The 70361-nt window shown below is 45.7% G+C and overlaps 3 protein-coding genes across 12 annotated transcripts in view; 1 reads left to right on the top strand and 2 right to left on the bottom strand.

Annotated features, from left to right (window-relative positions):
• Positions 1–4035: 4035 nt before the first annotated feature.
• On the bottom strand, positions 4036–8944 carry LOC115079404 (COMM domain-containing protein 9-like). 3 transcript variants are annotated; one of them, XM_029582968.1, is made up of 7 exons: positions 8822–8905; positions 8070–8190; positions 7813–7817; positions 7211–7350; positions 6210–6244; positions 5156–5259; positions 4036–4378 (listed from the first exon to the last, which is right to left on the bottom strand). In XM_029582968.1, the coding sequence occupies exons 1-7, from the start codon at positions 8870–8872 to the stop codon at positions 4238–4240; spliced, it is 597 nt and encodes a 198-aa protein (XP_029438828.1). In that variant the 5' UTR covers positions 8873–8905; the 3' UTR covers positions 4036–4237. The 3 variants fall into 3 exon arrangements, with proteins under 3 accessions (XP_029438828.1, XP_029438827.1, XP_029438826.1); XM_029582967.1 differs by lacking the exon at positions 7813–7817 and having other exon boundaries at positions 8124–8190; positions 8822–8944; XM_029582966.1 differs by lacking the exons at positions 7813–7817; positions 8070–8190 and having other exon boundaries at positions 8822–8890.
• Positions 8945–21540: 12596 nt separating this feature from the next.
• On the top strand, positions 21541–60515 carry LOC115079221 (proline-rich protein 5-like). Of its 4 annotated transcripts, none has more exons than XM_029582507.1 (9): positions 21541–21807; positions 34789–35037; positions 35846–35926; positions 38428–38476; positions 43276–43333; positions 44451–44542; positions 47807–47947; positions 50116–50242; positions 56971–60515. In XM_029582507.1, exons 2-9 carry the CDS (start codon positions 34919–34921, stop codon positions 57348–57350), a joined length of 1047 nt encoding a protein of 348 aa, XP_029438367.1. In that variant the 5' UTR covers positions 21541–21807; positions 34789–34918; the 3' UTR covers positions 57351–60515. The 4 variants fall into 4 exon arrangements, with proteins under 4 accessions (XP_029438367.1, XP_029438370.1, XP_029438369.1 ...); XM_029582510.1 differs by lacking the exon at positions 56971–60515 and adding an exon at positions 51887–52143 and having other exon boundaries at positions 21544–21807; XM_029582509.1 differs by lacking the exon at positions 21541–21807 and adding an exon at positions 21838–22036.
• A 9431-nt stretch (positions 60516–69946) lies between these two features.
• The window catches only part of TRAF6 (TNF receptor associated factor 6), a 16654-nt gene continuing 16239 nt past the window's right edge, over positions 69947–70361 (bottom strand). For all 5 annotated transcript variants that reach the window (XR_003853208.1, XR_003853210.1, XR_003853209.1 and 2 more), the window contains one exon: positions 69947–70361. This exon is cut by the window's right edge. The gene's annotated coding sequence lies outside the window, so the exon portion shown is untranslated.

The following is a 70361-nucleotide window of genomic DNA, read 5'->3' as shown; positions in this document are numbered from 1 at the left end:
TGTGCAAGCAGACAGAAAACCTGCACTAAACATTCCTGCTCTATCCGAAAGCTGAGGTCTTACTTTCAAAAAAAAATGCTCTGTGCTTCACTTAGGTGCTTAAGTTTTAGGCTCCCTGGGGGAGAGCCGAGGAGAGGAGAGAGAAGGGCTCAAACCAGCTTACCATCTGCCACACGAGTGCGTTTCCCGATAACATCGCTGAGAACAGCTGGGAGACTCGGCGTGAGAGAAATCTGGGACTGACGTCATAGGCAAGCGACTGCCTATAAGAACGGGCCTCCCTGCGGCGCACCTCGCCGCCGGCGCCTCCTAAGCCGCGCGCTCCAAAGGGGCGCCGGCTTTGTCCGGCTTCGTCCGGATAAGTTCGGTAAGTTGGGGGATACTACTGGTGAAACGGGAGAGGGTGTTATATTTCTTGATTAATTGGGCGCTCCCCAGTTGGGTGTATGGGGAGGAAGAGAAAATTGAAGAACTTTCCTGTTTCCCCAGTAGTAACTAGAGGCCCTATGGACAACCATGTCACTAGACGGTTGAAATGCCAACAGGGGATGATTCAGAGGAGCACATTATTCTGCCTCTCTGAGCCCCGGCAATGGTCAGGTATTTCCACCTCAACCGACGGCATCATTACCAATATCTTTGGAAATGGCGAAATCAAGCACCTCAAAGATAGTGAGGTAAGCTTGGGAAACGCCAATATGGCTTTAGGAGCTTCAACTCCTATAGATAATTTATCATTATCATTGTCAGGAGAGTTGTTGAGGCCAGAAGTGTGGCCCACGACTCCCCAGACAATGTAACGTTGGTAGATATATGGAAAATGATTTCATCAGTAATGCAAATATCCACCAAATGAAATTATCTTTACCAATGATTGTAAATGAAAATAAATTGAAACTTGAAGATCAGGGAACAGAAAATAATAGGTGTGGAACAAGAGTTGGGAAAATTGACAGCAAAGGTTAAAAACATTACAGGATACCGAGACTATCCATATAAAAGATAGCTTCGCTATCCATAGAATATGGAATATTTAGAGAATATGATTCGATACAAAAATTTGAGATTGGTCAACTTCCCACAGACTAGACTCCTCTCACCTAAGGAAATGTTCCTAAAATATCTTAGAGAAATAATGCAGTATGAGGTTAGAGATATCCACAAATTTCTAAGATCTTTTATTTTTCCAGTAAAGTGAGTAAAGATAATAGAGAGGTGTTAGAGGGGCAGGTGGATGACTCAACAATTGGAGTCTCCACCTTTCTGGAGGAATCCATTGACATAATTAATAAGAGATCAACATTGTTTGTATCCTTACAATTGGAATCTGAGAAAGATAAAGTATTTAGAGATTTTTTTAGGTTTAAGGATTTGAACTTTTGCGGTCAACCCATACAAATGTTCCATGATGTTTCCAGGGCTACCCAAGTGAAGAGAAAGCATTTCCTATCCTTAAAAAACTAGATTACTAGCTTTGGGGGCTACCTTTTTCTTAAAGTACCCATCTTCATGTTTTGTAACATATCAGGAAATAAGTTTACTTTTAATGATCCGATGCATTTGGAGACGTTTTTGCAGGATAAGACCAATGTTGAAGGAAATAATAAGGCCGAATAAAAGTAGGGATTCTCTCTTATCGAATCCTTGTTAATAGTGTGAAAAATTTGTTGTTTTCCTCTCCCCCTATTATGGATTTAGTAATTACAGATATGAAATGTTTTGTGTATACATTTTGGAATTATGATCTGTATATTGCAATCTATATATTTTGTTTAAATGGATTTTAATGAAATTCAATAAAAAATTTAAATCTAAAAAAAAAGTTTTAGGCTCCCAATTCTAGACAGATTTCCAGCTTAAAAGATTTCCCTAAATTTAAACCTGCTATTAATATTGCCAAATTTAAGCATTAGTGCTGAAACGCCAAGCTAAGCACTTAACGCCATACTGTAGCCACCTAAATTTAAGTGCTCAGTCCCACTCTATATGCAAAGAGGCCAATTTTGGTGCCAAACTGAGACACCATAACACTTTGAAAAACCTATCCCCTAAGTGGTCCAAGTGTATATAATCCAGGTACAACGGTCCGCACTTTCTGCTTCCTAATGGACCGGGAGCCGGAAATGATGCCGTTATGTAATGGATGCCTTTCGGAACAAAGCCCACTTGCACTTACTGATTGGAAATCTGCACAATTCATGGCTCGCATTTTGGTTTGCCTGGAACGGTAAGCTGACATCCAGTCTCGGTCAGTAAACGTACAGGCTGCCGAACAGCTCACTCAACATGTGAAAGCAGGCAGGGTACCCGCACCTCTCACAGCCGAGGCCTCGCCGGCATTCTCCCCTCCCAAATAACCCGGCAAAACCCCGTGCTGCATGACTGCAATGATCTCCCTCATGCAGACGACAGGGCCCCGTTCCCTATTAATAAGCAAGCAGTAGGATTGTGCACTTTTTTTTGGGGGGGGGGGGGGAGAGGGAGCAGTCACAGACAACAGGGAACGATTGAGCAAGTGGCAGCTAGTGCATTGGATAAATTCTTTCAAAAGGAAGCGTCCTGTGTCCAAATTTGAAAGCCTTCTCTGCAGGGGTGTTTATGACAGAAATGGAAATCTCAGTGCACAAGTCAATTCCCAAAGAGCTTGAGCGAGTCTGTGACGGTGCCGAGAGGAACAGAAACCCTGCCAAGAGCTGATCGCAGAGGAGGGGCAGTGTCAGGGCAAAGCACGACTCCAATGAAGAAAGGAAACATAGCTTAAAAATGGCACCCGATGGGGCTCCAGAGACTTTATTCAACTATGTTACAGGGGCAAGTCATTCCCTGGTAAGAAAGGCTGGATAGGATACAAAACAAGAAGAAGCTATCTGCAAGTTCTGGCTTCGTTTCACCCACAGGCTCTGCACCACATTTCAGGGAGAACATGCAGGCACTGCCAGCTGGGGGGTTCTTGTGCCTGCAGCTCGATTTCCATGGAAAAAAAACTGAAGAAAATACAACCTAGGCACATTATTTTTCCCCGATCGCCCCCCGCCCTAAACGTACACATGGTCTCTTGGGTGGTCTGGGGGAGGCTGATTCACACCAATAAATCACTATCTCCTTTGCAAACTGCCCCCCAAAGGGCAGGCAGATTCTGCCGCGGCGTCCCCAGGGCCATCCTCAGGTGAGGCGAGCACTGCAGCCCCGTCGCCTGCCACCTCCCAAGCGTGTGGATCAGAACTTGCAGCAGCCCGCATGGTACAGTGGCACAGTCCGAAGAGGCTGCACCCCTACTTCTCGATTTGGTGTTCGCTGCGAATGACCGAGACTCTATATGGAATCTACTGGAGCAAGGCTTGGACTCAGCTCGGGCCAATCCTGAAACACTGAACTAAAGTCTTTTTAGCAAAATGTCAGATATTGGGCTGTGCTGAAAAATAACCCCAATAATCCCAGGCATCATAATTGCTGTGTCTGGGCATATTAAGCCGTGAAATGTACCGAAGCTTGCCAATTCTCGGAGCCTGCCTGTGGTGTGTTCCTGCTCTCTTGCACTGCCATCTGGAAACACTAGAAAATCAGTCCCAGATTTCAAAGCCAAAGAGACTGCCTGTCTGTCTCCCCACAACGGTCCCTCCTACATCTTTCATGCTGGTTCCCAGATCTTCAGTCCTTTACTAGAACTGAAAGCCAGGTAGCTGCTTACAAATCAAGAATGCTCACTTCTTTAAAAGAGGGATTTTCTATGGGAATCAGAGTATCATTCGCTTTCCTAACCATCGGTGTCTCTCATGCATAAGGTGATGGCTTCCTAGGATCCATACCTGAGATTTTTCCTTTAAGGCTCCTGGGATGCAAGACCGTGCCAGGGCCCTCTGGGTCCTGCCTGAACTCCCAGCAGAGCCTCCTCACCGTGCTCAGACAGATGCTCATCTGTGATCTCTTATGACATAAGAAACATCCTCAGAGAGGAACATGGGAAGAGCTCAGCACTTGCCCAAGCTTTAACAAGCCAAGGTCTCTCCTACCATAAGAGAGCAGCTTTCACAGCTGTGGGTGTTCTAATCTTTTATTTTTAATTAAAGATGTTGGGGATTAGGCCACTCCTGCATTCTCCTGTTGATCTGTACACCGAATAAGAGACAGAGGTTAATGCCGTGACCTGATTGGCTCATTGCATCCTCCCAATATTAAACACGGATGAAAGTGTCTCTGCTGTTAACATTGCAACTGATGCTCCGCCGGCGCTGCTCTGTCACTTGCTTGCTATGGCAGAAAGCTGATCCCTTATTCTTCCCAGTCCATCTAACATGGTGTCCAGCGTCTCCTTACTCAGCTCCATCGTCACTGCAGAAATGACCGGCTCATCACCGCACAGACCCGCATCTTCCTGGATCTGTGAAGCAGGAATGGAGTCTGGGTTAGAAAGAGCCCTCGCCCCTGTCACTCATCACCGTCTCCTTGCCTGGGATCAGGGAAAAAGCAGCAGACTCAGGAAAGAAGTCACAGGTCGAGCCTGTTTCGTGATCCACAGTCACTTACAGTGCTCTGATAAAACGGATGGAAAGATTCTGGGTTTAGGAGTACAAAGAAACCTCCATGCCCCCCCCCCCCCCCGACTGCAGCTGGACAAACTACCCCCACCATTATCGCTCTCAGCAGTCACGGTCCCCACCCCCAATAGACTTCATTTTCAAGCGTCACATATCAAAAGCACATATTTTTGAGGTTGTTTGTCACTCTCCTTCTATGGCACTTGTGCTAGATTATAGGGCTTAAAGTTCTCCTCTACAGCAGCTCTCCCTGTCCCTTTGGAAGGGAGCCTAAGAGCCCTCTCACACTTTCTTATCTCAAAATCAAACCTGCTAAAAATTTAAAAAAAGTTTTTGGAGTTTGCTGTGGTTGGGATTACAATCTCCTGCTGGAAGAAGGAGATTGCCCCAGTTCCCGCCTGAAATCCTCCTGTTGCGTACCTGAGTGTTATTTTCCCTATACATCACTCTCACATTTCTGGTAAACTTGTGGAAATGAAAGAAAAAAAAAAAGTATTTGGTTTTGAAACTGGAGACTTTTACAATACTGCTGGGCTTGTGTCACTCATTCCTTGCACTGTTCAGCCCCCTGAGAAACGCTGTCCTCGTGCTTTCAGCCAGGAAATTATAAGACTGCGTACCTTCATCTGTAGCAGGCAGGTGGGAATGGCCATTCTGCCGATACTGTCCGAGGAGGTCTTAATGTCCACTCGCCAGTCCATATCTACCAGCCGGGGCAAGGAGACTAGAAAAGTGGAGTTAAGAATCATACACGGCATCAAGGAGACATAATAATAATATTCAGATTGTTAGCCAATTTCTCCAATTAAGGCTCAAGGAGGCTTACAACATTAATATTTCTGACCCAAACAGCTCACGATGTAAGAGGGTGCCTGGAGCAATGGGAGATAAAGTGATTCGCCCGGTGAGACAGTGGGAGAAGCAGGAGTTCAGCCTTGGTTGTCCTGGTTCTCAGCCTGTTGTTCTAACCGCTAGGCCCTTCCTTCTGGAGCAGCACAGCTTGCAGGTCACATCGGAAGCAGCTCTCCGGTACTGCCCTCCAAAACTCAAAACAGGATAAAATTTAAACCTCACCTCCCAGATTCACTGCTGCCTAGCTGTCTAAATTTCAGCTCACACACCAATCAGAGGTCAATAACAGCATGAAACCTGCGGCCTTTGGCCAGCAGCCTGCCCCAGGGCATCAGATTAGCTGCTCAGATGCAAAATGAGAAAATCTTGCAGTCCACAACTCCTTTCTCCCTGCCCTCTTCTTAGGCTCTTCCTGACAGATTATCTGAGCATGTCAGGAGAGGAAGAACCCAGAGTGAGCTTCAGAAACCATTTACACTGAACAAGGACAGGAAAAGTGAGTCAGCTAGGAATCCCACCCACAGTGCAGGAAGGGAATACTTGTACGCAGACTTCCAGTTCAAAGCAGTGTGAGCCAGGCCAGGCTGTACTGTCTTCTTAATTATTCCTACCATTTTTGCAGGACAGGAGAGGGCTGCAGGCCATCTCTACACAGCACTGAATTTTCTACGAGGCACACAGCAACATGAAGAACATTTTCAGATACTGATCGGTGTTTGGCACATTTCTTGGCCAACTGCTTGCACAGGATTACAAGCTGTGCCATGGCACCAATCAAACCACTCTCTTTCACCAAAAGTTATACAGAGATGGTGCACTTACTCTGACTCAGCTCTGCCTCGCTTCTCCAGACAGGTCTGCAAAACCAGACAAAAAAAAAAGCTTTCAATTTGGTTAAAAAAAAAAAAAGTTGTGCCGCACTCTTCTACCAAACACCACACCTCAGACTGGCTGCATCTTTCTGGGCACAGTCAGTTTTGAGTGTATGTCCCTTAAACAAGCTACGTGCCTTGCAACGAGAGGAAGCACAGTGCTCCTTCTTCACGTTCACCAATCAGAATCGCCACTCCTGGATGGCCGAGTTCACCTTATTTCTCTCTGCTTTCTGCGACTGACCTTTCTAGCTTTGTGGGTAACATTACGAATTTGGGACTCATTAACACCTCACTTCGTGGAAGGACTGCAGAGTGCTGGGACTGTCCCAGCGGCTTCGGTGGTACGTGCTGGGCGCTGCCATTTGGAAGGTCACTGATTGGATCCCCGAGTCAGTTCTCCTGCTCCCCAGGTCAGCTGGGGATGCTGTGGAGCCAGCGCTCACATCTCCCCCCCAGAGGAGGGGGATGCAAGGTTCGTTTTTACAGGAGCCCTGCTGCATGGCACATGGTCTACGAGGGGAGATTAAACAGGAGAAAAAAATTCCTGCTGCCAAATTCAAGCCCTCATTCTGACTCAGCTGGAAGTACAAAGGAGAAGGCAGAGATTGCTATATCCAAAGAGAGGGGAGGGGGAAAAAAAAGGCTGCCAAATGCTTTACAGGTTAAACAAATCACAATAAAAAAAGGCACAGGGTGATACAAAGCCCTGACCAAAGTCATACAAAGAGTTAATGGCAGAGCCACCAGTGGCCTGCTCTATGTAATGATCACACAAGTCTCAAACATCAGATCTCAGTCCTTAATATTCCAGCACTCATGAGGCACTGAATTTGCCTTCACTAATGCAAGCTGCCAATTGCTCATATACATCTACACCGTCAAGGTACAGGAGACATCTGAGAAAGAACTATCCCATTATCCATAGACACAGACGATAGGAAGACTTACAGGTTTTCCAGAATTATTTTGGTGAGCAGTTTCTTTAGACTCTGATGGAAGTTTTCTGGGAAGAGAGGGAGAATGTCTTCAGCAGAGGTGAAGCACTTGAACACCACATGCCTGGTGAGCTTGTGCAGAGAGCAAATCAACTACAGGAGAGAGAAGAGCGGGAAATGGGTGAATCCAGAGGGACAGAGCCCAGGAGCAGCCACAGAGTTTCCTGTGTATCACCCAGGCCTTCCACTACCTTCAACGTCTACATCCCACTCCCACGTGCTGTCACATATTCACTGACCCAACATAACCCAAACAGTGTTCATGATGAAATATCCAGACTTGATGCTCTGTGTTCTTCTCATACACCTACCTCACCTAAGAGACTTCAGCATCGTCCCAACCAGGAACAAACTTTGCCAAAAACAATGTCCATATGAGGAAAACCACAAAAGCATACCATCTAATATTTTATTTCCATCCATCCCTAGAAACCAATGCCACTGCATGTGAGGAAGTGTCACAAGAAAGGAGTAACGGGGACAGGCTGAAAGAGGGCTAAAAAGCCTCCAGTGATGACATTTATATATAAATGTGTTCTTTGAAGCTCCTGCCACCCTTTCTTACTGCCTACTTTGGATATTGGAAGGTGAATCCTTCTGTAGCCTTTAGATTACAAAGGCTTTTCATACTTATGCTGAGAATCAACTTCACATTTCTGTTCTGTGTTCTGTGACCCTAACTTTTTATCTCCTTCTTCAATCTTTGGTACACTCTTAGGATATTCCAAAATGTCTGCCCAATAGGCCTCTTCAGCTACATCTTAGAGGCTGAAAATAATTGCTGTCAATCAACCTTCCTGAGCCTTACCGACCTGCCTCTTCAGGAGTGGCTGAGAGGCTGGAACTAGTGCTGTCAATCAATTTACCAGAGCCAACTGCTGTGCTGGAAAAACATTCACAGCAGAGCTGTTTAATGACATCCTTGGATGAAGCCTAGAAATGGGAAAGGAACAAATCAGCAGAGCCAACAGCAATCTATAGAAAAATCTCCATACCTTCCACGGAGGACACCAGTGGAAGTGAGAGCTGCTAAGGGCACTGCATACTAATTGCTCAGTCTTCACACAGAACACGGCTTCTTAAATGGGGGAAAGCAGATCCAGGGGAGGGGAGAGAAGCAGGGTACACCGGGGGAGGAGGTTGCTCTATGAATTTTCACTGCCCTGTATTGGATTTATTATTAATAATTGTAGTATCCAGTACCTGGCATACTTTTCCCCAAAGCAAGAACTCTTGGTATGTAATATGAGTTTTGGAGAGAGAGCAACCGTCTCTAACTTTTGTTAATAACAAATAGATAGGACCAGAGGTTCCCTGCCCACTGCTAAACAGCAATGAAACATGAGCCTCTAGGTGTAAGCTCTACCAGCACCTCCACAAGTAAGAGCAAGAACTGAGCTCCTAAAACAGCAGCCCAGTGGGACTCGGACAAGGAGCCCCTGCAGCGCCAACTCTCATCACTACGAGGCCCTCACACCCTGGCCCAGAGATTTTTAAAAGGCCGACGATAAACGACGACTTTCCCCGAAGCAGCTGGCAAGGAGTAACCGGGCGCCTTGGCTACCTTCAACAAGATCTGCAGAGCCGCAAACTCCTCGGCAGTCACCGCCGCCATCTTCCCCCTATCATGTGACTCCTGACAAGGGGCAGGCTCGTCACCTGACCACGGGGCGCGCGTATGCATCCTGGGAAATGTGGTTTTCTCTGGTTTGAGTTTGTTTTCCGTTTTACAGGGCTTGCTGTAGGCAGTCGGGCATGTACTTCAGCGTGAAAGGCAATTATCTGGTTGTTGTAACTTACAAAGCACGCCATGTGCCTTAAACATGTGTGATAGGGTTATTTAGATTTCCAAAAACAAGCACATTCTTAGTTTTTTTTTTTACTTTGCTGTTTTCTCCTGCTCCTTTTCCTTCCAGTTCATTCGGAACCTTGAAGTCCCACAAGACTGTGAGAACAGCACAAATCAATGAGAGCTGGGCAGAACCAGAAGATAGCAGCTGTTTCGGGGGCAGCTTGCACGGAGCCCGTTCAGGATGATCCCAGAGCCCCCCTTGAAAAACACTGCATGCACTATAATGTTCAGACATTTGAAGCCTTTGGAAGTGAATCATGTGGTTAGGAGGCTGATATCAATGGAGCAAAAGATATGCAAATAGAGATATAAACAAACATACTGCTTCGTTCTCTTTGAAATCTGTCATGGTTTTGCAGCCTCTGATCTTTCCAGGTACACCACGTACTCTCGTCTTCCCAGCTTCCACCATGTCCATCACCTGAATGACTTTAGATCACTGTTGAGAATGTTTTGCCTTCGCAAAAACATCCTGGGATTTGAGTCCTGTCTTCAATGAGCAAAACATGATATACAAGGCAGGAAAATCTTTAAAACACACGGTCAGATCCTTTCTGCTATTGCTTCTGTGTGACGTGGGGCATCACTTTTTCCCCTCTGCCTATTAAATTCAGTTGTCTCCTCAGATCCATCTCGCTCTTCAGATCTTTCAAATGCTACGCAGTGCTTAGAGCAGTGGGCAATCCCACTACTGCTTATTTTGACGTGGGGAGAGTCAGGTCACCCTCCTTTACCTCAGGTACAAAACGTAGGGCCTGATTTACTAAGGTTTTTCTCCCATTCTCTGTCTATGAGAAAAATGCTTAGTAAATGAGGCCCTACTTAGGCTGGGGATAGAGAAATCCCCACAGTTAACAGAATATAAATCAAATAAATAAATAGATAATTTGGACTTGAACCATATTTGGTCACTATTGAAGAGGCATATGGCACTGCTTCCTTGTAAATTCTGTTTTCTGTTTTATACCAGCATAAAGCCATTTCCAGGCAGAAAGCAGTGCTTTACCAGAAGAAAACATGCACACAATTTTACCCACATTGTGAAGAAGCTGTCCTTGGGGCGGGATTTACATTTACACGCATGCGTTTGCATTTTCTAAAGCATGCAGGTCATTTTTCACACAAATTAGCAGGAGTTTTCCTGGAATATTTTTCCAAGTGAAGGCCTGTGAGTACTTTCTCTTTGAAAATCGGTGCAAAGTCCTGGGTACAGAGTATCCTAGACTTTACAATGGTGCCAGCAGTTCTAAAATTACCCTTAGTGGGAGCGAATGGGGGAAACTGCCATCAGGCCTCAGTTTTATTAGTCGGGGGAAGGGAAGCCCCAGCACTTTCAGCTTGAGGATGGATCCACGCACATCGGCAGCCTGCTGCTGATTCATCCTGGCTCCTGCACCCCCCTAAGATCAGCCCTGCCCCTTGTGTACTGAAGGAAGGTATAGGGAGCTGGGAGGTATAACTAAAGGTGCTATATTGAATAAAGTAGCCAACTACTGCAGAAGGACCTTGCTAGACTGGGATCTAAGAGGGACATGAGAGATGGTTATAAGTAAAAGAGGACAGTTATTTACCCTTTCAAATAGTACTAGGACTGGGGAATTCTCTACGAAAGTAGCAGAAGCAGATTTAAAACTCGGTGCCCCAATCAAGCTATGGAAATATTCACAGAGTTTAAAAAGTGTTTGGACACTGTTCTGGAGGAAAATGTCTATAAAGCATATTAGCCAGGTAAATTTATCCCTGGGATGTGAGCAACAAAGAAATGGATCTGCTTTTTGGGATCTGCCGGGCGATTCATGATCTGAATTGGAGACGGATGCTGGGACGTTTTGGACTAACCTAGGATGGCACATCTTACATTCTTATGTTCAGGACTGTCCTTCAGTGTGAATAATCCCAGTTTTGCATGAAAGCCTGTGGTAATCTTCCTTGCATTCCTTTAACCAACGGTTTACAGCAATTATCTTTACCTTGAATTAAGATTATGGGCCACCCGCATTAAGCATTTTTCCAGTGGATACAAGATGTGAAAATCCATGGCCCATACACGTTTACTCTTTCTAGATGAAATAGGTGCCCCCATCATGTCCCAGTTGCATAAGGATGGGCTCTCAGTGGGTGACAGGGAATATTTTAATGAATTTACAAAGAAAGGTTTTTCCCAGGTTTCGATGTGTGGAAAATAATGACTCAGCGCTGGAGAAGACAAGCAGTGTGAACGCTGACTCATGAAGCCTCAGTCAGTGGACACCCATAGCCCCTCTAGCTCTGCTGAACAAGGCTTGCACACTTTCACTCGCTCGCTTCAAAACGGCACAAAACTGGACATTCGGGTAACTAAATGCGATTAGTGAAAGATGCTTCTCCTTTGTGTCAATCTTTCAGAGCTCCAGGGAATCTCCCGCCTCCCCTTTGCGATGGATTTATGGATCTGTCTGGAATAGGTTTTGCTTCACTGAGGCCCTTCTTTTACAGATTTTTGCTCGTTTGTTTTTCTGCTTCATTTCTTCTTTCAAGTAGAATTAAACCATAAATGATATAAATATTAATAATAAAATAGGTAAAAAGCTCTTAAGATGCTTTGGCTCCTGTTTTGTCTCATTGTAGTAATGCATATGTTGGTTGTAATAAATCTAAATCTCAAATTAAAAAAACATGTTCCATATATAATGTACGTAGTAACGTAGTATTGTCAGGAGAAATGGTCCATCCAGTCTGCCCAGCAAGCTTCCCATGGCAGCAACTGACGCTCTGTTCAGGTTACCCCCAAGTAAATAAAATATGAAAGGTATCAGCGAGGCAGATAACCGGACAGAGGAAGTGAAACGCTAGTAACATTTTGGGGAAGTAAAAGAGAAAATTGGCAACTTTGTCCCAAAATGTGTTTCCAAGGCCTTGTTCACAATGACCGAGCCACCATCACCCTGCACGCAAGCCGCAACCCTTGGCAACCCAGGGGAGAGAGGCAGGGTCTGATTCCCCTCTGGAGGACACCACATTACAAGACGTCCCCTGCACTCTTTAATCTGCAGCCACTAACATTCCAGTGATAATAGGGTTAGTGCACTGCCACTTACCAGGGCTTAACCACAAGGTGGCAACACCATCAAACCCAACTCATTCAGGAGTAATCTATTCTCTTTTTTTTTTTTTTTTTTTTTTAAATAGGATACAAGAAATAATAACAGAATAACAACACTGTCAAAGCTAATAATTGCCATGATCCTGCTATCTTGATCTCTTGACCTTGGCTACTTGGGAACTAGTTTTCCTTCCACTAGTCCTGTCAACAAAAATTACCAGTTGTCCCTTGCTAGAAAGGAGATGTCCTTACATTACAAAAGAAATCCACACATTTTTTCCACTTTATCCCTGCAGGAGGTTCAGGCACTCCACTGTCAATGGGATATTAGTGTTGGAGAGGGTATTAAATTCAGGCCCTGATGGATTGTAGGAGTTGGGAGATTGTCAAATTTCAGTTGAATTGTTTTAAGTGGCCACCAACACCAAGCTGCTGTGAATCAGATGGAGTCTGAACCTGTTACGCTCAGCGGCTTACAGATGCCACAGACTTCACACGTGGCGGAGACACTGCCAACATCTTGCCCTGCTCCCACGCGCTCCTCCTTGGGTGCATGTGCATTGCCGCTGACCCCCAGTTATAGGCTCTGCGGTGGGAACGGAAGCCTGGCGCCAGGTGATGACATCAGTGTGGCTGGGGTATGTAAGCCCAGTTGCTCTCTTCACCCAATGCCTTAGTCAATGGGTCTCCTGCATCTGTAGTGTGTGGTGTCCTGCAGCCCTGGTTCCTGTCTCGCCAGCCTTCCCCATCCAGGCCTTGCCTTGTCCAGCCTGGCCTTGTCCGGCCATCTTGTATGGTGTCTTCTCTGTGTCTTCGTCCACCCTTGACCTGACTTCCGGATTCTTACTTGGACTTGATCATGATTGCCTGCTGCCTGACCTCTTGCCTGGACCTGACCACCCTTGTCTACCACATGCCCTGACCATGGCCTGTCCTCAGATCCTCCAGTCCGTTGCCTGTCCTGACTCCAATGTTGCCCTCAGACTCTTGCCGACATGACTGCCACATAAGCCCTGTTGGCCTGCCAGAACCCAAGGACTCAAACTACTGGGGAGGCAGCTGGTATAGGTGAAGCTGCAGTCTGTCCCACTACAGGGTATGTTCGCCAGCTGTTGGCATAGGCCTCATAAATTCACAGCGTCAACTAGACCACAGCCACAAGGCTCACATCCATGCCACCCATCACAGAACCTGGGTGAGCCAACTCAGCCAAATCCCAGCTCAGCCAATCCTAGCCGCAGATAAAAATGAGCCAATCCTAGATCAGCAATATCCCAGCCAATCCCAGCTCAACAATGATAAGCCAATACCAGTTCAGTCAAATTGCATCAGAGCTGCAAGAAATTAAATCCTTACACAAATGATGCACCATTTTATAACCGGGTGAGCAAATTGGCTCATCGTTTTCTTGTCATTGTTTTTACCCATCTGCTGGCTATTGACTAAAATTGATTGTAAATATGTCGCCAGGTTATTTCGTTGTTATTGTTGTTGGTTGAAACCTCTTCTACCCCCCCCCTTTCCTCCCTCTCTTACCTCCATTGCCTTAAGCTCCATTTCTCAAGTTATTGTTCCTGTAAAGCCTGTTGCTATTTTATGTTCTTATGTAAACCGATGGGACGTTCCCAACGACTGTCGGTATATAAAAATGTTAAATAAATAAACCCAGTTCAGATTTCAGGATGTCTGACAGGAAAGCAGCCAATACTGATAGAAAGCAGCCAATATGGTCAACTGATGGAAAGAGCATGAAAGGGACCCACTGCAAGTTCCCACTAGAAGGCGCTGCACTATTGTTCCGGCTCTCAAACTGTCCCCAAGACCCCCACACCAGTCTGGTTTTCCAGAGTGAGCAGGATATGCACAATTAACCAGTTCTGAGACCAAAGGACAGGAAATATATCTCATGACTATTGATGCTGAAATTTGCATGATTTCTCCTGGCAACCTTCATTTGAAGCATTTAAACTGAATTTATTTGAAGGAGCGCTCCCTCTGCAGTGGGATATGTACAGAGACTTTACCTAGAATGTGTAACAGCACAAATTTTAACAGGAAATTGAATGCCACTGCTTTGGCAATGGTGGGATGGGTGTGGCAGGACGTTGATCCGCCATATTGGGCAGATTCTGGAGAGGGATCCGCCTCAGCTCGGGTTCTCAGATCTGGTGCATGACCTCACAGTGCTTCCAAAGGAAGAGCAGGCACCTACTTTCCCCTTTCTACCTGTCAACGTTTACAGCTGCTTTTAGTGCAGGCAAATGTTTGGCCAGAAAATATTGCCGCAAGATTTGAAACGTTCAGTCTATGGTGGCATATTTTCAGAATCTTCCCAAAACTCACCCTGCCTCCCCCCCAGCCAGCTAATAGTAGGCACATTAGGAAATATCCACATACCCTGGGTTATTTTTGGAATGCACACAAAACAGCCCTCCCCCCTCCCAACAAGCCCCATACACTCCAGGAACATTTCTTCCCAGTTTGGCTAAGAGTACGAAGTTAATGGACCCCTATGTGTACTTTTAGCCATTTCAGGGGGGCTATATTCCTGGCTAACGGGCCGATACAGTACAGTGCCGCACTGGTTAGCCTGGGTTTGGACGCACAATTTTCGACATGCTAGCTTTACCCCTTATACAGTAGGGGTAATAGCGCATCGAAAAACACGCAGCCAACCCCACCGAAACTGCAACTGCATGTTGATGGCCCTATTAGTCATTCCCGTGCAATACAGTAAGTAAAATCTGCAGCCAAGCCGCACATTTTACTTTCAGAAATTAGCGCCTACCCAAAGGTAGGCGCTAATTTCTGCCGGCGCCAGGGAAGTGTATAGAAAGCAGTAAAAAACTGCTTTTCTGTGCACCCTCCGACTTAATATCACAGCGATATTAAGTCGGAGGCCCCAAAAGTAAAAAAAAAAAATTAAAATTTGCATGCGGCCCATGGGTCGGAAGACGGACGCTCAATTTAGCCCGGTGTCCGTTTCCCGAACCCGTGGCTGTCAGCGGGCTCGAGAACCGACACCGGAAAAATTGAGCATCGGCTGTCAAACCCGCTGACAGCCGCCGCTCCTGTCAAAAAGGAGGCGCTAGGGACGCACTGAGGGTTGTGGCTGAGTCACTCTACACCCTACAGCACTTTCTATGATACCAGAGTGACTTTACTGGTATCTTACTCTTTTGTGATCCATTTTTAATCATTTTTGGATTATCATAAGAGCAGGTTCCTGGGGATGTTGGGAGAAGCGGAGGTAGATCAACATTCTGAGCCAGTGACTAGCGCAAACATTTCAAATACTTGGAATGAAAACACTTCCTGCCAACAGAATGAGATCAACGAGATGCAGGAAGGTTTAGGAACGAGGTTAGGGCTGGTATATGTGGGACTAAGGGGAGGGGGCCTGGCTGTGCCTTTGGGGGTAACTTTCAAATCCAGTTATACACATAACTGTCCAGGGCTTGTGCGTCTAAAGTGTGCACATAACTCAGTTTCATGCATAATTTTATGAGGACAAAAGAGACGAGTTCTGGGGGGCTGGATCTGGAGCGTATTTACGTGCATACTTTTGAGTTTGAGTTTGAAAAAGCACGCGTGTAAATTCACATGCACAAGTTGCGCCCTGCAAAGAGCAGACGTGAGTTTGTGACGTTGAGTTTGTGCGTGTGGTATTTCAGATCATTTTCAAAGTAGTCCTGCGCACATTAAGTCCACATTGAAACTGGTGTAACCTTTTTTGCCGACTTCCTTATGCAGCTGTTTGAAAATGACCCTCCCAATTGCCTGAAGCTCTCATTTTATCTGTATTCTGGTTTACTTTTTGCCCATTCATGGACTCTTATATTGGTGCCCCTGGGTTTTATCTCGTACGCTAAAGCTGACTGGGTAGGTACGCTTGGCTTCCATTAAGAACGTTCCTTCCATGGGAAGTATTCAGCTGGAAGAGATACAAAAATTAACTACGAGATGGGAAGCAGGAGCATTATCCTGTACCAGAAACCGATTTCCTGGGGAAGTAGGGAAAGTTTAGAGTTTCTGGGGTGTGGAACAGCTGTGCAGAGCCTGTGCCTGCACACTCTTTACCTAAGCTAACCTTTTTCATCGCCCCTTGAGGTGTTTTACTATTTATTGTACAAACAGCGAGACTTCCTGGTAGACGTCTTCTCTAAGTCAACCTCGTGATCAGGCAGTTTCTGCTTGGCCCTTTGGGCTTTCAGCTCAATTAGAACTGGCCTCCATTGGCCTATAGTGCTGGGCACCTTCCTTGCCACTTACCAGAGGGGTTTATTCCTCCCCTATCCAGCCAGCGACAGGGCTTAGCCAGGGGCTGCAGACTGCAGCTCCTTCCATGTGCGCCCTGACCCTGGCCCACCCAGTTGTTGTTGTATGATGGTTGAGGCTCCCTCCCCCTGTGGCCCCAGGGATTGTGAGTGCTACCTCTGCAGCATCCCTGGCCAGCCGGGAAGCAGAATCGGGCCTGAGCTCACTTGCTGATACAAGCAGTGTTGTAGCTTCTAACTGTCTTTCCTTTTCAGCCCCCCCGACCGTTGTCCAGGACACACACACACACACACATGCACAAGACACAGCCACCCTGCCTTAAAGTTCCTGCTGGTACAAAACAAAATCATTTGGTACTCTCCAGTTTCTTGTAACAGAAAGAGAAGACTAGATGGAGGTTAATGGGATTGTAGCAGGTGGGGGTGCAGTCAGAAAACCAAGAGCTGTTATGCACCTGCAAAGACGAAATCCTGGAACAGAAAGCTGCAGCCACCCAGTGCCCTGTGCCTCCTTTCAGAAGAACGCAAGAGAGGCAGCAGTGCTTAGGCTTGGCAGAAACATTGTGACTGATTATTCGCCATCAAACTCTGCCAGTGACGCATGTATTACTGGAAGCCATAGAATTAATCTCTGCTGTGATCCACAAGATACTCCAGGCCACAAAAATACATCTACACAACACGTATGGGTGCACACACAAAATGACCCGAGCACCCGGTTACATCAAAGTCATTAAAGCATGCCTTCTGCTCTGGTGACCAGCAGCACGCTTGTGATGATGCCGACTTGTGTACGGGGGACCATTTAAATATCTCAAGGAATAAACGTATGTATGTTAGCGGGACAAGCAGAATGTATGCAATGTAATTACATGCATGCAATGTAAATCCTTTGGAAATTTGAGCCCTTAGCCTTCCTGTCCTGGAGCTCATTGGTATGCGTGAAAAAAAAATCCAGAGAAAGAGGAAAAAGGAATTCCAGCCCTGAACCCTGGGGATATAAACAAAAAAAAAAGAGGCAAGGGAGAAGATCTTCAGATAGGGATGCGGTTCATTAGAATTCACCTTACATCTTGTTACGTCCTCCTGGTACACATTTTATATTGCTGCTGAATGATTTCATGGAGGCATGGATTCTACTAGCTTTGGAGTGAATGGGCTGCCAACCAGGGAAGCCAGGGTTGAAAGGTCACAGCGGGCTCATCACTCCCCCTTTCCTGCCACCTCTTTTCCATTAACTTCCTGCTGGCTGAAGGAAAAGAGAAAATCATCAGAGCAGACTCTCTGCCCATGGCTTTGTACCCAGCCTGCTTCCGAGGGAGAGGATCTGACAGATGGATCTTGCATCTCTTGCAGATCCATGCTTGACTGATTCACTGGTGCAAAGCATAAAAGCGATCTGGTAGCAAGCTTTTAACCCCCATGGAGAATCAGCTATGAATGTGTCAAGACAGACAACATAAGCCCCAGAGCTAGGTCAGACGGACATAATGTAAATCCTCCCCTGTGCATGTTTCTTTTTCACGCATAAGCCGAAGGTTTCTCTAAGGTGCCCCAGTGTAAGGCTGCTCTAATAATTGGATATGGAGAGTGCACCTTGGTAAGGATCTCAGAGGCTCTATTTATAGCCCCCATGAATGTCCAGGCTGCCGGCTTTAATCCCCTCCTGTTCTGCACTGGGCTCTTGTAGATTAAGGGTCTGACGAGGCCCAGGTCACCCTTGGGTGTTTCAGAAAGAGCCAAATTGCTCTCAATCTCAGTTATGTCCATTCTGCATCTCTGGCTCGGGCTGCTGTATTAAGATCCTTCATCCCTTTTCTACTAAGATTCATTTTGTTTTTTTAACAAGAGGCTCCTTGGCTTTCATAGCTCCAATGTAAAGTCTTCATTGACTGAAACAGACCGATCATCTCTCAGCAGTGAAAGGTCCCAGTCCAGGTGAGTAACTATAGGACCGGATGTCACATCTAATGGCAGTAAATGCAACACTGAGTTCAATGCATGGATTTATTTGTAAAACAATGTTTACTGAATGGGCAGAACAAAGCTGGGCTTTCCCAGTACCAAGTCAGTACAGATCTGCTCATGTCAAAGTGTATGTTGATGTTATTTCTAGCACTTCCTAATCAGTGATACAAAATTCTGTTCTTTTTATGGCGACAAAAGGTCATGGAATCATTACATTACTCTATTTAAAATCAAAGACATTATCCTTTCGCTTACTCTGGAACAGAACTTCCTGGAGATCCTTGTCATTTTGCAATGATTTATAAGGCAGTGCAGACAGGCAGTCCCTACCAAGTGCACAGCTGACCTGTGCACTATATGAAGCCCACCTAGTAACTCAAGGTGAGGTTTAGGTAGTAGTGTAGGGGGTTAGGGGCCACTTTGACATGCAGAGTGAGACGTACGAACAGAACAGTGCTCTCTTGTGAAGATTTGATGACCTATTGGAGAGAGGAAACTCACCCAACGATGGATTGTACAATGTTCTCTCAAACCTAGCTTGATGTTACCCAGGTAGAGAGTCCATTAAGCTAGGCTGAGAGAACACAAATACCTAACTACTATAAGGGCCTTATAGCTTGGCTCTCTCTCTCTCGTCACAAGTACCTGGCTAGTTCCCAAACATAAACAGCTCCCATGCTACTAATGCCAGTAATAAGCCAGTGGCTAAACCCTATTGATTAATAGCAGTTTATGGACGTCTCCAGGAACTATCCAAACCTGTTTTAAACCCAACTACGCTAACTGATTTCACCACATCCTCTAGCAATGAATTCCAGAGCTTAACTGTGCGTTGAGTGCAAAGAATTTTCTCCTATTTGTTTAAATGCGCTACTTGTTAACTTCATGGAGTGCCCCCTACTCCTTGTATTTATCTGAAAAGAGTAAATAACCGATTCACATTTACCCGTTAAGAACATAAGAAATTGCCCATCCTGGGTCAGACCAAGGGTCCATCAAGCCCAGCATCTGTTTCCAACATAGACCAAACCAGGCCACAAGAACCTGGCAATTACCCAAACACTAAGAAGATCCCATGCTACTGATGTAATTAATAGCAATGGCTACTCCCTAAGTAAACTTGATAAATAGTCATTAATGGACTTCTCCTCCAAGAACTTATCCAAACCTTTTTTGAACCCAACTACACTAACTGCACTAACCACATCCTCTGGCAACAAATTCCAGAGCTTTACTGTGCATTGAGTGAAAAAGAATTTCTCCGATTAGTCTTAAATGTGCTACTTGCTAACTTCATGGAATGCCCCCTAGTCCTTCTATTATTCGAAAGTGTAAATAACCCGATTCACATCTACTCATTCAAGATCTCTCATGATCTTAAGACCTCTATCATATCCCCCCCCTCAGCCGTCTCTTCTCCAAGCTGAACAGCCGTAATCTCTTCAGCCTTTCCCTCATAGGGGAGCTGTTTCTATCCCCTTTATCATTTTGGTTGCCATTCTCTGTACCTTCTCCATCGCAATTATTTGTTAGGGAAGACTTGCCTTGGGTAAATCCATGTTGACTGTGTTCTATTAAACCATGTCTTTCTTTATGCTCTACAAGTCCTTTCATGATTTTGTAGACTCTATCATATCCCCTCAGCCGTCTCTTCTCCAAGCTGAACAGCCCTAACCTCTTCAGCCTTTCCTCAAAGGTGAAGCCGGTCCATGCCTTTTATCATGTTGGTTGTCCTTCTCTGTATGTTCTCTAGTGCAACTATATCTTGTTTGAGATGCGGCGACCAGAATTGCACACATGATTCAAGATGCAGTCTAACATCCTTCGTTTTATTCTCTCATTCCTTCTTAATAATTCCGAACATCTTGTTACTTTTTTTTGACCGCCCACAGCACACTGAGCCGATGATTTCAATGTATTATCTACTAATGCCAGATCTTCTTTCCTCCATGGGTTCAGTGGCCCTGGCAGGAAGGATCCCACAAGCTTGTGTACAGATCTCACAGGCAGCCCACTACTCATCATCTTGGTTCCAGGAACGTTAGCTGAATTCTAGAAGGCCAATATTCAGTGCTACTTAGCCGGACTTATCCAGCTATGTTGGTGGCAGCCAAATATCCGGTCTTGTTTAGCAGCTGCCACTTTTCGGCTACTTGTGGGTGGGATATGGTCATTCCGGGGAGGAGCTACTTATCCAGCTAACCTAATTGGCTAACTAGCGATATTCACTTTTCCGGTTAAGTTAACTGAATGAGTTAAACCTGCTCAATAGCAGCTCTAAAGTAACTGGATAAGACTTATCCAGCTAATTAGTGCCTGGAACCAAGATGGTGAGAAGTGTGGGCAGTGGGCACTCTATCATGGTTTCTACCTCTGCAATTAGCATGCAGTTAATAAAACGTTGTGGGACCCTTCATTTCTGGATCCTTTGTGTTACGCAGCCACTGAACCCATGGCCTCAGAGGGCAGGGAGGGAAGAGGAACCTAAACAGGAAGAAGCATGGGTGCTGGACGAAGTCTGGGGCTCAGAGGAAGGTGACAAGGCCTGGAATAGCCTTCCCCTGCAGGAGTGGCTATTCCAGCGCTGTAACAGAATGTATATATGCTTGCTTGGGACAGATAACGGTTCTATTCCTGCCATATTATGAGATTAGAGTCTGCAAAGGAATATTAAAAAGATGCATGCATTTCATGAATTACTGAAGCATTTGGAAAAATATGTCAAAGCGTACAGACCTAATCGGTTCTAGCTGCAAACTTCTGAAAAAGCCTCTCCCAGCCACTTTTTGGCTTTTCAGCGACACTTACGGTAATTGTTAGGTTGTAAAGATAATTGGTGTTAATTTGCCATTTATTCTCTGACCACTGTTGCATAATCAGGCATAATTCATCCGGTTAAGATCTGAGCATCGAAGATCTCCGGGAGTTTTGCTACAAGCAGTCCCGAGACCCGTTTATACGGCTCCGGTTCTAATGCCCTTAGCTGGGGGGGGGGGGAGTGCAGACAAAGTCTTCTGCGCGCCTCAGCCCGATCCCCCTAAGTCTGGGCGCAGTTTTGGGGAAATGCCGTTGCTCTCTCTTGATTCTGTTTCGTTTCTTCGAACTTTTCTCCGGTCCCGTTTGTCTGTGCTCACCCAAAACAGCAGATTCAATGCAATGGAAACTTTGCAGCTTGCAGGCTGCTGTGCTCGGAGCCCGCGGGACAAAGCCCGGATCTTTCCTGGCGCCGGCAGCTATCGCCGCGCGGTAAGGGGCGGGCGGGGAGCGAAACTCGCTGCCCCGCAGGCCCCCGCCTCCCTCGCCGGGGCGGGACCTCCGGGATCCGGCGCTTGCACACTCGCCCGATGGCTCGCAGTCCGCCAGGACCCGGGGTTAAGGCTCCCCTTTCTGCCCGAAGCCGCGCAAAGCCCCGAGGGCTGGCGCGCTATTCCCGCCGCCGAGCCAGCCAAGGGCAGGCAGCTCGCACCCCAGCCTGCGAGCGAGGAGGCTCGGCCGGCTCTGGGCGGGATGCAAGCGCTGCCTTTTGTGCTCCCAAGCTGCTGCCTTCACTTTATCTGCCTCTAGGCCAGGGCTTTCTTTGCAGCGCGATAAACTATTCAGGTAGGAGTGGGAGGGCACTGCTCTGGCACCTGGGTCTGGGGTGGTCTTGCACATTATGGACCCCCCTCTTTAAAAAAAATAAAAAATTGAAAGGCAGCCTTGCTCAGCTTTGTGTGTGGAAACTGAAGACAGAGCCCTATTGCTGTGCCCAGGTTGGGAAACCTCTCTGGCTGTTCCCACTCATCAGCAACTTTCATCCCTGCCCCAGCCTCTTGTGAGTTCCGATGCAGATCTTCCCCTACAAACTCTGGGGGTCTGCTCCATGCGCCCTTCATGTCGCAGGTGTCCCTGCTCTGCCTTTCCTGACTCTTACATTCAGGTACTGCAGGCATTCCCTGGCCCCGGAGGCAATGGAGGGCGGCAGGATCTGACCCTGGCCTCCAGCCTTTGCACTGACCATCAGGCTGCGCCTCCTGAGTGCGCCCCTTTTGCGCAGTAATTCCTACCACTTCCACCCTGTTTAGGATTGTGCAGACCTCCCTTCTTCAGGCTTATGCTGTACTTCTTACTTCTCTCTGGCAGGATTTAAGATTTTGGCAGGCTTGGAGAGTGGGAGGTCGGAGATTTTGGAGATTAAGAAAGTGGGGGAACTCTTTTCTCCCTTCCCTCTCCAAGTGTCATAGCAGTGCCCCTGTGAATGCATGCTGGGGGCAGCTTCCTTCTTGTGCCCCTGTGAAGTGGATGCTGGGGGCAGCTTCCTTCTTGTGCCCCTGTGAAGTGGATGCTGGGGGCAGGTTCCTTCTTGTGCCCCTGTGAATGCATGCTGGGGGCAGCTTCCTTCTTGTGCCCCTGTGAAGTAGATGCTGGGGGCAGCTTCCTTCTTCTGCCCCTGTGAAGTGGATGCTGGGGGCAGCTTCCTTCTTGTGCCCCTGTGAAGTGGATGCTGGGGGCAGCTTCCTTCTTGTGCCCCTGTGAAGTGGATGCTGGGGGCAGCTTCCTTCTTGTGCCCCTGTGAAGTGGATGCTGGGGGCAGCTTCCTTCTTGTGCCCCTGTGAAGTGGATGCTGGGGCAGCTTCCTTCTTGTGCCCCTGTGAAGTGGATGCTGGGGGCAGCTTCCTTCTTGTGCCCCTGTGAATGCATGCTGGGGGCAGCTTCCTTCTTGTGCCCCTGTGAAGTGGATGCTGGGGGCAGCTTCCTTCTTGTGCCCTGTGAAGTGGATGCTGGGGGCAGCTTCCTTCTTGTGCCCCTGTGAAGTGGATGCTGGGGGCAGCTTCCTTCTTGTGCCCCTGTGAAGTGGATGCTGGGGGCAGCTTCCTTCTTGTGCCCCTGTGAAGTGGATGCTGGGGGCAGCTTCCTTCTTGTGCCCCTGTGAAGTGGATGCTGGGGGCAGGTTCCTTCTTGTGCCCCTGTGAAGTGGATGCTGGGGGCAGGTTCCTTCTTCTGCCCATGTGAAGTGGATGCTGGGGGCAGCTTCCTTCTTGTGCCCTGTGAAGTGGATGCTGGGGGCAGCTTCCTTCTTGTGCCCCTGTGAAGTGGATGCTGGGGGCAGCTTCCTTCTTGTGCCCCTGTGAAGTGGATGCTGGGGGCAGCTTCCTTCTTCTGCCCCTGTGAAGTGGATGCTGGGGGCAGCTTCCTTCTTGTGCCCCTGTGAATGCATGCTGGGGGCAGCTTCCTTCTTGTGCCCCTGTGAAGTGGATGCTGGGGGCAGCTTCCTTCTTGTGCCCCTGTGAAGTGGATGCTGGGGGCAGCTTCCTTCTTGTGCCCCTGTGAAGTGGATGCTGGGGGCAGCTTCCTTCTTGTGCCCCTGTGAAGTGGATGCTGGGGGCAGCTTCCTTCTTGTGCCCCTGTGAAGTGGATGCTGGGGGCAGCTTCCTTCTTGTGCCCCTGTGAAGTGGATGCTGGGGGCAGCTTCCTCTTGTGCCCCTGTGAAGTGGATGCTGGGGCAGCTTCCTTCTTGTGCCCCTGTGAAGTGGATGCTGGGGGCAGCTTCCTTCTTGTGCCCCTGTGAAGTGGATGCTGGGGGCAGCTTCCTTCTTGTGCCCCTGTGAAGTGGATGCTGGGGGCAGGTTCCTTCTTGTGCCCCTGTGAAGTGGATGCTGGGGGCAGGTTCCTTCTTGTGCCCCTGTGAAGTGGATGCTGGGTGCAGCTTTCTTCTTGGCACAGTTAAACTCCTCTGGATTTTCATCGCTGTATTTGGTAGCATTGTTTAAACAAATAATAATGATTTAAGTAAAAATGTTACGTCTTTAACGTTATGATGCCATGATGAGGAAACCAGGAACTGTGCACTCAGCCTTGTCGTTCAGCTTGGGTTCTGCAATCTTCAGCTGATGACTTCCAACAGGAGGATCGGATCGGCCAAGTCTGGCTTTCTGGGGGCATTGTCTTCAAATGAGTTTGTTTTGTACACACCTTGACAGGATTCATCCTCATGTCAAAGGTAGGGTTGGGTTTCTTTGGGCTATGTAAAAGTGTGCTTACTGTCCAATGCTGCTGGTTACTCTGCTCTGTAGGATTGGGACTGCTGCCCCTTGCTTAACCTGAGTGTGCTCTGAAATGTCAGACAGCTGATAAATTATTTTCTGCCACCAGTATACATAAAGAGAAAAATGGATTTCTGATCACAGATCTGGCCTTCAAGCTAGTTAGCTAACTACCAGAATAACCTGAGAAACCAGCTTTCCTCCCTTCACGTCGCAGACACATTCTCAAGGCTTTCCCTTGCTCTGCTCGTATTGGGAATATCTGGTGAAACAGGAGCCCACCCCAGTACATTCCTGAGTGGACGTCGAAGCTCTCTCCTCTTCCACTGAACAGCGAGATGCTGTCTGAGCTTTCAAATCCAGCCATCGGGTACCCCCAACAGGTTGAGTTTTCACCATCTTTGCACTTAATACAATGCGTGCATTTGATCATAGGATCAGGTGGATCTGCATATCTTGGTTGCCCTGAAAACCACATCCATACAGGCTATACAGCTGGATTTGGGAACATCTGGTTTTTGACCAGAAATCACCTCATTTCTGATCCTTCTGCTACCTGCTCAGATGCTGAAACCACACTGACCCCCTGAAGAAGACCTTTGGGGGATGCACTAAGCTATTTCCCCCTTTTCACATCCTTTAAAACTGGGACTAATGAAAGAAACCAGAATAACTTTTTTATCTGAGCCACTCCAGTGAAGATGGAATTTACCATTTTTTTCTCAGCCCACTAGTCTAGATTTCATTGAACATCATCATGCAACCAGGCTGGTGGTTTTGCAGCTTTTGAGTCAGAAGATGGTGATTGGAGCAGGCAGCATGCCTTTGTGGAGTTTCTATCTGTCAGCAATGCATGCTTTTGAAAGTATTTTTGGATGGCAAAACAATTTTGTGGTACAAAAGGTTTCAATTACATAGAACCTCTTCCAGACAGCTATTTAAAGACCTCTTAAATGCACTACAGTATGTATGCAGGGTATAATCTTAAGTCTTCTCCTAATAACGTGCAGTTGAAGGGCTTCTGACATTGGTTATGTTGCAGGTTGTAGCTCCCAGCTGGGATACCTTATTCTCAAGGGCTGCAAGCAGATCTGGCCTGCAAGATAACCACATGTGCAGACTAAATGCATGCAGATAAAGTAGCTCACCAGTATCTATTGTGGATTTCCTGAAAACCACAAGGATTGGAATCCGCCATCCTGAAACCAGAGTGCGGAAGCTTGGTTTTTGTGAGTAGCATCGAAGGCCATTTGGCCACCAAAAGTGCATGTCTGAAAGTTTTATCTTCCACTCCACTGGTGACAACGATCCTTAAGGCAGCTGTGAACCTCGGGACATACAGGGGCACGTTCTTGGCCACGGACCACCTCGTTCAGAGCAGCATGAACCAGGCTCAGTCATGAATGCAGACTTTCAGGCCGATTCAGTAAAGTCTGTGGGAGTGCGCGCGATACAGTATTCAAATGAGGCTCGGCGGTAGAAACGGGCAAAAGGAGCGGCAGCTGTCAGCGGGTTTGACAGCGATGCTCAATTTTGCCGGCGTCTGTTCTAGAGCCCGCTGACAGCCACGGGCTCGGAAACCGGAGGCTGGCAAAATTGAGCGTCCGGTTTTCGGCCCGACAGCCGCGGGCCAAATTCAAATTTTTTAAAAAATTTTTTTAACTTTTTTTTACCCTTCAGGACCTCCGACTTAATATCGCTAATTTCTGAAAAGTAAAATGTGCGGCTTGGCTGCACATTTTACTTTCTGAATCGCACACGAATACCTAATAGCGCCCTCAACATGCATTTGCATGTTGAGGGCGCTATGAGGTTCGGCGGGTTGGACGCGTGTTTTCCGCCCCTTACTGAATAAGGGGTAAGGGAAAACGTGCGTCCAAGGGCAGGTTAACAGTGCGTTCCGTCGGAGCGCACTGTACTGTATCGGCCTGTTTGTGAGGTAGCAGGGGCAAAGGACGAGACTACACTACTTGCGTTGTGGTGGCTGTGTGTGTGTGTGTGAGACCAAAGGAAAGTGGCACAATGAGTGTTTAGAACTAAACCTGCTCCATGGCTGAACTGCTACTGGCAAATATGTAATAGTGCCAGAATCTGAGAATATAATGAGTAAAGTATAAATAATCAAGGGAAGAGATTCTGGAAGGGGATTCCAAGACGTATGGACGCCTTGTTGCTACATGAAAGAGACGTTTAAAGTATCTGAATTCAAGAGAGCATAGATAAATGCAGGGGGTTTCTAAGGAAGTGATGCTAAATTAATTGGGTGGATGAGCAGACTGGATGGGCCATATAGGCTTTTTCTGCCACTGTGTTTCTATGACTGTGGCTGCTGTGCTAACCTGGGAATGGGCTTCTATCCCGCACATTTTTTCTCAGAGTACTAGCTCATTTAAATATCATGGAATGACTTCATGGGGATATATATATTTGCAATAAAGTCCACATGAAATTGTAAATTTAATCGCAAAAAAAATGTAACTACGTTTCCCAAAGAAATAGCATTCACAGAAAATGTTCACGTTGCGTGATTTGCAAAAATTGCAAATGAACTGTTTTGCATGATACTGCAGCTAATTAGTGATTTTTGGCATAACTTTTGTGAGCGACTTTGCAAACACAAAGTTGCCTGTGGGGAAAACATGCAAGTAGCGTGCCTAAAAATTTGCAAATGTGATTATGTGTACAATGTTCTGTTTGCAAACCTTGTTTGTAGGTCAGCACATTGACCACCCCAAAGACTCATTAGAACATAAGAAAATGCCATACTGGGTCAGACCAAGGGTCCATCAAGCCCAATATTCTGTTTCCAACAGTGGCCAATCCAAGTCACAAGTACCTGGTAGGTTCCCAAACACTAAGAAGATCCCATGCTTCTGATGCAATTAATAGCAGTGGCTATTCCCTAAGTAAACTTGATTAATAGCTGTTAATGGACTTCTCCTCCAAGAACTTATCCAAACCTTTTTTAAACCCAACTGCACTAACCACATCCTCTGGCAACAAATTCCAGAGCTCAATTGTGCATTGAGTGAAAAATAATTTTCTCCGATTAGTTTTAAATGTGCTACTTGCTAACTTCATGGAGTGCACCCTAGTCCTTCTATTTTCCGACTCAACAGATTTGAGAGCACAATAAGGCTGGTGCAGAGACTGAAGTAGCAGAATTACTTTTCTGGGACAAAACTTCTTTGAGCTTAAGCTATAAAGTTTCCTATATTGAAGTTTGTCACAAAGGGAGACCACAATAATCACTAGCAGCTAAATGGCCTCGATTGTGTATCCAAACCCTTCAAACTAGCCAGAAATCTTCCCACGTTCATCTTAAAAAGCAAAACAGCTTACGGTTAATTATACTGGATTACGCTGTACCTGAGTGTTCTTTCATTACCTCTGAATGGGGCATAAAACCATTTCATGAAGTATTAGATTTTAGCTACTTTTGCTACAACCCCCTGTTTATTTTCTAACTGTGCAGTAGACATGTTAGACTACAGGATTTGTACAGGGTAATCATTTGTTGCAGTATGAGTTTCTAAACTCTTTGTTCGACATTTTTCAATGAATGTATCCTTGTTTTGCTCGGATGTATCGTTTGGGAGCCCTGCAGCTAGGAATGGTGCACGTTCAGGGACAGGTCTGGTGCCATTTAGCGGTGGCAAATGTGCGCATGAGGTGACCGTTCCTTTTGGATAGGATCGTATACGTTTTAAATTGCATTTTTTTTTTCGCTCGCAGTTTAGCCTTGAACCTTCTTATGTCTTTCAAACATCTGGAAGCGGTCCCTTCCTGTGATATGTGGTGCCTATGGGTCCCGCTGCATCATAATGTAGGGGTCTGCTGGGAATGTCGCTCAAAACGCAGCTTTTACAGAATGTGGGGGGCGTTTCTACCTTCCTCCGGCTCCGCTCCTTGCGCTGGTACTTCTAGTAAGGATGGGTGAGGGCTCTGCTCCAACAAGTTTGTGCCAGCTCAGGTTTTTTTTATATGGGTTTTCAAGTCAAAAGCACCCATCCACGGCTGAGTGGAAGGCTGGCACTCTCCCATCCATCCGTTCCTCTCTCTGCCATCATCCTTGCTGGTGGTGGCTGCAGGCTCATTGAGGTTCCCTCACTCTGCAACGCTGCACTTCTGCTTCTGATGGACAGGGCCTGCTTCAAACGCATCCACAGCACCAGACAGCGGGGGATGAGGTGAGGAGTCGGGACTTGAAACATGGCATGGGCGGCACTGGAGGGTGAGGGGGGCAGGGCTTGGAAACAGCACGCACTCTGGCCCAGTAGTAGCTGGAGGCCTTGAAACACTGATTTGAGCAGCTTTTAATCATCTTAAAAGTAGGGTGACTATCAGTTTAAGCAGTCATCTTTGGAAAAATCCAGGAATTTATGGGTGAAAATCAGTTTAAACTGAAAATGAAGGACCCTGTGTATGTTCTATGTAAAAGATTTTTGTTACATGGGTGGGGTGGGGCCTAAATTTTGTGAAAACAAGGAGCTCCTCACTCAGTGGGACAGAACTGGTAAGAAACAGGTAGCACATCAGGTAGGAACCAGTCAGCCCCCCTGGCTCTGATTTCTTAGTGTCCCCATAAGGCCGGCAGGATGTCAGCAGCCTGTGTTTTTACAGGATCATTCTTGGGGAGGGGAGCTGATCGTGATTGTTGAATATTTCTCGGAGGGTGTGCCATGGGCCCCGAGCGGCGTCTTGGATTTCATCGATGATTGGCTTGGATGTTGCGGCTTTGCAGGCAGACAGGGGAGGTGGCAGCGAGCCCTCTCCTCGTCCCTGTGCAGCTGGGCTGCAATCTTGCACAGTTTGAGAGACGAGAGTCACCCTTGCACCAGCTGGAAGAGCTGGGTCAGAAATGTACTTGAAGTTTATGTATAAAGTGCGTTCTGTGTTTCCTGTCAGACTGTTTGCATTCTCCTCTCCGTTTGAATTAGATACTTGGCAGAGGCTTTTTTTCTTCATTGTTCCCTGTTGATGGGGTGCTGTGGAATTTCCTTGGATCATCCACTTTGACCTGTCCTGAAGACACTGATTCTCTGAAAAGCAGTTTTAAGACGAGAAAAAAGGAGTTTGCTTGACTTTTCTTTAAGTCACTGATCGATATTTCCTATGGTATTAAAACTAGTGCTTGATGAGCCCCTTAAAGGTATTGCATGTAGGCGATTCCAGTATGTCCCTCAAGTGGTAGCCAATCTGAACCTTAAGATGCAGAAGCAGGACTCGGAAACTACTGCTGTGGTGGGAAACTGGACCTGACTGAAGAATTTCATTGGTCATGCTTTGGTTAAAGATTTACCAAGCAGGGAGCTAATTGTTCCCGGTGAGTTACATCAGCTCAGTAAAGTACCCGGTAGGTTTCACGTGTCTGAGCATCCTGGCTCTTCCTCTTTCTTGAGTAAAGAAGAGGTGGAAGAGATTCGTAAGCATGCATTGAGAAAATCCCCACCAGTTCATTTTTGTATTGATCACGTCACCTATTCATAGGTGAGGATAAAACACTGACCTAACTAAACTTTTAGAAAATCTATTGTTACCTAAGCAAGAGGCTATTTACAGTGGCTCCTCATTTTCACATACCTCTGGAATGAGAAATCGCACTTCTGATATTTTGACCCCAAAATTATTGCTGAAATAATCAAATTCTGTAAGTTTGGCTCTTGGCTCATTTGCTATTGAGGGAGTGCCATAATTAATTCAGTGCTCATAATATATTCTCTTAAGAATTGTTTCAAGCCTGGCAAATGTAGCTTGCCCCCAGATCAAAACTGAGTAAAAAGTGGTGGGGTAGAAACTGTTGGTACGTATGAGTAGAGATTTTAAGATTTGTGCTCTTACAAAAACGTTCAGTATGTGGCACCCAATGGCCAGTCCTTCTTTTTGAAGACTTGATCCAATCATTGACATAAAAACAGTTAATCAAACCATGCAGATCGTGGAAATCTGTTTTAATTACATCAAAGACAACAGCACTAACGAAATGTTCGCGAAAAATGCGAGACTGAGGGAGCCCCAAATGAGTGGCTGCAGAGAGCACGTGTCGTACACGAACTGCCACAAATGACCTTGACGGCTTTCGGAGGACTTGTGGCCATAGCAATGTAACTCTCTAATCAGAGTAATACGTTTAGGGCTTGTTTCAGATTTTCACTGGTTGGCGTAGGGTTTTATCCTTATTTTATTTTTTCTTTTACAGTCGACAGGCAGCAAAGTCAGTAGGAACAGAAAGTAAAATTGTCTTGTTCAGCGGTTCCCAAGGGGTCCTCAAGGGCCATGAGCCAGTTTGCTTTTCAGGTAACCAAGCTATGCAGAATAGCCTTATTCTGAGACTATGTATGCAAATACAGCTAATGAATACCAGACTAGCTTGCAGCCGTGCCTGAGAAGAACCCCTGATCTGTTTCACTGGACTTACAGTGAAGTGAAAGATTGGAATTGCAGTGTTTAAACTAAATGGACCTTCTGCAGGGCAGTGTGAAATTCCAGTCTCCAGATTGTAGCTCTTCAGTTAGATTTTCCATTACTTGTCTGTTGCCAGTACAGCCCATGTGATCTTTGCCTGACTTCACAGCAGCTTTTGTTGTAATCACAGCTTCTTCCTGGGACCAAATCGGTGAAGATCAAAGATCAAAATAATTTGACTGTGCCTGTCCTCCTTGTGGTAACAAAAAACCTCTTCTGCCAGGGATACAAATCCAGCCCAACTCCCCAGACCTTGAGCCTTTGGGATGCCTCACAGTCTTAATACATTTATCCCTCGGTTCACCCTTTCTACAATAATTTGGTGCCCATACCCTAAGCAGTTCCTACATGTACTATGATGGAAAGATTCCCCCCTGCCAAAAAATAGAAAATCCAGAGCAAGTTGTGTTGTACCCAGTTCTAATTATAAGTCTTTGTTTTCCACAAAATCAGTGAACCAAAGCAGGAAACTCTGAAAGATAAAAGAATATGAATAAGGCCACCCTGATGTAGCAATTACAATTTTAATTATAGGAACTTCTCTCATAATTGGCGATGTCTGTGTTATCCCAGAACTGGAATCCTGGTCTCTTGGAAGAGCGGCAATCAACATCTGCCACTGTCTGGGTCCCATTTCACAGGGATCCAGTCCCCACTGTGAGCACTGGGTGGAGATGTTCCTGGTGAGGTGCCACTTTTAGAAATAGTTGTGCAGTTGGATATTTGCTTAAACTAGAATTGACTAATCCAGATGTTGGCACATCTGCCTGAGAGAGCAGAATATAAAAAGGATTTACAGGTTTAAACCTGAGTTTTGCGTGCATAAATTCACTTTAGATGTGTAAGTGGGTTTTTTAAAATTGCTGTAATATCTGCTACTTTTGAAAATCCCCACCTTCCCCCAAGTTGGTAACTTAAGTACGTGACTTGGTTTAAACACAGCGGTCCGGCTTTTCCTTAATTCTGGTTACTTAAAACTAGGGGTGTGCATGGGAAAAAATTGTATAAATTTTCTCGTGTGATTCAAAATTCGGATTTCTTTTATTACTTATGTATGGAAAATGCCTTTTTAGTCACAAGAACATTTGATGTGGAGTTGGTGGAGACGAGGACCGTACTGGAATGAAAGAAAGCATGGGACAAGCACAGAGGATCTCTGAGGGAGAGGAAGGGATTATGAAACTGGGCAGCCTGGATGGGCCATGTGGCCTTTGTCTGTTGTCATGTTCTACGTTTCATAAAATCAATTTTCTGCACATGAAGTAAGAAAATAACGAGCATGTGCATCCCTGCTTACCGCCTTTTCTTAATATGGTCTCTAAATTTGTCCTTCTGAGAGAAGTACCAAAACTCCTAACATCAAAGTCCAGCCCTCAGAATCCAACTGTTTGAGATCCAGTGCAGAGAACCAGCTCCTGGATTTACTGGCTGTGTGATGAGCGTTCATTCTGAGACTTTAAATTAGTTTCCAAAGGGGTCTGTGTGTGTGTACACAGAAAGATGGCAGAGTTTGTGTGTATTCTACTAGCTAATATGCCACATGGCTTCCCGTTCTACCGTGTATACCATGGGGTGGCCATGGGGCTACTGCTGCAGTGGCCTTGCTGGAAATCTTTGCTTCTGCTGACCCTCAGATTTCAGAGTTCATAGCTTTGGAACCCTACATTATTACTTTAAAGAAGATAGGTCCCTACTAATTATTTTTTTTTAGAATATTACTGTAACCAAACACTTTCACTATTTGTTATAAAGGGTTGTGGTTTTGGAAACTGCATCTGTTTTAAAAAATCAATCTTTTATTTTTAAACATAATTGATTCCAATGGAACTGCTGATTGGGGGAGGGGGGTGGTTACTTGGCCAGGGTTCCTGCTATCGAAGGGCTGTGTCTGTAGTGCTGCAGTGGCCGCCTGGACCCAGTGCTGGCTTGTGCCACCAGTACTCAGAGAGATCAGGAAGTCAGGGCCAGTTCATTCTGGCAGTTAGCTCTGTAGAAAGCTGTTGCTGAGCCCCCAGATGTGTATCTGATTACCACTCTTGTGATGCAAATGTTGGTGGTTTAGTGCATGAATTTTTATACCAGCTATGGGGTCGAGGCAATAACAGTTTCTTAATACATAGGTTAGAAAGGTGAACTCCAGATGCAGGGGAAGCTAATGTATTAGTTTAAAAAGTGTGGCGACTGGAAAAAGTGCACAGAAACCGGAGTTAAAATGCACTCGGCACAGGCTGAATGCACATTTTGAATGCGGGGGAGTAGAGGAGTCTCTCGGCCTTGATTTATACACACAAATCTCCTGCGCACATAAGATATTTATTTATTTATTTGTGAGGTCCATATTCCAAAGCATTTAGCCTGCTAACTCCGTCGGAGCGCACTGTACTGTATCGGCCTGTAAATGGGCACATCTGGCTGAATCCTAGCTGATTAATAAGGTAACCTGCTAAAATGTAGCTGGCTAAGTTAGGGCTGTAAGTGGGAGGCGCTGAGTTATTTGGTTAAGTTAGGCAGCTAACTCCGATATTCAGCATTAGCCAGATGACATCCGGCTAAGTCTTGGTTGGGCCATAAAGTTAGGCGGCTATAGTTAGTTGGCTAACTTTGATAGCATAGTGCGGTTTCACTACTGAATATACCTCCACAGTTAGCTGGATAAGGCTTGTCCCCCGTTCCTTGGCTATGGGATAATTGCGTAGTGAATCAGGCCCTAAGTTTGCTAGCCGGACTCCGTCTGAAGATGAACCTCTTAGTGTATCTAGCTCAGGCCTTTTCAATGTGGCTCAAGGGAAGTTACGTTCAAGTACTGTAGGTATTTATGTGCATAAAATGCACCTCTCTGCATTGGGGGTAGGAGCTAATGCCTTCATTTGCATGGCATTTCCATGCGAGGGCACTAAACAAGGCACAGTTTTGTGTGTGCAAAACTCCTTTCTGTATCGAGAGTAATATTTGTGCCTACGACCGTGCAATCTGAATGGACCTTCTTGCATCGGCCCCTTTTCCGGAAAGCGAGCAGAGGAGGGAGGGATCAGTCTTCTGGGGGGCTCAGAAGCGGGCATGCTGCTCTCTCTGACTTCTGCTGTAACTGTGCATGCACTCTGACCTCTGCCACCATACAAGCATCAGTTAGTGGCTTAGATGGGAAGGGAGAGGCCTGGGAGTCTTAATTACCCAAGTTGTCAAATGTTCCTTCAGGTCTTTACAGCTATGAAATTTGTGTTCTGCAAAATGGCCTCTCGATTTGGATTTATACGGCAAACTGCAGCAAGCGATCTGGAACTCTGGTCTAGAAAAACGAATTGACATTTGGATTTCAAATGTCCTTTGCCTCAGGAGCATCACGTTTCCGGCCTTGAAGCTTGCTGGAGTGTTGTGGTGTTGTGTGCTGCGACTCAGCAGTGTTAGAGAGGTTCTGGAGCAGCCATGGTGTGTTCTGGTCAAGTTAAACGCAAGATGTAATATGGCTTGCTGGACACAGGCCAGAACTGAAACCGTGCAGGGGCCACTCACTTTCCTCCTAGATCCTAACTGAATCTCAAGGGAGGGAAGTCTGAAGTGACCCAGGCGTGGTGGGAAGATTGCAGCCGGGGTGTCTGGGGGTTCCCCTTTTGTCAGAAGGTGCTGGGATAATTTGGTTGTGCAGGGAATGTGGCAGTCCGATACACTTTGGAAGCACAATGCTGGACGTTGTCAACATTTTCACAGGCTTTTGAGTGCCTTAGAAATAGGATGTGTGCTCTGACTTTAATTATAACCTCTGAATGGCTTATTCAGCTGTTCTCAATATTTTGCAGACATCTCATGTGAATGGAGGGAGGAAATTTGTAAATCACGCTCTCCCCCCTGCCTCCTATCTTTTGGTAGGTGACACCTCCTGGAAATGACAGAGAGGAAGAAAGGCTCTGCCGGTGACTTTTCCGTACCGCTGCCCCCTTCTCCCTCTACGCTGCTCTGTTAGAGAGCAAACCAGACCTGGACGTTTCACTTCGGCACGATGGGTTCCTTCCGCAGGCCGAGACCTCGCTTCATGAGCTCGCCGGTGCTGAGCGATCTCCCGCGCTTCCACGCAGCCAGGCAGGCCGCGCAGCTCAGCTCCAGCACGGCGTGGAACAGGTAAGGTGAAAAGGCTCCTGTCGGGGTCTGCAGGCCCCGCCAACACCTACCCTAACTCGCAATGAATGCTGGACGTAGCTGGAGCCAGGGACTCTAACACTGCAACTGGAGGGAATCTACCAGCTAGAATAGGAAGGAGTCTACAGGTGCATTCATTCTTCTCCAAAATCAAGTTTCAAGGACACTGTATGTTTGAGAGAGACCCCACACAGTCTTGCATCCCAGCCCCTCCCCCAAGCGCTATACCTGCACTCGAGGAAATAGCTTTAAATGAGATCCCCCCCCCCCCCTCCCCACACAGGGGCACAGCTGCCGACTGGTCCTACTGTCGCCTCTGGTCCCTCCTCGGGAGAACCAGGAAAACAGGACCGTGGTGGGCAGCAGAGGCCTCAGGGGAAGTAAAAGCCTAAAGCCCTGACTGCGCTTAACTTTCATTCCTCTTGAGGAACAGGAGAGCCGGTCCTGGTGTTTCACTCTCAAAGCGTGTTTAATTAAAAAAAAAAAAAAAATCCAGAATGCTTTAATGTGGAGGAAAACTAGAGCCGGCTGGGCTGGGGGTAGTTAAATGTCAGTTTGTTCACCGCCTGTAAGGGAATACCACTTCTAAGTGGTAACTGTCTGAAATGACATATCAGAACAGCAGCAATACCAGCATAAACGTATTAACCTCCTCCTCATGGCAGTTAGAAAATGAGGATCAGATCGGTCGCATGCCACTGTAACCTTCTTGCCTGCCACGGAGATAACGCTAGCATGTGGACTCTATGGCTGATGTCTGTCTGTCTCTTCCTTCTGTTTTTTTTGGCAGCGTTCAGAAAGCAGTGATCAATGTGTTCAGAGGGGGAGGCTTGCAAAATAATGAACTTTACTCCCTGAATGAAAGCGTCAGGTAAGTGGCAGCCCTCACCTTTTTAAAAATTGTTGCCTAGGGTGACCAGCTCCTTCACAAGTAAAAGGCTGTCCGTTCACGTTAAGTCGATAGGGTGGTGTTTTTTTTAATCTCATAAAAAAGCATTTTTCTTTCTGGTGGGTTTTTTTTGTGCCCTGTGGCTTCAGCGCCTGTAGGTTGGTGTATTCTTTTACGAATCACTGACAACTTCCTTTCCAAAAAACCCCAACAGACAAGTAGGAGGCTGAGCAGAGCCTAAGGATAAATAGCATTGAGCTGCTTTTTTTTTTTTAAGTAGCTGTGGAAGCTGAAAGAAGACTGTGTAATTTTTGTTAAAACGCTGCCCAGCTGGCTGTGCTCCTTCCCAGCCAGAAACCTGGCACATTGTAAAGCTAATGCCATTCGCCGCTGCCAGCACAAGTGGGGGACAAGAAGGGCAAGTACCTTGATTGCCAAGCTTGGGGGAGGGGAGGTGCCAGGTCATCTGGAAGGGAACAGGGGAGGTGGTTAGCATTTTGGCTGTGACCAGGCAGGAGGAGCGAGCGAGAACGGCCCCTGCATTATATTAATAGATTGGTCTGAGATGAAATCGCAATATAGTGCGGCCTAGCCTAGCACCCAGCTTAACGAGCGCTTGGATGTGCATTTTGGACACGCGTCCTGCATAGCCCCTGATGCAATAAGGGGATCAGCGCTTCCAAAAAAGGCGTAGCTAATAGTGCTCATCGCATGTAAATGCCATGTAGATGAGACTATTGGGTATTATCCTACAATGCAAAAAACCCTGTGTGCCTGAGGCGCACTTTTTAACCTGTAAAATCTTACGCCTGTCCCTTGAGCAGGCTTAAAGTCTTCCCGCACGTCAAGGGCTCAACTTAAAAACAACTGCTTTTCTCTGGTTCCTCCTCCTCGTCACGATACTAAGGAAGAAACAAAAAAAAAAAAGCAACACCGTGTGAAAAAAAGATGTCTTGACGTAAAAAAAATGTTGTTGTGGTGCACAGTATACACCCACAATATACACGCTCGGAGCCAAGTATATAGCACGTGCATATTGTGCCAGTAAAATAGCTGCAACGGGAAAAAACCGAGCCTTGTAAACTGAGCGTCCGTTTTCCTAACCCGCGCACAGCTACGTCTCCTGTGCGCCCCATGCCATGGACGTGCTAGGGACGCACAATTTATCCCAGCACGCCCCTTTTAGCGTGGAAGCTCATTTGCTTATTGCATTGGGTGCCCCAGGAAAGGTGATTTGTGCGTGCGCTATAAAACATGCGCCCAGTTTGGACGCACATTTTTAGCACGATCATATTGCATCAGCCTGCAAGATTGTTCCATTGCATGTGACCTGGAGGCTCACAAGAGGCAAGTCTGTGGCTCATCATGGAGGTAACTTATTCAAATTGTGTGGGCAGGTACAAAGCCTGTGGGCATTTTTTTTTTTCCCCCTTTGAAAATTGTTCAAGGAAAAAGCACGAACAGAGTTGGCCTTGCATTTTCTGTGGCCAAAACCAATTCGCCTGATTTGTTTTTAAAAAGCACTTACATGCTTAAAATTGGATTTTACACATGTAAATGCACTTGACCCGTGTAAGTGGGCTTTTGAAAGTTGCTACAATAGTATGTAACATTTACGCACGTAACTCCTTTGAAAGTTATCTCCAATGTGCGTAGTTTTGAAAATGCAAAACCCCAGCCTGGGAACGCCTGCACAAGGATGTGGATAAAAATAACCTTTACCCATGAGTAGGGCTGGCGGGAGACTGCCGAGTCGTGGCTTCTGAAATTTGCTCGGGGTCTCCAGATACCATCAGTGGAAGTGATTTCTCTGGCTTCACTGCAGGTTTTCTATTATCCTACAGGTTAGCTCATGTCCTATCCTAGATGCCAAAAAGGATTACATCTACCTCAGATGGAAATAGAAACCAAGAGTGGGGGTTTTTTTTGTTTTGGTTTTTTTTCCTCCAGAGGTACAGGATGCAGAAAACTAACAAGAAGCAGATTTTTGGATCACAACTCTAGGTGTTTTCCCCAGGAAGGGAGCCAGTTACATTGTAATTTAGTAGATGATGACAGCTATGTACTGACTTGCCCACTCAGTCTGCCAGGGTTGGACTGAAACAAAGGATATCTCCCAGCTCTCAGCCTGAAACAAAGGAGATCTCCCAGCTCTCAGCCCTAGATCTCTACCATTTTTAGTGCATCAATAGATTATGTCATTCATTCCTTTCCCCAAAAATGCTAAGACTAGGTCCTGCCTTTTCTTATGATTGCAGTTCTTCTGACCCAAAACTCAAGTCATCTTGTTGAGAATTTTCTTTTAGGTTGTTGGATGCACCACCCAGGCGACGGGAGGAAGGCTTCTCCCTTCTGCCCATTTAGACTTGCTTTTGCAGAGAGCCGTTCCCTGCTGTTCTCCGTGATTGTCGCTGGTTACCCAAACATTCCTGTGTACACTGTGTCTCCCTTTATTGACTTTCTTCCCCTCTTTCTTCTCCCAGGCGGCTACTGAAAAGTGAACTTGGGTCATTTATTACCGAATATTTCCAGGTAGGCAAGACATGAAGTAAATTTTGTTAAATAAAAAGTGCAAAGTAGATGTTCCTTCGTACTAGAGCTTATTGCTGAGGTTCGGAGTAGGGAGGATGCGATACCTGGACCCAGCAGTAGGCAAGTATGTTCACTTACTAATTAAGGAGAGGGCAGTTTTCAAAGGGAAAGATTTCTGCAGGTTAAAAGCAGTTTATTTTTGTAGATTTTTAGATGCTTCTTTTTACTCCCTCAGAGAGTAATTTTCAGAACCATTTGCACTCCTAAAACTGGGTTTTACATGTGTAAATGCACTTTACCCATGTAAGTGGGCTTTTGAAAATCGCTATGATAGTAGTTACATTTATGTGCTTAACTCCTTTGAAATTTGCTTCCCTACAGGTGAATTTAAAAAGCCTGATGTGCCCCAAAATTGGGAGAAGCGATTGTTGGGCTGGTGCGCGCTAAGCGGATTTTAAAAGCCACCCAAGAACAAGCGTATCTCCCGGTGCATGTGTGCGTGAAAAAGTCCAAAAAAGGGACCGAGTATGGGTGTGGGCGATCCTGGACTTATGAATGAAACCAGTGCGTAAAAACTTGCGTGCACAAGCACACGCTGAGGTCCCCTACCGTGTAACTTTTACTTCTGCTATGGATGGCGTGTAATTCCTAAAACAAAATTCAGGAATGTCAGCGGGGTTTGAAGGGTCGGGGTTAAGGGAGGAAAAGGAAAGGCCATTTAAATAGGGGGTTAGGGTCCTGTCCCGTACCTGGGCACATTGGGGGAACTGGTAATTGCATTGGCACGCGTTTCTAGTAAACTCCCCCCACTTACGCGGTAGAGGCAGCATGTGCGCGCATCCATATAAAATTGTACGCACAACCCGCGTACCGACGATTTTATACCATGCGCGCATATATGTGCACATCTTATAACATGGCCGCGTCTCTGGGCGCGAGCCGGCATACGCACATACACATGCCTGCGCTCTGGTATTAAAGTTACTGTCTTCGTGACAGTGGGGGATGTAGTCGGCTGTATTAGATTTTGTACTTGATGTTTTGTTGTATTTTTATGTTGTACTTTTTTAAAATTGAAAACCTTTTTTTTTTTTTTCCTGTTTTGAAGAAGTCATAATAAAAGCCAAAACAGAATTAGAAATTAGTAAATTTAAGTTATCTGAAAGTTGGCCAGCCTGCATGCTGGTGAAACGTGTGCACGCAATCCCACAGCCTGCTTACTTTTTGCCTGCACTGGAGGCGAAAACTGCGTGCACAGTTTTTTTGGATTTTCAAAACCAAGAATTACTTTATTATTATTATTATTTTTTTTTTTTTTTACTAGACCCATGGACTTTGCAGCAAGCGCTCGGTGAGGAAATTGCCCCCAGAGAGTCTGATGGCTCTGCTTCTTACAAAGAACAAGTCCATAGTTTTTCAGCATTAAAGGGGAAAGTTTCACACTGCCAGCACTGCTGCGACATCTGCGGACACTTTTTTTTTTTTTTTTGTACCCTCTGTCTTTTCTGCTTCCACTTTGGAAATTGCTCAGGTACAAAGTGCTCCAGACAGCTTGCAGCTGACTCTTCCGGGCGTACTTTTTTCCTGGAAAATAGGGGGCTTAGATTCTGAAAATGCAGTCTGGGGACGCCCACTCCTAACGCGGCTAAACCTCTGCACGTCGTGGAAGCCCATGCGCGCTCTCCAGCCAGTCCTTTAACTCGGGATAAATCCATACTTACCCACTAAACTGCTTTTGAAAATTCCCCTCCACTTGTTTCCACTTGTCCTGGTGCATTAACCGTAGAGCAGAGGTAAGTGCGCCCCTGCTGCCTCACAAATCGAGGAGGAAGTCAGGCTAATGATGTTAACTTGTGCAAGTGAAGAAGATATATATCGAGGGCAATCTTCAAAAACCAGTTACCTGGGTACGCGGCTATTTATCTGTATAAACAGGCAGTCTGAGAATTGCCCACCCTTTGCCAGCATAAAAAATTCATGCGGGGATCAACATCTCACTTCCTCATGTGGGCAAGGAAAAGCAGATTGGGTAAGCAACACGTATAGGGTTTTTTTTGTTTATATTATCAAAACTGTGTGCACTGTTTTTACAGAGAAAAAATTATCCTTGGAAAAAGCAGATGCAGATCACTGCAGGTGCTCTTCCCCTGGGGCAATGCTCAAAGGGGAAATACCTGCAGAGTCCAAGGGTAAAAGCACACAGGGACTTTGCAGCTCCCCACAGTTTTGAATATTTGCCCCCCCCCCCCCCATTAGGGCACTTTCACTATGGGATGTCAGCAGAAGATTCTTTACTGCAGTTATTTGGCAGCCTACACAGAGATGAAATGGTGAAAGGAACAACCGTCTCGGTTTCAGGTTGCTCTTATGTTTACCAGTCAACACACTCATTTTTAGAAAAGGCACTTAAAATAAACTTCCTGAGACAGCTTCAAACCACAGGCACAGTACCTGCTTCGGTTCTCTATGCGATGCACTGAAACGAAGCAGCATCTGTTATGGCGTTAATGCAAAACTACATCACATTTCCAGAACAAAACATTTAATGGACTTACTGGGCTTGATCATCTGCTGAGTACAACATATATCCTTAGGGTCAGTAGTAAACATGTGTATGTGTTGGCAGTCTTTCCTCCGTGGACGTAGGCTGCACCTTGCACAGAACAGGAGCATATGTAATGCTGCTGGTCACTAAATGGCTTTCCCTAATCTTTTTTTCATGTAAGAGCACAGAAGCAAAGTGAGCACACCTGATGTCAGTAGGTGGCAACTGAAACCTCACTCTTACAATAAGAGCAGCTCAAATATTGTAGATCGTAGGGGTTAACAATGGTAACTCTACCACAGACATGGGAGATCTGCAGGTGAGTCAGTAATAATATGGACATGATTGTCAAACCATGGGAAGGTCATGAAAGCATCTTACTGGATGGTGGTCTCCTTCTGATTTATAAATTCCCAAAACCATGAGGGCATTTAGCCAGTTAGAGGACTCATTGGGATGCTGGATCCAGCACACCTTGTACCAGGCAGAAAAAGAGCGGGGGTGTGGGTTCGGATGGTATTTTCTTTCCCTGACCAAGTTCTCCCTCCTTTTTTCAAGAATAATTAAAGGGCCGGATATACTGAGGGTCTTCTCACATTTTGTGTCGGGAGGAGGAAAATACTTAGGACGTCTAGCCCTGAAGCAGGTACAGATCTGCCATTCGGCAAGGTCTGTCTTGTGCTAGAGTTTTGTCCTCCCCAGTTTGATCCTGCCAGTCTGGTCCATCAACGAATGTGTAATCTGGGAGCTTTCTGTCGACACACATCTTTTTCTTCTTTTGTCAGTGATGCATTTGTTTGAGGTTCTCACTTAGGAGTTTTTTTGTTCCTGTGCTTGTGAGCAAGGCTGTTCATTGTTCTTGTAATATCATTGAATGTATTGTCATGGGTGTAGTTTCTAATGTTCTAAGGGACGGCACGGAGAACAGTACAAAGGTGATGGTGGGGTCTGTGCATAAGAGCTTTATCCACCCACCCCCTCTCTGAGGGAAAATGGAGGCTGGAGATCCTGGCTTTAATTCTGTCATGCTGAAGCTTCCTCCCTAAATTAATTTGCTGGCGGTATTTTGTAATAGCAGGCAGCCCGCTATAATGTGTTTTACTATTCAGAAATACAGGCAGGGCTGTAAGTTGCTGGGGACAGAGCTGTATCTAACAACCCATCTGGTTACATAAGTGGGCGGTTGCTTGGTCCTCACAGACCAAACCCAATCCATTCCGTTCTCTCTGTCATTGACTCCAGCGTCTTTTCCTGGCAACAACATTTGAACAAATCTAAGGTTAAACCAATAAAAGCCACTTCACCCGCGAAGGGTCCTGGTTTCCATTCTGGTGGAAACGGACAGAAATGTTGCTGATTCTGAACATTTAGAAGCTGGTTCTGGGCATTGTAGTGCTTTTGTGGCGCGGAGGACAAAGGCGGGAAGTTTAGAAATGCAAAAGTTGCAGAATTCCATTTCTTAGAAAGGTCTTTACAATACTTGTAAGTAGGCTGACTAGGGCAATGGGGGGAACTGAAAGGGCCAGTTGGCAGTTCCCAAGCTTTGCTACATACTCATAACCTGAGGGCTTATCCTAGCAGCCTTGCTTTCCCTGTTGGGTTCTAGTCTAATCGGCTCCTGGCTCTTTAGCTTGTTTCGGGGCAGACACAATGGGTCTGATTGGTCATTAATAAGCAAGGAGGCTTAACCATTGACTCTGTGTTCCTAAACCAGCTCATTTAATTCTAGATTTAGTAGGTGGTTAATCATGGGTGCATTCCTGTTTTGAGCACCGCACCGTATCGCACCACCATGTGCAGAATGAAAGAGGAGCCCTGCAAATCTTCCTGACGTGGGGGAGAAACCAGCGGCAAGGCGTTTTCCCGCATGACTTCTAATTAATCTAAGCTAAAATGAAATGTAAAAGCGCTTTGGCTTGTGTAAATGAGTCGAGGAATTGGACATTGGCAGAAAATGGAATCGCTGCCTCACGGCTCAGCCCAGCAAGTTCCTGACCTGTGTGTGCACAGAGTCTGCCGCACCTCTGGCGGTGGCTGCTTCTCTGCTTTCAGGGAGTCTGTGTTTTCAGGCAGCGTCTGGCAAATATACTTTGCCAATGTTCACATGAAACTTTGTTTTTTGAAGTCATTGTTTAGGGCCACACGTATGAAACCATCTTGCAAACCATCTTTTGTAACCATCTTCAAATGTCTTTTCTCCTCCTCCAGTGGCCGTTGACTGATGTATTTTTTCTTTTTTTTAATTGTTTTGCAGAACCAGCTGCTTGCCAAGGGGCTGCTGTTTATAGAAGAGAAGGTGAAGCTGTACGAAGGCGAGTATGACGTGCAGGCAGGTGCCTGAAATTCATTTTTTTTGTAAAATACACCTTCCATCCCATGTGTTCTCTCATGCGTCTGCCTTGCTATTTGTTGTTTTGTGGTTTACGCGTGGTTCATTTGAAGATCGGTTCTGATGCAGAGGGAGGAGAAGCAAGGTTTGAAGGCTGTGAAAAAATGATGAAAGGGAAGCTTCAGCTTTACTGGCCTAACATAGCTGCCGAATATGTGGTGGAGGGGTTCCTGCTCTGTACGGGCTTTGGTTACAGTTTTATTTTGCACAGTTATTTATGCCTCCTGGCTGTTGCCTGAAGCACTCTGCTTTGAGAATCGGACTGTCCAGGAGGTTACGTGAGGGCTGGCCATGTATCCACGGCAGCTGTTTCCCAAATTTTCCGTTCAAGACCTATTAAAGAGTAGTAACAAACGCTTCCCCAGGCGACTATGCTTGGGCTCCATCTTGTGTGTGGCATTTTTCATGGGCTGGGCCTGCCCTGTGAAGCCTAGACCCTGGGCTCCAATTCACACTGCAGTTCCTCATCTACCTCTCATCTTCTCTCCCCCTACATAGCTGTTTGTGATGTGCATCTCTTATCTGTGCCCCTTTTCTTCCATTGCTAACCTTCCTGCACCTGGGCTGGTGTCCTGCCACTCTCGGCCCATATTTACGTCCCACTTAAAAGCCACCCTGCTTGCTGAGTGCTGAAATATATGCTTCCCATCCAGCTGGCAAGCAGAAAGGGAAGGCAAGAGGTCGTTTCAGTTTTCAACAAGCAAAGCAAACATTTTTGATAGCTTAGTCTAACGTTTGCAAGAGTCAGTGTGGCCCGTTCAGCAGGCCACTGTCAGAATAGCATCCAGTTGCCAGTTCTGGTTACTGGAAATGCTTGGGTGAGATGATGTGGTCTTGCAGTAATGTCCATTCCCTCTCCTCTCCAGTTGTGACTTTCCTTGTCTGCAGACAAAAAGCTGCTGTGTTTGCATTCCTAGAACAGGCGGGAAGGAATTTCCATCCCCATCGGCCTCCTGCTACAACTGGCCCTGAAGTGCAGAAATAGAGCATCGAATAACATATTTGTTTAAAATTAAATAAACTTTTTATTCTGTTTGCAGGGGAAAATCGTGTTGGCGTCCTGTCTGAGACTTGGGATCATTTCTTTACAGAGATACTTCCCACCCTGCAAGCCATATTCTACCCGGTACAGGTAAGGAGAGTGCAACAGGACACAGAGGGTGCTGCGGTGCTCGTGCATTAAGACCAAGGTCCATCCTGTCTCCCACAGTGGTCAGTGCAGGTCACAAGTAGGATCCGTTTCCCGTGACTCACTCCCAGAGACGGCAGTGAACTTTATTAAGGTGCAAAAAAAGATATGCTTGGTTTTACAGAAGCTGCCGGAGTTTGATGGCCTGGAAAGGTTTTTGAGTTATTAGCTCTTTAGCGGGTCTGGGAGAGTGCTTGAGAAACGGAGGCACACCTGTCCCTTTGAAGCGCACATCGCCTTCCCTTTAAGCGCCGGAATAATGAAAGACCTCCTGGATTCGGCTGCAGGCAGTACTGAGGATCGGGGCAGGGGATGATGGCTCGCCCAGGAGACGCTGGGAGCCAGGCATTGAGAATACATTTGTAACTTGCTTTTTGAGAGTCTCTGCTCTCTTCCTTAGGTCGGTGCAGGATGTCTGAATATTCAGGCACACTCTCAAAAACTGTTCATAAATGTGTTAGACCTATAGTTTTCTTTGTTGCCCTTTATTTCTGCATATTCAGCTCCACCGCTTTTAACAGTAATTGAAAATGAGAGAAATAAAGAGAGAGTTCACTGGTTCATTGCAAGATTCCTTTGCAGATCCTGAAGAATTGTGGTTTTTCTTCCAGAGCAAGAAAGCCTTTGGTTAGAATGGGCACTTGGCAGTGTCCAGGTGGGAGGAGGCTCGGAGCCTGCCTGCTCAGCGCCCCTGCTAGCACCGCACGGCAGGGCGCAAAGCTCTGGACATGCACAGGCGACATCTTGCATTGCCTAATTCAGTTCCTCCGCGCAGGCACAGGGTGCTGCAGAGGCATCTTTCACACGATGAACAAGGGAAACATACATTTATTTTATTTATTTAAAACTTTTTTATACCAACATTCATTTTCATATCACATCGGTTTACAATTAACGGGGTAAAAACAGAACATAGAAAGAGAAAAAATTCAAACAGACATAACCATAACATCAATACTTCATTTTTCTGTTGGCTCTTTCAAAGTTATAGCAGAACTGTAGGGATCCATTTTCAAAGGCTTAGTTGGGAACCGTGCGTACCTTGAGCCACAGTAGAGAGGCATTTCCAGGGGGAGAATGTGCAGCACTCAGTTTTAAATAAATGCATGCATGTAGACACTACTTTGTAGTTGGAAGAGCAGGTTATGTGCATGATTATCAGGCGGCTTATGGAAAATGTACTGTCATATAGACTCTGCTTTCCTGCAGCACTTCCGAGGGTTACTGGAACTCGTCTCAGAAAGCAACTAGCAATTACCTTTTTGTGGGGAGAAATGTGATTTAATTGCAGGTTCTGTGGCCTAAATGGATAACGTGTTGAGTTAATTTTGTTAGTGAAGGGTTGCATCATTTTGTACAAATTGGCCCTGCCTGGTGCCGCTCGGCAGTAATCTGGTGCTGCGGAGGTAGCACCTATTCGTTTCTGTGCTCCCTGCCCTCTGTAAGCTAGAACCATTTCCATTCTGAGCCCTCAAGGCTGTTAATTGACCTTTAAAATTGTATTTGCATGTTGGTGCAGCTGTTAATGCTGCTATTAACTTGCAATAATTAATGATTAACTGGTCAGTGTTTTTGGCTGTGGGTGCATTAGGAACAGGCTCTTCTGCTGCTGCCGACACTTCTAATTATGAAGGGAAGTTCCTTTTTTAATTTGCAGTTCATTTTTTCAAAGTTTTTTTTTTTTTTTTTAAGATTGACGTGACTCTTCATGCATATCTGAAAAATGGACCTATGATTATTGATGACCCGGGCATTTCGTGCATGAGAAATCATTTGCACGTACGGGTGTTATGATGGTCCTTCTGCTAACATTTCTGTCTGCAATACTTGTGTCTTCTCTTGTGGATCTTTCTACCAATTGAGAAATTCAATTATATTGAAAAGTATAACTAAAAGTTTATTGAATGCTATTTTGGTGATTGGACTGTTGTCCGGTTGCATTTATTTTCTAACTCTTTTTTTTTTTTTGTCTTGTGGATTTACAACGTTTTGGCCTGGCAGAGAACAGGAAGACAGACAGAGTAAGGAGTAATTTTTAGCATTGCAAATCAGCAAGAGGTTAACGGGAGGTTAAGAGTGGAAGCAGCTGAGGGCGTTGAGCTCTGCTATGGGGGCCATTAGGATGGCTACGTGGACTTAAAAGTGCTTTTGAACTTTTCTAGGACCTTTGTAATCTAATGACTCCTAAAAGCCATATGCAAATGAAGGACAATACCTTGCTGTGCATGTGTCACTTAGTCCCTAAAGAGCCAGCGGCTTGTGTGACCTTGATTTCTACGTAACTGAGCAGACACTAACAAACCATTTAGAAATATTTGCCAGTAATAAAAAGCAGTGAGTGCACATGGGCAGCCCTGGCTGAGGGATTCAGCCTCTCCGAGGAGAGAAGCATTGAGGTTTGCTGTGGATGACCAGGTCCTTGCTGTCTCTCCTTCTGCTGATCTCACCTTGGGGACCCCCAGCAATAGGTCGGGATCAGGACCTGATCTCTTTGGGGGAGGTAAGTGAGCTGCACTTGCTCTCCGCCTCCACAGAAACAGAACTGTTCTTATGAAGCTGCTGTGGCAGAGCAGCAGGTACCCGGTTTTAAGCACAACCACGTTTCCTGTTTTTGGTTTTCTTTACAACATGAATGAGCTGTCATTCGTATTTTCATGCTGTGCTGCTGCCGTTTTATAAAGAGCAACCCCCCTCCCCCTTTCATCTGGGCAGGAGCGATGCCCGCCAGTGACATTTATCATCCGGGTGATGATAAATGATTTGTTATAGTTACTGAGTTACCTCCTGCTACTGGCTGCTTCTTCTCCCTAGTTCCAGTACCCTTGTTTTATTGTAACTTTTGCCTTTTCCTCTGTTAATGTTAATGTTATAACCCCCTGTTCCTTGTAAACCGATACGATATGATCTGTATCATGAAGGTCGGTATGAAAAAAGCACTAAATAAATAAGTAAAATAAATGGTACTGTTTTGCTGTACCAGCAAGTGACGGGGGATGGGTTGGGGATGAGGGTGGGATTCCCAATTTCAAAGTTTGTTAAAGAGGAGTCCATTGGGGGGAGAGAGAGGGTTTGGTTTTAGTGCACACTTTTGTACAATAAAATGCACCAAGGCCGACCACCCCCCACCACCGTGCACACAACTATTAACGAGGGGGCAATGGATCTTGGTCTGACCGTGCTCTCTCTCTGTCTGTCTGTCTTTTTCAGGGGCAGGAGCTGACTGTTCGCCAAATAGCACTGCTGGGGTTCCGAGACCTGGTCTTGTTAAAAGTGAATCTAGAAGACACCCTCCCTCTGGTACAGACAGTGCTCCCGCCCTCCATCCTACAGATGCTGCTGATACTTCAGGTGGGCAGCTCTCTGCCTCTAATTTGATAAATAAGGAATATTGCTCGAGGTTTCTCTGGTGCTGACCAGACAGCCTGATGTTCCATAGTTGGACCCTTGCCACCCCCTGCAGCTCTGTAATTGTGTCACACGGGCAGATTGCTGATTCTGTTCTTAGCTATAGTGAAAATGTCAAGCTTGTGAAATCTCTGCTGGTGTTTCACCCATTCCTCTCCTTTCTAAGTTAATGGGGCTACACAGGCCCCTCCTATCTGTGTCTTGCCTGTTGATGAAGAGCAGTGGAGTTTCACCTTATGGTCTCCTGGGGGATTGGGGTGGGGGCAGGTGATTGGTTTCCCAGCGATTTCCTGGACCTACACTGAACATACTGCAGAAACTGGGAGCCAGCACCTGTTTCCTCATTTATTTTATTTATTATTTATTTAAGGTGTTTTGTAAACCGTCATTTGATTTCGCCATCAGAATGGTTTACAGTAATCGTGAGAAAAAAAACAGTTATATAAACATCATCGTAGCTTATTGTCTTTGTGGGTTAAATGTCCCTTACAGTGTGTTCTAATAAAGGCATAGGAAGGGGTTGATAATAAAGGGGGAGGGTGATACAGTTAGGTCTGTAACAGCAAGGTTTCAGGGTTCAAGGAAATGCATGATAGGTTGCTAGAATTCACAGTGCCTTAGAGATTCAAATGGTGAACGTTGTTTTTGTTAATTGGGATATTTATTTATTTATTTATTTATTTATTTGTAAATTTTTATATACCGCCGCTCATCAAAGATATCACGTCGGTGTACAGTGAACAGGAACTTACGCCGGAGCGTTTTACATTTAACAGAGTTATATAAGCGTTGTACAATTAAAAAATATTTGAACATAAAATAAGTAGAATCTTTTAAAAAAAAAAATATGGATATGGAAAATTCTTCATGGTGCAGTTTTGTTGATCGAGAGATGGAGAAATCATGCTGTTGGGTTGTGTAGGTGATTGGTCGTGTGGTTTTGAGGATTGGTTGCGTTCTTATTTTGGTTGGTAGTGAGTTCCACGGCGTGGAGCTGGCGATGGATATGGCTCTCTCACGGGTTGTGTTCAATTGTGTGGTTTTGGCATGGGGTATTTTGTTTTTTAGCCTTTTTATTATGGATTGCCTTTGGATTTGTCAAAATTGCTGATTGGTTCTCTATTTTATGCTGATTATTATTATTTTTTTGGATGTTTAATTTTTGTATGATTATATTAGGCTTTTTATTGTGCTGAATTTATTGTTTTTTATTTTTGTGAACCACATTGATTTATATGCTGAAAGGCAGTAAAATAAGATACATTAAAGGTTTGTGGCCAGAGGGGAGGAGCAGGACTGGTAGGAAACGTGTCTGCAGATCCTTCGGCCTCTCTTCCAGCCCTGAAACCTGGCGGTACTCTGCAGGGACTCCCTCCTTCCCTTCCCCCAGGCAGGGAGGTCTCATCAGTAAATGATGTGAAACCACACCAAAACTGCCAGATGTTCCGATCCCTAAACATTTGTGTGCTATCGACTTTTCTTCCAGTGACCTAGACATGATTAGGAAATTCTAGCCAGCCTGACACACACACACAATCTCAAAGTAAACCTTTCCCAATCGTCTGCTCTGTTCTATAGCCTGTGTGGCTCAGGTCAGTGCATGCTTTTAAGCTTAGGGCTGGCGTCCTGGACGTGCTTCACTGTACAGAGCTGCAATCTTTCCACAGTTCTTTCAGGGGGAAGTTTGCAGTTGCTCTAAAGTCTGAAAATTACCCTCTTAAAGTCTAATGTATGTAGCATGGCCATAGCCGCCACTGATGCTGTGCTGCTTTTCAGTGGCGTATTTGGGACAGGGTTAAATAGTACTGCATCCACTGAGGCACCTCAAGGTGCGCTGATGCCAGAAATACGCTGGAGAATGTCGCTGGTGCCTGCCGTTGCTGTTTGGCCAGGGCACTGTGCTGTCAGTGCCCATGCAGTGCTGCAGCTGAGCTTGCAGTGTGTTCATTCTGTGTGTCTTTCCTCAAAGCATACCGATAAGCAGTAATTCATCATCCGCTGCACCTTGAGGTCTTTTCTGCAGTGCAGGTTCTAGTTTGCCATTCAGTGTACCTCTTCTCCATCCATTGTCACTTACTGATGCCCAAAGTTCTCATGTTTTTACTCTTCAGGGTATCCACGAGCCCACAGGTCCGAGTGCTGGCTACCTACAGTTGGAGGAGCTAATTAAACAGGTGGTCTCGCCATACCTGGGCACATACGGTGATCCGAGCTTCAGCAGTGAAAACCGTGTACTGGGTAAGAGACTGTTGCCTTTACAGAGCCTGCCAGCCATCTCTCGTAACAGATCCGTGCTGATATGGGCAACAGCCCTGGACTGTGAGCTGCTGGGACCTTACTGACCCTGAATTTGTGACTTCCTCTTTCATTTGTATGGTAGAGCACTCTAAAACGAGGTGTTTCCTCTACACGGCAAAACACGCCTGCATCTCCTGGGCTGGGCATTCTTCTGTTCCCTTCATTTTTAATGCAGGCACGGGAAACTAGCAGGTTCTGGTTTGGCAGGACAGGCAAATGCAGCTAGTTCTGCTTTTGTAAGTCTCATCTCTCAGTATTTTGGGATTTACAGCATTACAGCTCCCAAAATGCTTAGGGTTGAGAGTTTAATTAAAAAAAAAAAAAAAATTGGTAGACACATAGGGCTGGTTTAGGGCACGTTAGAAGTTGGGCAAGCTTAGCTGACAGGACCAAGGTAAAAGTGTCCCGACACAGATGCCGACCTCTGGGCTTCTCTGGCGATTGGTCAGGAACCACGTTGTGGTGGGGGGGTGGGAGGAACCTTTAGGAGCTGGTTCAGTCCATTCATGCAGAGGCTGCTGCAGTCCACAGATCGCCTCACTATTCTCGTCACATTGCTGTTTCCAATGTGCGGGCCTCCTTTGCTGTTTCTGGAGCTTGCTTGCTGATTCTTTAGAAAATATAAATATAAACTTTGGTGTAGGTGTGCTTATTTGGAAGCCCCATCACAAAAGGAGAAGCTGGATGAAATATCGCATAAAACAGGACAAGAACTGCCATGGTTTAGGCCTGGTTAATGATAGAGGGGTAGTTAGAAGGGCTTAAATGGGAAAATGTAGGTTTTAAGACTTTTATTTTGTCTTTATGTTTTAAGTTTTTAATCTAATGGATTTTATTTATTTTTAGCTTATTACTATATTGGAATCAACTATGTAATTTTTAGTGAGTTTTTAGTAAGTTACCTGTTTTACGAGTTCTTGGTTTTTATGAATTTTGCTACTGCAAGTTCTAATCATTGTTAACCGCCTTGATATTATTTTGAAAGTCGGTATATAAAGTCAAATAAATAAATAAATAAATCTGCTAATTAAACAGGAAGGGAGGCTGTTGTGTGATCAGTTTCGGAAGGGCTGCAGCCAGTGATCCTGAGCATGCAGCATGGGAATGACTGCACATGCCAGGGGCTGGCTCGCAGCTCACTGGTGGCATATGCTAATGCTATTAATGTACAACCTGCCTCTTACTGACTACTTATTAACACACACATAGCGGTATTCAAAGGCTTAGTCTGGAAGTTACCTGGACAAAACAAATGAGCTTTAAATGCCCCCTGCCCACTCCCCAGCTAAATTTTGTCTGGGTGATTCATTAACACAATATTTAACTGGATAAGAAGAGGCAGTGATGGGGGTATTTTGGGGCTGGTGAGCGCTAATATTCAGTGTTATCCGGCTATATTTAGCTGGTTAAGTTTTCCACGTGCTATTACCCCTTACTGAATAAGGGGTAAAGCTAGCGCGTGGAAAACGCATGTCCAACCGGGGACTATAACAGTGCGCTTCGCCAGCGCACACTTTACTGTATCTGGCTCTGCCCTCTTTTTGCTTTGTGATGCAGTAACAGCAACGGTATTCTTGCTTGCAGGGAGGCTAATTTTCAGCCCTGTTTTGCCTGGCTAACTGAAATTGGGTGCCTAAGTAAAATCATCTTTCAAAAACCTCCCTCCAGGATGCAGTTCCCTCTTTGCCTGACTACGAGTGCTGCCTGTGTTAGCTGAAAGTATTTTTCTGCTGAGAGGAACTCCACTGTTATAAGTTGATTTGTGTTTTATTGCTGTACATTGTAAATTTAAAAACAGACGTGGGAAAAATATTGCAGTAATAAAGATGGACTTGAGTTTGCCTCTCTGCTGCTTTCTGCCTATTGTGGTGGTGATTTTAATGAATAGGGAAGCAGTAGCGGCTCTCTGTGCCTGGAGGGAGACAGCTCCACCAGCTGATCTGCAGGATAACCCTGTGCAAGCAGCGTGGGAAGGACAATGTGTGCACGCATTGCAAAGCAGAACCAGACCCAAAAAGACTTCATTGTTCTTCACATCCTCTTGGACTGTAAATGTGACACTTTATTTCCTTTATTGGTCACAACCTCCTAGGAGCTGGCTTTGAGATTTAATTACTCGCTTTTTCAAATCCGACCTCGAGATGAGTTACAAGGGCAGGTGCAGCAGGTACTTCCCTGTACCTTACATTTACTCGTGCAACGCCTTTGTGAATTCACCCCTAAATGCCGAAGCCTTTCCTGGATCCCAGATATTAGGCCTGTGCACAGCTGCTGGGCAGATGCAGGACTGAAGCTGCATAGCCGGTGGCTTGCTTGGGGAAATCCCGGAGGAAGCCGGCTGCTGGCACCATCAGAAAGCTGGCCTTTTTTGTATATGCTTCATGGTCCATTAAAGCAGCAAAACACGTTTTAGCTTGCAGAATAAGAAAGGTTTGTTAAACAAAACCCAAAGCGCACGGGCCTTGATGTTAATACCGCCCCATCTAAGTTGCACAGCGTCTCAGTCTGTGCTGCCACCATGGCACTGGGCCCATAATGGATATATGATCCCTCAGCCTGGCAGCTGGACGGATCCCGGCAGAAGAAATGTGGCCTGGCGCCAAGGAGCCCTGCTTGTGGTCCTGCCTGTGAGGATCTGACTGGTGGTGAAGGTCGGGGCTGCTGCCTGCCCCCTGCACGCACTGCTGATGGTTTTATCTCCTGCCAGCTGAGGTGCCAGGGTGAGGGATCGCCTGCTCCAAGATCATGTTTTTCAGAATCTCTTGGGTGTATTCTGTTTATGTTCAATTAGTACATTTATTGATGCTTTTAAACATGAAGGGGGTTAGATAGAAACAAGTGAGAAGAGTAAATCTTGTTGGACCTGCCACTCCCTCGCTCCTTCCTCTAGTGGAGGCAGGCAGAGCAACTGCAGCTTGGTGTCAAATGGGGAAGAATGCAGTAAAAGAAGAGATTTTTTGTTTGTGTGCCAGTGTCGTCATGTGCTAAGGGCCAAATTCTCGGATGCCTTATCAGAAGTGCTCAGGATCACTGTTGGGCACTTTTCTGTTTATTCTCTGGCTTTCACTTTCCCAATATAAAGCAGCAGCATCCTGGTGAGCCCCAACATGTGGAGATGAAGAGAACCGTTTTTAAATGAAGTTATTTTTGCTTCAGGTGCCCTCTGACCCACAGCAGTTGCCAGAACCTCTTGGGGTCTTGAAGCATCAAGGGAAGAAGCTATTTCTTGGTGCCTTTTTTAAGTGTTAAGGAGTGCATAGTACAAGTCTTCACTGCTCCAGGCTCTGGAGGAGTATTTCAGTGTTGCCGAGTGTTTGGAGCTGGCCGCGTGCACCGTGACGTGATGGCTGGCTCGATGGGGACATGACTTGGCCATCTTGGTCACCAGTGAGTCCCTCTGCTCTCTACTCCAAGGAACTGACATCCGAATTGGCTTCCTTCTCTGTGGCACAGAGCGAGTGGTGCACAGGCCCTTTCTGCAGTATGAGCCATGATCCCGACGCCCAGAGATGACAAAAGGAAGGATGCGCCACTGCTTCGGTCGTATTAATGACTGCTCTTAAAGGCTTGTGAGACTGGCCCCATTGACTGCAGCTCTGCAATCAAAGAAATAACTTGAAGAGACCCAAATCACATTTTAAATATGAAGTTATTAACGCAGCCGAGCCACACACAAATTTTATTTCAGAGGTATTGAAGCTCAAATCACTGATTGTATAGTCCTTTGACGTACACAGCAGGTTGAGATAAGCATTTCAAAGGTTTTCTATAGTGAGAATCTCGACTTGTATTTTTGGTTTATGTTGAGCTTTTTGATGGATAGATGCTGGATTCTTTTTTTTTTTTTTTGAAGGTTCAGGGGATTGGTGAGGGGGGCTTCCCTTTTCTGGTTTGCAGTGAAGCCGATGGTCTGGATTTTGTGCATTTTTGCACCCATGGTTTGTGCAAGTTTTGACACTTGGGAGCAGTAGCACCAGCCGTCTTCAGTGTGACCTGGGCACTTGTTCATTCACCATTCTCTGCTAGGAGAGAGGCCCGGGCCTTCCTGTGCAGCCCAAAGTGAGATGCTGGGCTTCTGTCCTCTCCAGCAATGGACTCGCTGACCTAACCTTGTTTTGCTCCTGAAAGTAGCAGTGAACAGTCTCCCTGCAAATGGTTCTCACTATTTTTTTTTATACAGCCAAATTCTTAGTGAAATTAATGTATTACACTAAATGCCTTGTTTATACAAGTTCAATAATTAAATTAAAGCCCTTAATCAAAGATGAGAAATTCAAATGAAACATTTGTTTCCCAAATTAGTGAGTTTTATTTAATTTCTTTTTCTTAACTACAGAAATGTTCCCTCCTGAGCTTTGTTTGCTGATAATGCATGGGGGTGGAGGCGAGTTCTCTTTCTCATTGCTTAAACTGCTATCGTGTACAGGAGCCCAGCGTGGGATAGAGCTAGCCCCGGGCAACCATAAACTCTCATGGAAGAGCCTCTCACGGAACAGATTTATGTTCTTCCAAGAGAAGTTGATTGAAGGACAAACCTGATAAGATCCCTCGCTGTAGAACTGGATGTTGTGTTCTTGCAGTGCAGTGCAGTGAGAAGGGCCAGCCAGTGGCCGAGTGGACGGTACTTTGCAGTGCCTACCAGTAGATCGGGCTTTGTCGAGGGCTGCTGCAGTGGATTGCTCGCTGTTTCATTGCCAATCAAATCAGCTCTCTGCACATTCTTTGGACCTTGCTTTATTGTCAGTAATATACAATAACATAAAATGCTATTACGCTTTCAGGATGCTATGTTTATAGCTCTGCTCATTATGCAGCAGAGAAATCTGTTAAATAAAAGGGTGGTGGCTGTAATTTTTACGTACCTTCAAAATGCTTGGTTTTCTGCCAGAGAGTTGGGCTGTCTGAAGGAGAAGTGCTTGATTTTTTTTTTTTTTCCCTTGCCTATGCTCTGCTGGGAAAAGGGATTGTCCCATAGTTTTTGATTTCACGCCCTGCTGTGTCTGACTCAGAATCTCCCCTAACAGCTGAGGAAAAGTTGACTTAATAGTGAGAAAAATGGCTTGACTAGAAAATTCCCCAGCGTGGAAAATGGAGGCTGGAAACTTTGAGGCGATGATGGATGAGGTGGTCTGCTCGGGCAATGCAGGAAGCAGCGTTCTGGTGTGGCCCCCTGAAAAAGAGGAGACTGCAAATATAGCAGCAGGAAAGGAGGCTGGTGCATGGCTCTCGGCAGTCACTGTTCTCTTGTTTCCTGGAAGCCTTCTAGACTGACTTCCCTTTTTTATGTCTGGGCTCTTTGCAGCTGGGCTTGGTTGATGCAGAGCTGCAAATGCTGTTACTTGGTCATGCTGAACAATCCTCGTGCAGCCACTGGACAGGTAATGGCCAAGTCTGAGACTTGAGCGGTAATGCCAATCAGTTGGTCATTTATTGAGTTTATATTGTGGCCTTTTGGCCCTTCAGCGCGGATTACATTCAGGTACGATGGGTATTTCCCTGTCCCCAGAGCGCTCACGAGCTAAGCTCGTACCTGGGGGATGCAGGGTGGGTCCTGCCCAAGGTCACAAGGAGGGGCGGCGGGATTTGCACCCTGGTTTGAAGCTCTAAAGCAAGAGAATGCGAGGCTGGGATCGCAGTGAAAGGCGATGCCAGCAGAGGAAAGGGGGGTTTCTAAAAGGTTCTGCTTGGGCGGGAGGGGGCCGTCCATTTAAGATGGGGGGAGGTCAGCCCAGCCGTCGCCGTCAGACCAGCCGTCGCCGTCAGACTTCTTTTATTTTTAAAATGACGCTTGGAGGGGGTGTGGGCTCAGTCCAGCAGATCATTTTTATGAACAGCGAGTGGGGGGAATCACATTCAGTGCAACAGATATATTAATATAACTTTTGTAAAAAGCCTATCGCCACTTAACCAGCTAAATGTTTTAATCTAGCCGGCCCAGACTAAAGTGATCCGGCCCCCTCAGCCACGGTTTGAGTTAGTTGAATAACTTATTCAGCTAACTCAATCCCACCCTGGAACGCCTCCAAAATATTTCCTTATTTGGCTAAATTTCAGCTGGGTAAGTGCCAGGAATATTCAGAACTTGGCATTTAATCAGATCATATACATGTTCTCCTGCTGAACGCCTTTGAAGATCGGCCGCTGATGGTTTGATGGTAGGATGCCACTTTTCCTGGGACTTGAAACTACCTTTTTTGGCAAAATTCTAGGGCTCTGTGACTTTTTCTTGCGAGAGGAACTTTTGGCATCCAATCTGCTCATTTAGCTGGTGCCAGCACTGCTGGAGTCTCTGGCATTTCTAGCTCCTTCTGTTGTGTGGTGAAAGTTACTGATAAAACAGCCCATTTTTCTTACTTTTAGCTTCAATTTGATTTATAGCGTGACCAGTTAGCATCCTTTGCAGCAGCAGGGCCGTGAAGGGAATACAAATGCGGTTCATCTCCATTTTCAATTTTTGTCATTGGCTGTAGGTTTTGATATCTTTCTTCCTTCAGATTAAATCCATAGCTCTGCTTGGTGGTACTTGACGCTTCTGGGCAAGCTCTTGGTTAGTGGAGGAAACTGTTCAGCTGTCGTTGTTGACGTCTCTAAGTAAGCCTCGGGTAGGATGATGTTCTATTAAAATGTCATGGTCAATGCTTTTTACAATTTTTATTTCACTTTTACAGACAAGCAGTATTCCAGACCGCGCACAAAACTGGATTTACTGAGCTACAGTTCCCAGGTATTGACACCTCGGCACATCCCAGAGAGTGCCCTCACGCCCTTGACTGAGCAGGAAGGAGAAGCGTACTTGGAGAAGTGCGGCAGCGTTCGGCGCCACACAGTGGCCAACGCGCACTCTGACATTCAGCTGCTGGCCACGGCCACCGCGCTGCACAGCGGGCTGGTGGAGGAGCATGACGACGGGGAGCAGTGCCTTTTGCTGCAGCCTGGCATTGTCCATCGGCAGTGCTCTAGTGAACCCAACATTGCCGACAGTCCTGGAGGCCTGGTGGTTATTACTGTGCAGGAGCATGCACAACTCAACTATACATCACTCAGCTAACTCCAGGGGGAAACCTGTGTCCACTAAAAAAGGAAGGACTTTCCTGCATCTACTGGAATCAACTGGGAAGCAAAGTCTCTGTCTGGGAAATGGTCCTTCATGTGGCATTTGCCAGGGGTGGTTGAGGCTGAACTGTACAATTAAGAATAGGTGCTAGATTGTTCAGGTTTCTAGTAACGCTCTTTGCACTGGTCGTGAATCAGGTATGCATCCAAGGAGGTTTTACTCACCATCAGAAAGGAGTAATGCTAAATATGCAGGGAGAGCAGAAGATGAAAAGGGAAAATAGTTGTGTGGCTTTCAGGAGCAGTCAATGACCCTGGCTAGGGTTGCCTCTCACTTTTTAATGAGAATAAGGCCCAACCTGGGTATCCTGCTGATGGTTTATTTGGGTGGGGGGGGGGGGGGGCAGTAGTTGCCTCCTACTCTTATGGGCCTTCAGATCAGTCAGCACCAAGCCTGGGTTCTGGCTCCAGGGGCCTTCATTTGCAGCTAGTCAGCAACTCACTCAGCACAGTCATTGTGGTGCCAGGGACCATGCACCAGGGTTCCTGACGGGAGCTCCCTCACTCCCAGGGGCCTGTGAATGCTGCTTCTGCAGCAACTCCAGCCTTGGCAGGCTGGGAATGAGGAAAACCAGAGCTGGGATTTGAACCCAGCTTCCTCGGCATGGCAGTCATCGCATTGCCACAGTGCTACCAGGCCAGCCCTACTACAGCAGAATTTTTTTTATTTTTACCACAGTACCTGCAACCTCTGGCACCTTTTCTGCTACCATTTCTTGTTTCAGCTCAGTTTATAGAACATTTTGCGGAAATGTGTGAACTGTTTTTAGTGTGTAACTTGCTCAAACAAGGGGATGATGAAAAGTGGGTCTGTGGCTGATTTTTGCTTTGGCTTATTTGTAAAGCGGCACTGGAACTAACTTGTAGAATGGCAGCTAAAGGTGACTCCCCACTGGGATCCCCTGCCCGCAGTGGGGTCCCCCCTCTCTCTCTCTCTGCATGGTTCAGGCTGCACTCTGGGAAGAGGCTCATGTGTCTGGCCAGTGAGTTACAGTGCCGTCATTCTTGGCATCCTCCAGACCCTTGCGCAGCAACCACAGGGCACCGGTGGCAGTGGGGGTAGTGCCTGCCTGACCGCTGAGAGAGAGCTGGGAACGAGGAAGGTGAAGGCAGCGTGTTACCACTGCTGCTGATTTCTGTTTCATCTTTTTTATAGGAACAACAAGTCTCCAAGGCACCAACATTACATTTCATTAAAGCGATGGCTGAATTGTTTTCTCCCCTGGTGCTCAGGGCTGTCCATCCTTTGGAAGTCAAATGCAGTTCCTATTGCATTCTCTTAAAAGTTGGGACATTGAGCTGTTCCTTCCCCCTCCCAGAAAGCAGTTTGAGTGAAATGCAGTCCTCCTAGGGGAGCTCAGCTAGGGCCCAGCGGGGAGAAACATGATTGAAATATTGGTGGAGAAATAAGGGGTCAGCAAACAAGTTGTAGGTGATACCTTTTGAATTGGACTAATCCTGGGCCACCTATTCTAAAGGGATTCTCCGTCTGGGTCTACGAGGGGCGGGGGGGGGGGGGGGGTCACCTGACTACACCTGGCCATTAATCCATGTCTGGCTACCTTTCAGGAGCGCAGCTGCCTTCAGCAGGTCCATGCCAAATTCCAGGTTGGATTGTAGTGGGGGTGTGGCAACAAGGAACTGGATTATTTTAGGGAGCAAAAGTTAACGGCATTACCTTGGCTTAATTACATAAATGTTTTCCCCATTCTACTGCCTCAATCCAGCAAACTGGCCAGAGTTCTTTTTCCAGCAGCACCACCGTGTGTGTGATTTTCTGGATTTAGGGGGGCCCCAGCAGGGAGGGGCCAATGTTTCCAGTGACGTGACCCTCTCTTCCCATCCTTCTTGTCACAATACTTAAGTCACAGATAATCACCAAAGAACTTTTGTGAGTGTTCCACGTTTTAGACGGTGAGGGCGGCCGGGGATGAAATGTTTTTAGCAGGGAGCAGGAGAACAAGGCGGCAGAGCGCCAGGTACGTGCCCACACCCTGAGCAGCTGGAGTACTGGTTCTTGGCAGTGACACATGGGGGAGGGGGCCAGCACCCTCCCCCAGCCTGATGGCTCAGGGGGCAGAGAGGGAGGTAATACTCCTTCCCCTTATTATACCACTATATGAAGCTGCTAGATGAGCTAAAAATTTGAACTTTTTGGGGGGAAAGACTATTACTTTTATTGGCATATAATCCACAATCTGTAAGCAAATAATTTACAAAAGTCTTTAAGAACAATAAAAGTATTACTGGAGAACAATTTGAATAAATATAAGGACGGTAACTTTAGAGGAAAATTGAATTACTTCTGGCTGCTAATAGGGCAGAAGCCTTTGCTTGCAGTTGAGTGCTTCAATCCTGTCCTGGGTCTGTTCTGCTAGCCTGTATTGCAGCCAGGGGGGGAGATATGCTAATGAACCACACAGCATTTGCAGCATGGGTTTTTGGCTTGTGGCATATGGGGTGATGACTGTTCAGACATTGTGACCACTCATCCACCTTGCAGGGAGAATGCACTGTGTATACAAGACCCCTTAATCCCTGCGATGTATTGCTCCTTTTCTGATCCCTCATTCTGCTGCTTCCCTTCCCTGGCTTTGGTGGGGGTTTTTTTTTCTTCTGTTGAGGATAGTCTCGTCTCTCCTTGCTGGTCCATCAGTAGGTTCTGGTGGAAGCCAGCATCATCTCTGGCTGGCAAGAGGAAATCGTATAAAAATGTATTTTCTTAAATGAAATGTGGCAGGTGGGGTGTGTTTCTGGTTATCTGCTCATCGCTGAGGGGGAGCTGAGCTGAGAACATCAAAAGAAAAGCCTGCATTCATCTCAAAGTGACTTGAGAGAGATTGTACCTGGAATTTCCAGCCTCGTATTACTTGAAATCTCTTCTGCCACTGCTTCCTTAAGGGACGAATGCCATTCCCATTCTAGACCTGCAACATTCAGCAGTGTGCGTAACTAAGTAGCAAGAAAGGGCCTTTTTGTTTTAGAAAAAGAATACTGGCTTTGCTGTTTTAATGATGAAAAGACTTGCTGGGATCCACTTGAATATCTTTTATAATCTTTGTCTTGCAAACATTTGCACAATAAAGTTTTTGGAATCTTACACTTTTAGAGAAGAATGATGGATCTGATTGTTTGTGTTAGAAAGCGAACGCTGCTTCATGCACTGAGCTCCTACTTGACATATAACATGTAATGCCCATGTGGCGATTCCTACCCTGGCACTGGTTTATGGCCCACTCAGCACTGTACAATCGCTTCCATTTCCTCATCCCCATTTTCTTTCTTCCATAACACGGCACAAAGCCAGTCATTCCCTGGCACCTGCAGCTGTGGAAACACATTGAGGCCCTTGTGGGCTTCTTCCTGTCGACTATTTGAGCAGAGCGGATCCAGTGCAGCCTGGGTTGCAGATCCAAGGCAACAAATTAAGGGGGTCATTTATCAAAGTGCTATAATAGTGTTTTTGCATGCAAAAAATGCCATTAACACATGCAAAAGCACCATAACACATGATGCGATGCAAATAACAAAGAGGGGAGGATTTGTGGGCTCACAGTTTTGCAAATTCCTATCGCACAGCTTTACGCAAATGAAAATGATGTAGTTAATTAAAATTTGCGTTAAAGCTGTGTGATAGGAATTTGCAAAACTGTGAGCCCAGCCCACTTGGCCAAAAATCCCTCCCCAATATCCTCCCCTTTTTCTTATTTGTATCACACCATGCGTTATGGTGCTTTTTGCATGCAAAAATGCCATTATAGCACTTTGATAAATGACCCCCTAAGATTCCTGGAGGCTGAGAGGTGTGGATCTAGTTAACGGCTGCATTTAGACCCAGAGCTGCCCATGCCGTAGCAAGAGAGCAAAGCTCCTGACTTGTTCTGATTGAGCTACGTCTGCCTTCCAGTTAGAAGATGGAGTTTTGACATCTCAGCTGCAAACACAACACTGACCAGTATCTGTGTGTTTGCAGAAGTGACCCTGAGGTTCAAATAACAAATAGCCTCAACACTTCCTGTCAAAACATGTCACATAAAATACAGGAAGTACACAAAGAACCAAGCAGCAAGTGAGACAGTCTGGAGCAACTCGTACAGTCCAACAAACATTCCTTTTGTCATGGAAGCACCAAACATCTTGGACTTTCTTTCCTGTTTCAGATAGGATATTGCTTATGGAGGTTCCAAGAGGATAGGTAACTGCATTAGTTGTAGATAGTTTTATGCATAAGTACACAATGCACGAGCAGGACCTGACATGTAAAATTCATCTGAAGGGCTCTAACATCACACAAATGCAAGACTTGCCAAAGAAAGACCAACTAGGCAGCAGGACTTCAACGTTGTAACAAGTCCAGCCTTAGAATTCTGATCTCTCTCGTGTGCAAAGTTCTTTACAGACCTGCAGCATAAGCTAACACAGCCTTTACTTTATTACACAAAAGTGCACCAAGCCATGGTGCAAGAAACGAGCAAGAATTTCAAAGCAGGCAGATACATTAAATAAGCATCTAGGACATTAAAAACCAAAATCTAAATGGTGAAAACATGGCAAAATAAGCAGGTTGTCACTAAATGTTTAACTCTTAAATAATGTTTCATGAGCTAGGCTTCCCCCAGGAAGAGACTTCCATTAAGATGGAATAAAACCAGAAAAAGCCCGCTTCCTCCTCCCACCAAGGATACTCTTTCAGGAGCCGCTGTAATAAGACCTGCAGTGCAATTGGCATTATCTTTCAGCAGGCACCTCCACGGGCTGTAATAAGGGGTTGGCATGCAATTAAGATTTGCGCAGAAAATCCATGCAAAACAAATATCTGCGCCGATATGCGCGCTACAACACGCGTTGAAGGCCCTATACACTAAACCGCCCATGAACCCGCATTAATGTAGTGACCCGTGATTGATTTGTTCATAAGGCAGCAGCGAGTTAGTGGACCGGGAGTGGGGCTGAAGGCAGGTAGAGCAACGTCTAACCCTTTCATGATCCGGCACTGACAGCATGGGAGATATAATGGCGGAGGCCAGTGAGTGGAAGAAATGCAGCAGCGATTTGGAAGGGGCTCCAAAAGCATTCAGCATGTCTGCCATGTGATTGACCCTCTCTTCTAGCTTCTGTCACTTCATTTTTCAACCTCCAGGCAGGCACTTACACTTAACTCCTGCCCTGACCCAACAGCAAAAAATTCTGCACTAACACCAGCGTGGGCTCTGCATTGCCCGTGAATATTTAATTGCCTGCTTTGCATGGACTTGCGCTAAACCAGCCACAGTGTTTTGAGCAGCTGCGTGCACGGTTTTTCCACGCTGCTATTACATTCATGAATAAGAAGAGCGCAGAAAAAGCCACAATACAAGCAAAAAACTCGGTCTACTGCCGCTCATTACAGTGGCCCCTCAGAGAGGGAACCAGAAGGCAGGCCTAATGATTAATATCTAGTTACAGTACAACTGGTGCTTACGTATTACAGAATTGCAACTGTGCTACTCTGTGGTAGAAGGATGAATAACTGTTAAGCCTGATGGAATTCAAGCCTAGGAGTTGCTAAGCTCTTGCTTGAAAGAGCTGCAACGCTACCTGCCTTATGTAGAACTATTATCTTGCGGAGGTGCCATAATGGCAAGCGCTTCTTGGAAAAATGACCCTCGGCGGGCAGAGGGCTTCCATTGGTCATTGGTTCTGTATAGCTGTCTTGTGCTGACCTTGCTCATGCCATCAGTTGACAGTATCTAGTCATCATCATCACCCATCGAAAGGTTGGTAACTCTTGTTCATCAGTTCTGCACATTTCTAGATTTTCATCTTTTTCCCTGTTACCTCCTACTGCTCACTGCTGTCTTCTATCACTTTTGCTATCAATCATGGCTTCCAGTAAGGACGAGCTCAGCTGACACCAGAACCTCTGAGTACATGAGCAGCAATTTTATTTTCCTTTTGGCCAGCTCTCCTACATCCCTACCCCATTATCTCATGCACATGTGCATTTGAGAGCATGGCTATTGCATTCTCTATTACATTGCAAATGGATGCCTTTTCTTCATTACCTCTTTACTACAAGTCCATAACTAACCACCAAAAAGATGTATTCAGTAGCCTTTGCTCGAAGTATAAACATTACAGTCCCAAATGTCATTTTTTGCATTTCTAATATTTTTTCTGTTAAAACATTTTCCATAATCTACATTCCAACTGTAATGGTGTTTTTCCAAGGCTGTGTTCAAGCTCAATATGTCAACATAAGTTTTTTTCTAGACACTATAACAAAGGGATCTCAAGTGAGGAAACCAGGTAGCTTTATCTAATGCAAGTACTGAAGTGCCATAAATTGACTGGTGATCTGCCAGCTGCTTTATTTTTGAGGTAGGTCAGGTACAAACAATAGATTTAAGTTCACTCTCCGCCATAAAATAATCTACAATTATCTAAATTTTCAAATTGTAGAACTGTCAAAGGGATGTGTGTGTTTGCTTTTACATTGTAGCAGTAACTAACTCAAGGCTGTCACAAGAGACAGGGCTGCCATGCACCATGCTGCTGGGTCATTGGAAGTTCTTCTTCTCCCTCCCCAATAGCACGTTGGAACTCCCGCAAGGCTAGAGGATTTTCATGATCATGGCAGGTTAGCATTACTGAAGGTTCAGTCACAGTTCAAGAATTAATTTTACTCACTATACCCATCAGGGGCTGGTCCCACTGGTTGGCACTGTAGCAAGGCAGCAGCTTATTAAAAGTTAGCATTGTCACGATCACAGAGTCCAAATGCTTTGCCAGCTAACAGATTCAACCAACAGGCTTGGACCACTTCACTGCAGCAGATCTCCCACAAGAACCAAGACCATCTTCCGATAATTGTAGCACCACAGGATTTTGCCACCGCTACCAGCACCATCTCCAGCTAACTGCAAGAGCAAAGAGCATAGCAGATGCTTTCAAGATTTAACTGCACCGGGACAGAGGAGCACGGCCCTGTCTTTCTATCTCCTCCCACTGATGGTGCAGATAAATGTCTTCTAGAAATCCTTATTCATGTTAGTTCTAGACTGTGGCAGGGTCCTTTATTCCATCTAAGCACCCAGTTCCATGTTTGTATTCTTTAATTTGTTCTAGTTTCATTCCAGCAGCAAGTATTTCTAACACAGCTTCTGAGATTGAATACAAGTGAGAAAAGTATGCACCCTCCTCATCTTTCCAGAGCTATTCTGACTCCATGCATAAATTCCTGAGTAACCCAGTTCTAAGGGTTAGTACCAGTTCTATGGTCAGTAAAGGTGAGCTCATGCACTCATGATGAAGGCCCGTTATCTCTGCTCTTTTCTTTCCGCTCCCTCCACGTAGTCAAAAAGTTCCACTCGTTGTCTTGCAGCTTGGAAGTGAGTGGGTGCTGATTTTTTTAAAACTTGAAAATGCTTAAAATTGTTACAGTTTGTCCAGTGAAGCAGCATGCTTACAATAAAATACAAATTTCCAAGACACTGCCACACTATGACATAAAATACACAGAGCAAGCAGAGGTACATCAATAGCTGTTGTCAGCATACAACATTTAATATATTTTATTAAAATATTTCTAAGCTACACACCTTAGACATGTGCTCCAGCTGCCATTTCTTGCTCAGACCTTCTAGGACATTCAATTTTCACAGGTACCAAGAGAATTGTTTTAGTTTATAAGCATGTTTTACTTGTCTTTAGTTTTGTTTTTTTTTACCAATAAGCCCTGCTGTGACAAATCAGCATCTTTATCCATGTCTAGCTTTGCACTATGAAAGTATACGATTTTACTCCCTTCAAAATTAGACACCTAGCAGGAAAATCAACATAAGCTAGAAATAACAGGAACCTCCTAAGAACAATTATTTTAAGTTAGTAAAAGCCAAGAATTTCTGTCTTCTGCCCCCCCCCTATGCCTTGGCTGTCTCTCCCACTATCAACGAGCAGCTGGGTGGGTGCCCTCCAATCACACTTTCCCTAGGCCTCGAGCCTCCACACACCTTGGAAGAGGCAACATTGCTGGGACAGAGACTATTTTAGACCGATGAGCAGACGCTTTTGGTTCAAGGGTTCTGTTTGACCGTTCCCTTTGGGGAAATTCTTCAGATTAATACAGAATGAAGACAAACCACCCCTGACCCTGTTGAAAATACCTCAGTCTAATAAGGGTGAGGCCTTTGCAATAGGGGAGATGCTGGGACAATGCTTTATCTAACCCTCCCCCCCCCCCAAAAAAAAAAACCAAAAACAAAAAACCCCAACACCACACTTTTGACTCCTAATTGGTCCTTGGCTGGACAAATGATGGCGCTGGAGTGCGATCAGCCGCTGGTGGACAAAGCACTAAACAGAAGCATAGGTGTGATTTGTTTATCTTCAGAGAATTTCCTTTTATTGAGGACAGACTAACACACAATAGCATCCTAACTGGTTTAGCTTCCAGGGATTCCTGGAGCACGGGAGTGGTAAAAGCTAACAAACACCACCTCCTACGCTGCAGGTGCAGATTATAGCTGCTGAGGATACAAGTGGGCATTGGGCTCCCTGTACTGTAATCCAATGTTACAGCTCCAAGCAGCAGGGTTGGTGACAGGAACATCTTTTGCAGCAGACGTCAGTTGTTGGCAGCAGCGAGCATAAAGACTTTTTTTGAAGGGGGTAGACAAAGGTAGTGTATTTGGATTTCCAGAAGGCATTCGACAAAGTCCCACATGAGAGGCTTCTAAGAAAACTCAAAAGTCATAGGATAACTGTTTAAAAGACAGGAAACAGGGAGTAAGATTAAATGGTCAATTGAAAAGAGTAAACAGTGGAGTGGCTCAGGGATATGTACTTGGACCGGTGCTTTTCAATATATTTATAAATAATCTGGAAAGAGGTACAAGGAGCGAGTTGATCAAAATTACACAGATAACTACTCTGAATAATGTTAGGTCAAGTCACAGGCAGATTGTGATAAGTTAGAGGAGGCCCTTGTGAGACTGGAAGATTGGGTATCCAAATGGCAGATGAAATTTAATGTGGACAAGTGCAAGGTGTTGCATATAGGGAAAAATAACCCTTGCTGTAGTTACACGATGTTAGGTTCCATATTAGGAGCTACCACCCATGAAAAAGATCTAGGCATCATAGTGGATAATACTTTAAAATTGTCAGCTCAGTGTGCTGCAGCAGTCAAACAAACAAAACAGAATGGTAAATAAAACAGAAAATGTGATAATGCCTCTGTATCGCTCCATGGTGAGACCACATCTCCAGTATTGTATAGTTCTGGTCACTGCTTTAAAAAAAAAAAAATATATATAATATATATAAATTTGCACTGGAGAAGGTACAGAGAAGAGCTACCAAACTGATAAAGGGGCTGGATCAGTTCCCCTATGACAGCTGAGAGGGGATATTATAGAGGACTATAAAACGAGAGGAGTAGAACTGGTAACTGTGAAGTAGTTATTTACTCAGATAATAGAGGGAGTATGGGGTACTCCATGAAGTTAGCAAGTAGCACATTTAAAACAAATCAGAAAAAATTATTTTTTAAGTCAACACACAATTCAGCTCTGGCAGTTGTTGCTAAAGGATAAGGTTAGGGCCATTAATGTAGCTGAGTTTAAAAAATGTTTGGATATAATCCTGGAGGAGAAGTCCATAAACTATTAATCAAGTTGAGTTAGGGTTTAGCCACTGCTAGTACTGGCACTAGTAGCACAGCATCTATTTGTTTGGGTACGTGCCTGGTACTTGGAGCCTGGATTGGCCACTGATGGAAACAGGATGCAGGGCTTGATGGCGATGCAATCTGACCCAGTATGCTCGTAAGCACAGATTTTGTCCCCGCTTGTCCTGGATGCTAGGCCTGCAATGTTTTGGCAGGAATAAGAAGGAGCAGTTGCCTTGCTTCCCACCCCTTATGCTATGCCCTGATTGAGGTGCTAAAGAGTTAACATTTGCTAACATGAAAAGAAGCAATGCCTGCATGGCTTTCCTTAAATAGGAAGCAGGCCATTCTTAGCCTGGGAACCCAGCACCACACATTTCCTTTGCGGCACTGCTGGAGTACTTCCACGTCTCCTTTTTATTTTGCGACCTCTTTACTGGCTGATACAGAGCTGCTGCTTTGCAGCAGCTTGTTGGGACCGTTCCGATCCATTTGCAGCTGCGCCATCCTTAGTAACAGCTAGATAATGCCACATTATCTTTGGGTATATTTTCACCCCTTCAAAAGAAAGCGCACACAATGTTTCAGCCAGCACATGTTATCTTCAAAATATAATCCATTGGGGCAATTTGAAGAGTTACACCTACAAAGTCTGTGGGTCTGTTCCCACTTTTCAAAGGGAAAGTAGGAGCAAACAGTGCCCTGCCAAGACAGGCTCCTGCCTTTTCCTTAAAACGACCCACAGATTTGAAAATTCAACGTACGTGTGTTATTTTCCTCCTGCTTCCTGACCTTCATGCTGCTGGAACACCTACTTTTGACCTGGCTAAAAGCAAAGCTCTTGGCACCAGCTAGGTGATTTTCAGCTGCATAAATCAGCTGTCTAAATGGCTTCCGAAAATTACATGAGGCTTTGGAGGAGTGGATTGTTTTCTGAATGAAAGCCGATGCATGTTTTGTCATCTCCAATGAAGGTATGAAGTGCAGACGTACATTTTACGAACTTTAATGTACAGGCCTAGCTTTCTATCCCGGAAGTACTATGTTTCACAGTGGGTAAAGCAAGGTTCATTGTGAAACTACACCCATGGATCTGGCCTGCTGAAAATGCACGTAGGCAGATTTAAACCTGCCCCCTAAGGCTTTGAAAATAAATACACCCTCTGTCAAGAGTAAAGTAATAGTATCTACTCAAACTTGGCACTGAGGAAGGGCTTTTCTAACAACTAGCCAAGAAATATATTAATTTAGTTCAATAAAAAGGGATCCCTTGCCTGTGCAGAAATAGAGGTTGACTAAGAGGGCGACCACACTACTTTCACATGGCACAATCAGTTATCCATGTTATGTGCTGCCACCTACAGACGTGAAACAGCCTGGCTCTATCATTCTCTGCCCCTGCCTAGCACTTCTCAACCTTTTTTCTGACAGGACACACTGAAACATGACAGTCACAAGACTAAATGTTAATGTACACTTTGTATCCACAGGAGCCACCCAGCCTCTCAGCAATGGGTATAAAGCAGAACTAGAATATTCCCCATACAAAAGAAATATTCTGGTGTTATCTCAATAACAGCAACACAAACTTCCTCTACTAGCAGGCTCCGCAACTAGAGTGGTAAGGACGAGCTCAAAGTCTTTGAAAATTTACTAATCACATCCACCAATAGTTCTAGATTTTATCGATGCACTAAATAAACCCCATCAAGATGAGTAATTATTCTTTACCCTTGTACCTCTTCCTCAAAGTGCCTGCATCTTACCCTGATTCTAACTTCTTTAGTGGGACCCTTCATAACACTCTTAGCGACTCAGTTACATTGAGACTTTTGGCACTACAGGGGGTCGTACAGAATCACTGATCCACAAACTTTGTATATTTGAATTTTCTTTTATGCCACTGAAATGGAGTTTATTTCTTATACCGTTAGTTTGCTGGCAGTAAAATTCTGGGCTGTGCTAGAGCCGGTTAGTGCTCATTTAAGTTAACGTGCAATCCTTATACAGAGATAGAGGACTTAACTCTAGCTGTGACTAGATGTGACAATCCCTCTCAGCAAGCAACCCCTTCCTTCCCCACCCAGGTCAAAAGCTAAGTCCCCAATGCATTTAGTCAGTCCAATAAAAAAAGATATCACCTACAACTTTTCTGGGGCCCTTTTCTTAAATATCAGCCGTCCTGTGGCTTTCTCAGAATATTTCTCACGACTGCAGTAATCGTGCACACTGTGCCAGCCCTCAGTGAGGGAGGGGCAGTGCTAGATGAAACATGCTCTAGTCTAGCTCCCGCAGCACTGCTGCAACTTTCAGTTTTTCTCTCAATAATAGTGAAAAGGAAGGGCAAAAGGCAGGTCTTTCCTGCTGGCTCTGGGTCTACATCCATTTCTCTTTCAATAGGCCAAGCAGCACTGATTTTATTGTTTTTATATTATCCTGTTTTGGCTATTTGTAAAGTGCTTTGATTGGCTTGTCCAAAAGTAATTTAATAAATAGGGCCCTGGAGCAGGGCCGCTGGGAGCTATGGACAGTAGGATCCCGGTCGGGCCAGCTGCAGGACGGTTGGACTGCGTCAGGAGCAGTCACTTGTTGACATTGGCAACCTTGCAGGCTTGGAAACAGCTGATGCAGGAGCAGCAGCTGCTGAATCCAGGAGGGTGCAGGGACCCAACGTCCTACCCCTCTGTGGAAGCTGTTGTAGGAGAGCAAACATGGCCCCATGAATGCACATGCTTAATGATTAAGAGTCTGAAATCACTGAGAACCATTTGGCACGAGGCTCAAACAGGAGTGTGTGTCTGTCTGTGTGTGGTAGTTGTAGGATTAAAAGGGCTATCAGAACAATGATTATGGCTAGCTTAAAAGATAAGGTTACAAAACAATGAAACTACAAAAGCACAAATCTGTATTCAGGAATAAAAAGACATGTTAAATTACAAATTAAACACATTTATTTATAAATTCCACTGCAGTAGCTTTTTCAGACAAAAAATAATAACCAATAGGCTGTACAAGAAAGTGTACAACACAATACAACATATACATTTTATACCAAAATATAAATAATTTGCTATATAAAATACCATGTACTCCCATTCAGAGGTTGGACACAAAAAAAGAAAACCAATACTGTAGCAAGCCAGTTTCAGCTAAATCATTAAGGCAAGCATATGGTGTGGAAGGCAGATGAAAGCCATCCCTACCAACGCCCAAGAGCTGCTTAGCAGAAGGTATAGGAGGTCTCTCTCTTGCTGCAACCTACCCCATGGTTTCATGATGGAAATGGAGACAATATAT

Source organism: Rhinatrema bivittatum, chromosome 17 (genome assembly GCF_901001135.1).
Source record: "Rhinatrema bivittatum chromosome 17, aRhiBiv1.1, whole genome shotgun sequence".
NCBI lineage: Eukaryota > Metazoa > Chordata > Amphibia > Gymnophiona > Rhinatrematidae > Rhinatrema > Rhinatrema bivittatum.
The sequence above is the reverse complement of the archived record's forward strand: the minus strand, read 5'-3'. Positions and strand labels throughout refer to the sequence as shown.

Coding starts and splice junctions, on each gene's coding strand:
- LOC115079221 (XM_029582507.1), top strand. CDS start 34,919: ATGGGTTCCTTCCGCAGGCCGAGACCTCGCTTCATGAGCTCGCCGGTG. Junction 44,543..47,806: donor CCATATTCTACCCGGTACAG/GTAAGGAGAGTG, acceptor TGTCTTTTTCAG/GGGCAGGAGCTGACTGTTCG. Junction 47,948..50,115: donor AGATGCTGCTGATACTTCAG/GTGGGCAGCTCT, acceptor TTTACTCTTCAG/GGTATCCACGAGCCCACAGG.
- LOC115079404 (XM_029582968.1), bottom strand. CDS start 8,872: ATGGCGGCGGTGACTGCCGAGGAGTTTGCGGCTCTGCAGATCTTGTTG. Junction 6,245..7,210: donor AAAATAATTCTGGAAAACCT/GTAAGTCTTCCT, acceptor CTGGTTTTGCAG/ACCTGTCTGGAGAAGCGAGG. Junction 4,379..5,155: donor CCTGCCTGCTACAGATGAAG/GTACGCAGTCTT, acceptor CCTGCTTCACAG/ATCCAGGAAGATGCGGGTCT.